General features: G+C 37.2%; 7 protein-coding genes and 1 long non-coding RNA gene across 31 annotated transcripts in view; 5 read left to right on the plus strand and 3 right to left on the minus strand.

Annotated features, from left to right (window-relative positions):
* Positions 1-3,459: 3,459 nt before the first annotated feature.
* On the minus strand, positions 3,460-4,380 carry LOC103952096 (cilia- and flagella-associated protein 20-like; the record flags this gene model as incomplete). The annotated part of the gene is made up of 2 exons (XM_048586513.1): positions 3,460-3,795; positions 4,135-4,380. Coding segments are annotated over 2 exons (582 nt in total), but the record flags the coding sequence as incomplete, so codon positions are not given.
* Positions 4,381-9,914: 5,534 nt separating this feature from the next.
* Positions 9,915-21,103, plus strand: LOC103942472 (putative disease resistance RPP13-like protein 1). 22 transcript variants are annotated; one of them, XM_048586277.1, is made up of 19 exons: positions 9,915-11,807; positions 11,943-13,880; positions 14,073-14,243; positions 14,349-14,493; positions 14,887-15,023; positions 15,161-15,605; positions 15,732-16,045; positions 16,210-16,380; positions 16,827-16,998; positions 17,096-17,328; positions 17,457-17,676; positions 17,879-18,003; positions 18,117-18,334; positions 18,417-18,508; positions 18,592-18,733; positions 19,496-19,670; positions 19,777-19,922; positions 20,173-20,307; positions 20,442-21,103. In XM_048586277.1, the coding sequence occupies exons 1-2, from the start codon at positions 10,013-10,015 to the stop codon at positions 13,859-13,861; spliced, it is 3,714 nt and encodes a 1,237-aa protein (XP_048442234.1). In that variant the 5' UTR covers positions 9,915-10,012; the 3' UTR covers positions 13,862-13,880; positions 14,073-14,243; positions 14,349-14,493; positions 14,887-15,023; positions 15,161-15,605; positions 15,732-16,045; positions 16,210-16,380; positions 16,827-16,998; positions 17,096-17,328; positions 17,457-17,676; positions 17,879-18,003; positions 18,117-18,334; positions 18,417-18,508; positions 18,592-18,733; positions 19,496-19,670; positions 19,777-19,922; positions 20,173-20,307; positions 20,442-21,103. The 22 variants fall into 22 exon arrangements, with proteins under 22 accessions (XP_048442234.1, XP_048442215.1, XP_048442221.1 ...); XM_048586258.1 differs by having other exon boundaries at positions 9,916-13,880; positions 14,340-14,493; XM_048586264.1 differs by having other exon boundaries at positions 9,916-13,880; positions 15,161-15,630.
* Positions 21,104-21,389: 286 nt separating this feature from the next.
* Positions 21,390-22,383, minus strand: LOC108867581. Its single transcript, XR_007259196.1, has 2 exons — positions 22,015-22,383; positions 21,390-21,916 (listed from the first exon to the last, which is right to left on the minus strand). It is a non-coding gene; the product is annotated as an uncharacterized LOC108867581 (long non-coding RNA).
* Positions 22,384-31,735: 9,352 nt separating this feature from the next.
* On the plus strand, positions 31,736-34,972 carry LOC125478307. 2 transcript variants are annotated; one of them, XM_048586426.1, is made up of 3 exons: positions 31,736-32,069; positions 32,539-32,661; positions 34,229-34,972. In XM_048586426.1, exons 2-3 carry the CDS (start codon positions 32,581-32,583, stop codon positions 34,643-34,645), a joined length of 498 nt encoding a protein of 165 aa, XP_048442383.1. In that variant the 5' UTR covers positions 31,736-32,069; positions 32,539-32,580; the 3' UTR covers positions 34,646-34,972. The 2 variants fall into 2 exon arrangements, with proteins under 2 accessions (XP_048442383.1, XP_048442382.1); XM_048586425.1 differs by having other exon boundaries at positions 31,736-32,661.
* Positions 34,973-43,210: 8,238 nt separating this feature from the next.
* LOC103952104 (protein LNK3) lies at positions 43,211-47,937 on the plus strand. Of its 2 annotated transcripts, none has more exons than XM_009363631.3 (6): positions 43,211-43,400; positions 44,426-44,800; positions 45,204-45,477; positions 46,711-46,800; positions 46,893-47,044; positions 47,237-47,937. In XM_009363631.3, the coding sequence occupies exons 2-6, from the start codon at positions 44,436-44,438 to the stop codon at positions 47,592-47,594; spliced, it is 1,239 nt and encodes a 412-aa protein (XP_009361906.2). In that variant the 5' UTR covers positions 43,211-43,400; positions 44,426-44,435; the 3' UTR covers positions 47,595-47,937. The 2 variants fall into 2 exon arrangements, with proteins under 2 accessions (XP_009361906.2, XP_048442344.1); XM_048586387.1 differs by having other exon boundaries at positions 43,211-43,396; positions 44,424-44,800.
* A 4,591-nt stretch (positions 47,938-52,528) lies between these two features.
* LOC103952181 (protein MIZU-KUSSEI 1-like) lies at positions 52,529-54,047 on the plus strand. The gene has a single exon (XM_009363726.2). It carries the CDS (start codon positions 53,078-53,080, stop codon positions 53,822-53,824), a length of 747 nt encoding a protein of 248 aa, XP_009362001.2. The 5' UTR covers positions 52,529-53,077; the 3' UTR covers positions 53,825-54,047.
* Positions 54,048-64,915: 10,868 nt separating this feature from the next.
* On the plus strand, positions 64,916-68,182 carry LOC103952109 (monooxygenase 1-like). Its single transcript, XM_009363636.3, has 6 exons — positions 64,916-65,088; positions 65,340-65,486; positions 65,590-65,640; positions 65,895-66,063; positions 66,586-66,814; positions 66,946-68,182. The coding sequence occupies exons 1-6, from the start codon at positions 65,006-65,008 to the stop codon at positions 67,464-67,466; spliced, it is 1,200 nt and encodes a 399-aa protein (XP_009361911.2). The 5' UTR covers positions 64,916-65,005; the 3' UTR covers positions 67,467-68,182.
* Positions 68,183-68,913: 731 nt separating this feature from the next.
* The window catches only part of LOC103952108 (protein MAINTENANCE OF PSII UNDER HIGH LIGHT 1), a 7,429-nt gene continuing 5,590 nt past the window's right edge, over positions 68,914-70,752 (minus strand). The window contains exon 3 of the mRNA XM_009363634.3: positions 68,914-69,424. Within this exon, the coding sequence (XP_009361909.2) occupies positions 69,080-69,424 (345 nt within the window). The 3' untranslated portion in view covers positions 68,914-69,079. The remainder of the gene's footprint in view (positions 69,425-70,752) is intronic.

Here is a 70,752-nt window from a genome sequence, read left to right on the forward strand (position 1 = left end):
AACCATAGTGATTTATATGATTGATGAAATCGTTGTTTCGCCAATGATGATTATGGTTAGACATTTTCAAATCTTATGGCCATGATAATTATGGTTGAAAATTTTCATATTTATGAAAGTCGTGATGATTTTATGAGTGGGAATGAAATCGCAACCCAAGGCTATGATTGGTTTAATATATAGTGGTGAATAATTGTGATTGGAATTCCAATGAATGTGGCTGGAATTTTTGATATGTGATTTGCCAATTCTGATGGTTTGGCTTGAAATTCTAATATTTATTTGACCAATGAGGGTTACAGCTGGAATTTATAATATTTGTTTTGCTAATGATGAGTATGGTGAAAATTTTCTGATGTTAATATCACTAGTGGGTGTGGCTAGAAATTTTGAGGAAGAATCGTGGTGACGGCTATGTATAGTCAATGATGGTAAGTGATTTTACCAATGCTTGTGGTCATTATGCTACCGTTTATCTAGCCAATGGTAGATGTGGTTTGATAATCTGGAATTTTTTTAGCCAATGAGAATTGCGGCTTGATGTTTGATAATTATTTTGCCAATGTGTATGTCTAGAATTCCTGATAATTATTCTGCCAATAAATATTGCTAGGAATCTAAGTTTATGGGTGAGGGTCACGATGATCTTTGTTGATTTATTTATTTTGAGCTTGAATAAACTCATAGGCTGAGGTTATGACCTTATTCATTATAAATGGAATGATGGGGAAAGTTTGTAATTACAAATTTGGTTGGTTTGGTTGCCAGAATCATGAGTATTGATAAATTCTTATTAATAGTGGCATTCTTTGTGATTGTGCAAAGATTGGTGTTGAGGTCGTACTGGGACGACGATGATTGTATTTGTGAGTTGAGGTTGGTCGAACTTGAGTTAGCTTAATCTGGTTATAGTCGAAATGTGAATGTGTTTGTGCATCACTATTTTCTTGAATTGTTGCATTCGTGGATAGTGATTTGATATTGGAAATTTCGAGGATGAAATTTATTTTTTTAGGGGGAAAGAATGTGGAACCCCGTTTCCAGATTTCACTGTTATAATATACGTATTTGTATTATTGAGATTTCATATTATTTTTCGAGAATTTATATTGATTTATTTGAAATTAGATTTCAATTAAACTAGTTACGAAGAGTGAAGTTTGGAAAATTATTTACTCGACCTTTCGAGGTTACAGGTAACGTTTTCGAATAGGACTCGAAGCCACGAGCGCATAGGCGCAAGCCGTTTAGGAGTTCGGGTTATAACGGTATAGTTACAGACGTTTGAAGTTGTGAAAATTATTTAATTTCCACTAGAGAGTAAAAGGCCTAAATTTTTATTTGGGTTAAGGGAACCGGCTAAGGGGATTAAAAAAAAAAAGGAAGGAATGAGGAGGAAGAGGAAAAAAAAGGGGGGAAAAGAAAAGAAAAAGGAAGAAAGAGACCTCCCCCTCCCATCCGTACACCCGCGCCCCCACCCGAGCAAATTTCGGCGATTTTCGCCATCTTTTCCGTTGAACAACCACCACCAACTACCTGCAATCTCTTCCACTACCTCACTTCTACCTTTCTCGCCCAAGATTGAAGGGTTTTAGGTCCAAAACCAAGTAAAAATCGTGCGGGTGACCCATGGAGTTTTGATGGTGATTCCGTTGTTCCGGTGAGTATCACCATGCACCATCACCCTTAATCAATTCCCCTTGGACCTAGGAACAAGACCCAACAGGTTGTAGGGGCGTTGGAACACCAAGGAAGTCGAATTGAAGAACACCCACCTTAGGGTTGCGGCGGTTCGTGACCAGTTTGGGGTGTTTTCTGGCCAAATTAGCCTTGGCGGTAGGTATAAAGTTTACTCTACTTGTTGAGATCTTCATTCTTGTGAAATTTGAGAATTTTTGGAAAAAGTCGAATTTTCCGATATGTAACATTTGATTTATGAAATGCTATTGGTTGAATATATTTTCGATAAGGTCCGTCACTTAAATATTCTAGTAATTGACGATCTTACCATTGAATTGACACCAAATTTTAGTATGTTATTGTAGATATGGTTTACGGACCTTAGGGTATTACTAGTGAAAATCTAGTGGGCTTATATTGGTTTGATAGCGACTTGAATATATGAGACATGATTATTATCTTAATTTCTTATATTGATATCAACTGTGATTAAGAATTGGTCTTATGAATATGATTTCTATTGAAATGTGATTTTATATATTTAGCCATAGACCTATGCTTATTAAATAGGATTTGGCTTGTGCACTGATGACGTTTGGGACATATATGTGTTTAATTATCTTTTTTAATAATGTGATTGATAATTATGATGAATGTTATGACAATTATGGGATTTAAATATTGTTTGATAATTATTTGGATATGATTACCAACTGTATATCTATTTGAACTTGGCAGTCTACCTATCATGAGATGGAGATGGAAGTCAGGAGATGAGTTAGGTACTTTATGGGATTTTAGTAGAAATAGTAATTAAGGGAATTCCTTGTGTTGGGCTCCATCTGACTTGATGCTGGTTGATATGTGGAATGATAGCATGTATGGGTATAATTATGTTTAATGTGTGATGATGAGATTGCACCATGTAGTTGTAGTACATGGATAGTCCTGCTTGGTATATCCGCAATGGGGGCACCATATATATTCAGGGTGATCATGCTTGGTATATCTGCAATAGGTGATCACTGCCTGCACAATGAGTTTTTGCCTATGGTCCTGCTTGGTATATCCGTGATGGGGGGCCATACGCATTCTAGAGGTGATGATGATTAGTTGTAAATGGTACATTTTTAGACGATGATATTTGGTATGGTTCCGTTGAGTGGTTCGGAACCCGAGGTTGTTGAATTTCATGGAATGGCCTAAAATCTCATTGTTTGAAGAAGTAGGTTTGGCCTAACTGTGTCACTCTAGCCTTAGTTATATATATATATTTGTGTCAATGGTTTCGAGAGTCTTATGAATTGAGTTAGAAAAGATGTTGGACGTCTGAGTGACTCCTTCAGGATTTTCTATGATTCGATTATGATTTCGTAAGGTATGAATTTAGAAGATATGGGAATGATTGTTATTACTTTGATCAAATTAATTAATTAATGTGGCTAGAGAATGGTTTTGTGTTTCGTTGGCCCTTAAATATGATGTATGTTGTGAATTGCGATATCATGATGTGACATAATGATTTATATGTTGGATGGGAGAGAAATCATGTTTTCATGGGGATTGGTTATGTAGCCTGAGTCGAGGAATTACATATTGTCAAGTTATATTGAATGATTGAGGAATAATATGCTTTTCTGCTTGAACTTAGTGGAATAAACGTCTGATTTTGTGATAATGAACTACGAATGGCTTGATCCCTATTTAAGGGTACGTAGGTAGTCTAACGAGGAGGTTAGATGCAGCTATAAGGTAAATGAAAATTTTCTTTGTAATTTGATCCTCGAATTGTGATTGCCACATTCCTGAGACGGGGTATGTGAGATATATGAGTATTTGGGTGACGTCATGTGTCCATCCTGGACATATGTCGGGATCGGGGCGTGACATGTACAACTTAAACTCCGGAGGAAGTTCCTCTTCGGAATACAAGCGGTCAGTGGAATATATCCTCCTCAGGCGGCAATTTGCATGAACCTGAACTCGCAATGTCTCCACATAGTTTGTTCCATAGGCTCTCCTCGTAAAATCAGCTAGATTAAACTGGATTTGATTCCAGCCATCATCCATCCTCAAGGGCATGGTGCAGATATATGGCTTCACTCGAGTTACAGCCTACAAACCAAAAATAAATACATAACCTCTTGTATCTTTCATCACTTTGACATTTCTAGAGCAGCAAGATCACTCCAATGGGAAGCATTATTAGTCACTGCGTTGTAAATTCAAATCAGAATTCTTCGACAGTCAAACTAATAGCACTTCAATAATAAAGAACGACGATGGATGTTCAGCAAACGTTCACCAGAACTCCTACTAATCCAAAACTTTACCTACCATTTTCAGTCATGAATAATATTAACAAAGAAGTAAGAATGAAACATGACCAATTTTATGCCAAATGAATCTCAAGGCAGTTGATAAACATCAATAAACATGGGCAAACTTACACACTTGAAAATTGGAAGCTCGAAAACGTCGCCTGACATTCTTGTCATCCAGAATTTGAATCTCAAATGTGAAATATTTCTTCAGATTCTTTACAATCATAACCAGGAACGGAAGTTTTATACTCAGTGTAGCTGATGGGTCTGCTGGGCAAGTAATGTACGTGGACGGGATGTTCGACCCAACTATTTCAAGAACATTGGATTGTATGTCTTCATCCTGTGGTCTTTTTATATGCCCATCAACAACTGCTCAAAAAAACAAACACATAATATCAAACCACCAGGCACAATTTACCCTATCTTCATGTCGATACCTCAAAGGCATGCGCCTAAATAATGACATGTCTGTAAACATTCGTAGTTCTATATTGGAAGGAAAAGTTACGAGCAGAAAAATATATACATATAGGTCTCTTCAGGTAGTCTCTGCAAATTTCTCTACCTTTTCACAAGACGTTTGTGTTACATGTGTACAAATATTAGAGCAATAATCTCATAGTTCTGCAAATATTGCACGAAGTCTTTGATTTTTTGATAGCTAAAGCTGTAGATGACAGCCACAAGAAGCTTTTAATTGAGGGGGCATCTATATGCTGCTTCAATCTTTTTCTGTTGGCGGCAATTTGCCCCTGCAGAAAAAGTTGAGGTAATTTTATATAGCGTGCATCAACCGAATTATAATTTAAGTGAATAAAAAAATTTACTGGCTATCTTAGGATAATAATATTACTATAGTGGTCAGTTTTTAGTTAATTTAGTATATTAATTCTTATGGATAATTTAAGAAAAGATATAGAGTGCTTGGAGTTAAAGAAAAACTTGATGTAGAATTGAGCAAAGTGGTGTTTTATGATTCATATAGTAGATTCCACCTAGTCTATGAAAGTCAAAATTTGCTCTAGATTGCTTTGTTTTGGTCAATTCTGTTAAAAAATTGTCATATATGCTGATGTGGGTTAAAAAATGTATATGTAAAACCAAACTAATTTTATGAAAATGGGGCCAAATTGTTAATCAAATCAAACAATAACGGCAAACCAAAATATTAATCCAACAAAAATATAAAATTCCATTGATTTCATAGAATTTAAAGCCACATAAGCAAATTTAATGGATGTTTAATGAATTTAGGAAAACAAGGCAAATATGAAGAGAGTTTTGAGTTTTGAGTTTCAGCGTGACATTCTACACTAGATTCTTCAGTATAAAAGATCCAAACATTGGATTTCCATTCCACAGGTTAACAAAGGATCGACAATCAATAAATAGCATACTCGTAAAATTGCACAACGATCCAACGATGTCAATTGTGAAAATTGAACGACGATACAATTAATTCAAAAATTGAATAATTAACTATCGCATCGAATCTCAACAAACGACCCTTGGATATAGGCTTTGGGGCATCGAGAACATCTGTCCAAAATCCATGTCACTAGAGTTGCCCACACACCACTACATGAGTCGCATGCGCGATGGCTTCCAGTGAGCGGAAACTCAGTTTTTCAACATAAACCAAACTTCAAGTAGTAAGATATCGACAAGAGATGAAAGTTTATACCTGCGACGAAATCCAAAAATGAAGGAAAAAAGCCAAAACCCTTAGAAAGCCCTCGGAAGGCCGTAAAAGGTGCAGCCATGTGCCCCGCCGTCGTCTGACGTCCAATGGACATCAGAGGTCGGGTTTTTGAGAGGGGTTTTACAAAAATTTCCCATAAAAATACTATAATACCATTTATACTAGAGTTCACGATTCTTTGTTCTCTGCCTTTCCCTTTTCCAAGTAAAATCCCTATTTCAATTCCTTGGGGCAACCTTCAAAACTTAAAGAAAATAATAAAAGATTCAAATTGGGGACCTCACTTGGAATTTTGGATAGTTTGTCAGAAATCTCCAAATCTACTCATCATCATCGAAGTTTCTAGTCCTCCGTCTCCACCGCTCATCATCATCAACGAACTGTCAAGCCACCAACACGGTGGCTTATGGAGCCAGTGAGTCCGAATTCGGAAAGATCAAGAGAAACAACCCGTCGAGTCCCACCGATTCTGCTGCAAGCAACTCCGGTCCAGTTGGTCGTCTAGTTGGTTGTGGCCCGAGTTGACGAACACTCCGATCTATACATTATGAACATAAGGCAAAAGTGAGTCAACCCAATTTCATAGAGGGAAATGGCTTACCACATGTGCTCCACCCTCTTCTCTCTTCCACAACCCCCAAATTCCCTCCCGCTCTCCCCTTCTTCTTCCCCGACTAATTTCCGACTGAGACGCTATGCAATTAACACCCAGAGGCTCAGTTTTCCTTCACTGCAATTTCAGTCACGAACCTCTATGCAAATACACCATGTATCTTTGCAAGACCCCGTTGCAGAATAAGCCCAGAATACTAAGGCCTGGTCTGGTACGGAGGTGGTTTTGAAAAGAGTTGATATCAAAAAAAGTTAGGAGCTGTTTTTGTTTTTAATAAATAATTAGCTTCAGTTTTTTTTTCACAGTTTTGGATAAAAAAAGCCAAAAACAAGAAGTTGCAAAATCCAGCTTTGAAAAACCGGTTTTTTTTCACATCTGTTTTACATAAAAGTTTACCAAACACTATAATACTGCTTTTTTTTTTCAAGAGCACTTTTACAAAAAAAAAGTTTACCAAATACTCTGCTGCTTTATTTCATAACTGCTTATTCTTACAGCACAGCAGAAGCAGCTTTTTTTTTAAAGCACAACAATACCAAACCAAGCCCTACAGCCTGGTTTGGTACTGAAGTGATTATGAAAAAAACTGTTATAAAAAAAAGCTGGGAGTTATTTTTGTGTTTGATAAACAATCAACTTCAGCTTTTTTTTCATAGTTTTGGATGAAAAAAAGCCAAAAACAAGAAACTGCAAAACCCAGCTTTGAAAAACCGGTTTTTTTTTTCACATTTTTTTACATAAAAGTTTACCAAACACTATAATATTGCTTTTTTTTTTTTTCAAGAGCACTTTTACAAAAAAAGTTTACCAAACACTCTGCTGCTTTATTTCACAATTGCTTGTTCTCATAGCACAGCAGAAGCAGTTTTTTTTTCAAAGCACAACAATACCAAACCAGCCCTAAAGCTCCAGAAATTGAAATATTCATAGCTCATTTGGAAATTATGGGTCTTTGTCGAAAAGCTACATTGGGTCAAAAGCTTTAATGGCTGACAGCCTGACAAATGATGTGAACGCAGTCGAGCAAAACAAATGGCCTTTGGATAACAATCCATCATCAAGGGGATCAGATTGCCTTTCAAATGAATGGTTGGAGTTAATTGTGGATGATGATTTTCGAGAACAAAGCTGATCTGAATACAGTTACTTCAGCAGTCTGGTTATGGATTCATCAGCTGCGGACGGAGTTGTATTAGATAGATAATGATGCCACCATTATTTGATTCCGGGGCAACAATCGGAGTCTTTATGACTCTGCTGGATAACCATGCTTTGATCCAGATATGGACACCATCAGATCCTTTAAATCTTGAATTTCCTACAATCTAGGGATAGGAGAGTGCAACAAGTAATCACAATGCAATATCTATTCCTAGATATTTTCTATCCTAAAAATGTCTATCTATATAAATACACCCATGTAAGGTTCATCTCTGATAACACAATCTAAATACTTGAATTCTCTTGTCCACTGCTTAAGTCTAAAATCATTCACTAACTTGACCATGGGAGAGTTTGGGAATTTTTATTTGAACTCATATTTTGTATCTTAACACCCAACTTACTTTTTGTATCCACATTGTATTTGATTTATCTATCATTATCTATTTACACCCAACGTATTTCCGAAATCACCCTTACTTATCAAAACTCAACTCAATCAAACTTCTTTTTACACCCAAGTCAATCTACTTAAAAATAAAAAATAAAACGCTAACCAATCCATCATCTCCATGGAGCAAATCCACTTCTCTCTCTCTTAAAAAACTCCTTCCATCTTCCATGGTTGTCATTCTGCAACCCCATCTACTCTTCCGTAGTTATCCAAACCTCTTCCTCTTCCTTTTCTCATCATTTGACATCTCTAAATTTCTAGAGCACTAATTAGCTTAATAATCGGTATGAGCTTCTGGTTAAAGTGTTTAATGAGTTTGGTATGTTTTAATTAAATAAGAATCTTCTAGCCTCTATATTCCTATCTGTGGTAGAAAAATGGGTACGTCCATGATAACTTTTGGTAGATCAATGAATATTTTTAACCATGGATATTTATTAGATACAAAAATTGCAGACAACAATTCACATTACATTGAACTGTGGCTAAAAAGTATATCGCTTTTGCACGTTTTATAGGCGAACTCATAGCTAAGCAGTTTTTATTATGGAGCAAAACTTCGGGAATTGATCTAACCTAGATGCATAATTGTGTTTATGTATTTTAATGATTAAACTGATAAATATTTCGACCATGTATGGATTTAATATCGTAGCATCTTTTAGCCTCTATATGCCACAAAAGTTGTGGACAAAAATTCAGAATACATAGAACTGTGGTTAAAAAGTATATCGCCTTTGCACGTTTTATAGGTGAACTCATAAGTAAGCAATTTTATTGTTGACCAAAACTTCAGGAATTGATCTAACTTGAATGTATAATTGAGCTTATGCATTCTAATGATTAAACTCATAAATAACTCAACCACATATGAATTTAATATCGTATTGTCTTTTAGCCTCTATATTGGTATCTGTGGCAAAAAAATGGGTACCTCCATGAGAAAATTTTGTAGATTGATGAATATTTTCAATCTGGATATTTATTAGATACCAGAAATTATAAGTCTATTCGCGAAAGTCTAAGGGCTGGTTTGGTATTGCTGTGCTTTGAAAAAAAGCTGATTCTGCTGTTCTGGGAGAATAAGCAGCTGTGAAATAAAGCAGCAAAGTGTTTGGTAAACTTTTTTGTAAAAGTGCTTTTGAAAAAAAAAAACAATATTATAGTGTTTGGTAAACTTTTATGTAAAACAGATGTGAAAAAAAACCGGTTTTTCAAAGCTGGGTTTTGCAGCTTCTTGTTTTTGGCTTTTTTTCATCCAAAACTGTGAAAAAAAACTGAAGCTGAATGTTTACCAAACACAAAAACAGCTCCCAACTTTTGTAAGTCAATGCCACGTACAATATTTGTTAAGACATATTTAGGGAATTGTTATTAGCGCTCCAAAAATCTCATTCTACACTCCGCACAAGTGTATTTTTCCTTCTAATTATAAAAAGTTTGGAGTGTCAAATGAGATTTTTGGAATGCTAATAATAATTTTCTATATTTATATACATTTTATTTTAGTTTGGAAGTCAACTTCCTTTGTTTTTCTTTCTTTATCAAGTTGGGAGTATCACTGACTGTGACCCTGTGCAACTAGTTGTTGGTTCGTTTTGAATAATCAATATTATTTCTTACAATGTCTTGGGCGTATGAATAATAGAAAGAAAACGGTCATGATATAAGCTAATAGTAGTAATGCTAATTAGTAAACAACTTATGCATGATGTTTGCTTATAACCAAGTGGCATGAAGGGACAAATGCATAGGTTTCATACATGACTTTGAATAGTATTAATAAATGCATGATGTTTCCTTATAACCAAGTAGCATGAAGGGACAAATGTGTATGTTTCATACATGATTTGGAATAATATTAGTCGTTGGGAGATTTTACATCAATTTGTTTTTGTATTTAATATGTATATATTAAGTTCTATTTTAGTGGGATTGCTCACCACCCCAAGTTGTGATAATGCCTTTTATTTATCAAGTAGTCTCTTTTCGAAACAATAAATCCTATTGTCTCTTATTCTTCCTCACCTCTAACAATTCTTCGAAGAAAAAAGAAAAACAGAGAGAGAGGTGAAATGGCAGGAGCTTTGATAGGAGAGGCTTTTCTCTCTGCTTCCATCCACGTGATGTGCGACAAGATTGGTTCCGGCGAGTTCTTGGATCTGTTTCGGGGGAAAAAGCATGATCGTTCGCTCATGGAGAAGTTGAAGCTGACGTTGTTGACCCTTCATGCAGTGCTCAATGATGCAGAGAAGAAGCAGATTGTCAACCCTGTTGTGGGAAGCTGGCTCGACGAGCTCAAACATGCTGTCTTTGATGCGGAGGATCTACTCGATGAGATCGATGCTGAAGCTTTGCGCTCCAAGGTGGAAGCTGAATTTCAAACTAAGAAAACCCAGGTGTGGAACTTCCTATCTACCTCTCTTAATCCTTTTTATCATGGCATGAATGGTAGGATACAAGAGTTATTCCAAAGGTTAGAACACCTCGCAAAACAAATTAATCTCCTTGGTCTTATAGGAGGTGTTAAGGGGAAAATTTCTCGAAGAACTCCCACAACATTCTTCGTTGAGAATGAATTTTGTCCTTATGGTAGGGATGGAGATAAAGACAAGTTGAAAACAAAGTTGCTATCTGATTATTCGAGTAGCAGCCACGTATCAATAATCCCCATATTGGGAATGGGCGGGGTTGGTAAGACAACCCTTGCTCAAGTCCTTTACAACGATGAAAAAATAAAAGGGCATTTTGATGTTACTGCTTGGGCATGTGTTTCCGAAGATTTTGATGCTATGAGGGTAACTAAAACCCTTATTGAATCAATTAGCTCAAAACCTTGCAGTCTTCAAGATAGCTTGCTTCAAGTTGAACTAAGGGAACAAGTGAGGGGGAAAAAGTTCCTATTTGTGTTGGACGACCTTTGGAATGACAACTATAGTGATTGGGATCTTCTAAGGGCTCCTTTTACTTATGGGGCGAGGGGAAGTAAGGTCATTGTAACAACGAGGAACAAAAGTGTTGCATCCCTAGTGCACACCGTGCCTATTCACTACTTGAAACATTTGTCAGATGAAGATTGTTGGTTGTTACTCGCAAAACATGCGTTTAGAAATGAAAATCCTAGTGCGAATCCAGACTTGGAAGAAATTGGTAAGGAAATTGCACGCAAGTGCAATGGTCTTCCTTTAGCTGCAAAAGCACTTGGTGGTCTCTTAGGTTGTAATGTGGATTACGAGGAATGGAGTCACATATTGAACAACAATCTTTGGGAGATATTGCATGATAAAGGTGTTCTTCCATCATTAAGATTGAGTTACTATTATCTCCCTACTTATTTGAAACAATGCTTTGCTTATTTCTCAATTTTCCCAAAGGACTATGAATTTGAAAAGGAAAATATAATTCAACTTTGGATGGCACTGGGTTTAATTCCACAAGCTGAGAGTGGTAAAGGATTGGAAGAGGTCGGCGAGAAATACTTTGATGAACTATTGTCACGATCTCTACTTCAAAGATCATTAATTGGGAAATCAAGTTTCATAATGCATGATCTCATTAACGACTTGGCTATGACTGTGTCTAGAGAATTTTGTTTTAGGTTGGATGAGGGACAGCCACATGAAGTTCCTAAACGAGTTCGACATTTGTCATATATGAGAGGAAGATTTGATATTGTTGCAAAGTTTAAGCCATTGGACGAAATTAAGTGTTTGCGCACCCTATTTCCCATGTCTTTAAGACCACACGAGGGGTGGAATGTGACCTATGTAAGCATAAAGGTTCTAGAGGACTTGTTACCAGCACTAAAATGTTTAAGGGTGTTGTCACTGTCAAGATATAAAAATATCACTCAAATACCTGATAACATTGGTAAACACTTGCACTTACGCTACATTGATCTCTCTTACACTGCAATTATAAGGTTACCAGATACGGTGTGTACTCTTTATAATTTGCAAACTCTATTGTTGTTCGGTTGTTCCTCACTTGTTGAATTGCCTGCAGACATGAGAAAATTGATAAATTTGCGTCATCTTGATATTGATGGAACTTGTGTAAAAGAGATGCCGGTGCAAATGGGTAGACTAAAAAGTTTGAGAACATTGACTGCTTTTGTGTTGGGGAAATCTACTGGGTCAGGTGGCATTGGAGAACTGGGGCAATTGTCGCACCTTCGAGGAAAATTCTCTATCTTGAATCTGCAAAATGTTGTCAATCCTATAGATGCCTTGGGGGCCAATTTGAAGGATAAGAAAGATCTGAACGAAGTAGAGTTGGCATGGGGTCGTGAGGATGCAAATGATTCCATAACAGAGAGACATGTACTTGAAAGCCTACAACCTTCCGTAAACCTGGTGAAGCTGACAATCAGATTTTATGGTGGAACTAGCTTTCCAGATTGGTTGGGAGACTTTTCCTTCTCCAACTTACAAGTCATGCGTCTCACTGATTGTAGTACTTGTTTGTGGTTGCCACCAGTTGGACGGTTACCCGTTCTCAAAGAGTTATATATAGAAAGAATGAAATCTGTCATGAGTATTGGTGTTGAGTTCTACAGGGGTAATGGAGCTTCTTTAATTCAGCCATTTCAATCTCTCAAGAAGCTAGAGTTTAAAGAGATGCCGGAGTGGGAGGAATGGCTACCTTGTCCAGGTAGAGGTCAATCTCTAGACTTTCCCCGTCTTGAGGAGCTGACTTTAGAGAAATGTCCGAAGCTGAGGGGAAACTTGCCCGATCATCTTCCTTGCTTGAGAAAACTTTCCGTGTCCGACTGCGAGGTTCTACATGAAAGGGCTACCAGAGCGAGATGGATACCGTGGTCTCTCATCGTTAACACGGAGTCCTTGATACAGTCTCTTGAAGAACTGCAGATAGTTAAATGCCCTGGTCTGTCGTGGTTACTGGAGACGGAGTCGCTTTCCTCGCTTTCCAAACTTGAGATTGAATTTTTTAGTCGCAGAGAATGCTTGCGGCCGCACTTCAACAATTGTCTTCAAAGATTGTGTCTCGTTAACTGCGCATCACTCTTGTCGTTCCCTAGAAATGGTCTACCCACTTCGTTGACATATCTTAAAATAGAAAATTGCAGGAGATTAGAATTCCTATCTCATGAGATGATGGCCAAATTGGCATCCCTTCGAGATTTGGAACTGTGGGACAGCTGTGATTCACTGAGGTCCTTCCCGCTGGGCGTTTTCCCCAAACTTTCAACTCTTGATATCTGGGGCAGTAAAAATCTTGAATCCCTTTCCATTGGAGAAGGGGCTGATGACGAAAATCTCACTCATCTCAACTATCTCTCCATCACAAAGTGTCCAAACCTGGTCTCTTTTCCCCACGGGGGATTGCCCACTCCCAAGCTGGCTTTTTTGTCAGTCTCGGGGAATGAGAATTTGAAGTTATTGCCCAACCGAATACACACCCTCACCGGCCTTCGAGATTTATGGATAGGCGAACTTCCAAATGTTGAGTCATTTGCAGAAGGGGGTTTGCCTCCCAACCTACAATCATTTCAAATCTATGATTGTGAGAAACTGAAGCCTTCAGTGAAGAATTGGGGTTTGCAACGAATTGTCTCCCTTCGCACTGTTTTGATCTGGAGAAGCGAGGTTGTGTTGGAGACGTTGCTCAAGGAACAGCTGCTCCCTATCACTCTTCACATACTCGAAATCTGGGACATGAAAAGTCTGAAATCTTTGGAGGGAAAGGGACTTCAACACCTCACTTCTCTTCAAGAGCTCAAAATTTTCAACTGTGTTAGTCTCAAGTTCCTGCCAAAAGATGGTTTGCCGGCATCGCTCTCTTTTCTGAGCATCACGGATTGTCCTTCCCTGGAGAAGCGGTGTCAGAAGAAGACGGGACAAGAGTGGAGCAAGTTAGCTCACATTCCTTGCATCGAAATAGGCGACCAAGTCATCATTTGAGATCTCAAGTCAAAGTGAGGTACGTACATGGCACCATTTTCATTCCATAGCCAAGATTCAGATTCTGTATAGTTTCATCTCAAGTAAAACGTGAAGGCATTATTCCAAAGGCTTTTGTAAATATGTTACATCCATCTGTAGAATCTATCTTTAATCATTTAGGCTTATGTATTAGTCAAATGTTAACAGTGAAATTCAACTACGCTTTCAGGGCAAAATTATGTCACCGCCGTGTTGGTCGGCTTTGCTAATGCAGATAGCAAACTTGGAATTGTAAAGATTGGATTATCTAAGGCCAATGATTTTAACGTCCATCAATTAATTGTCCATGAATGGTTCTCCTGCAGTGTGGCATGAATATGATTCTCCTTCAATTGGATAGGTAACCCTTGGAATGTTGTTTTACTCATTACTGCTTTATTTTCAATACAACCAGCATGCCTTCTCATCTTCTCTTCACGTTGCTGCCATCTTCAAGTGGGTGCAGATATGTTCTTTTTTGTACATACACAGCTGTTGCAGTGAGAACGGGTGACGATGACCACAAAACAAAAATGAAGGCCAGGTTTCTTTGGAGCACTGCCTGCATGCTTGCGCTTGTTGGAAGTCAGTACATTACGTTACTAGAGCAGGTGGGTAGTTGCTACACTACACATTTCACAGGAACGATATTTCATATGATGAACACTGCAGAGAACAAAAATTGAGATCCATTTCACTTTTGTTTCTTCAGAATTGTTTCTGAAAAGTTCATAACATGCTTTTTTCCCTTTCTAAGTGTGATAAAGAGAGACGGAGATAGCCAGAGAGACGGAGATTATATTCATTAATATAAAGAAAAAGTCCACTTGTTAACCGTGTGCGTAATAAAGTGAATAGCTCATGTATATGTTGATGCTAACTCAATCTATTTATTGGTTGGAATTATTTGAGAAGCTGAACGAATTAGGTTTCATTTTAAGATCCATTTGCTTGGTTACTAAAGATCAATCAATCGTTTATAATTTCACCATAATTGAATTTAGGAGCATTCAGATATGTTGAGCTGGGGTATGAAAAAGGAAAGCACTTGTGTTGGCATCCTATCGAAACGGATATGAGAAGAAACAGGATTTTCACAACTTAATGTGGAAATGAAGTGGGAGAACGCATCGATCTGAAGGTAAAGCTCTGTCTTCTTTCACTACTTTAATTGTCCACAAACCTTCCATGAATTTTTGTTGCAATGTCCTCATACTCTCCTTAAAGAAAAAGATCCTGCACTTTTATTTTTATCTGAAATTGTGCCTATTGTCACAGCCTATGAGCATCTTATTCTCTGGAAGTGATCCAAAGGAACTGAGAGATTACAGCATTTTGCTCTGCCATTGGGGATGTTATGAGCCGAAGAAACAAGGGAGATGGATGTCGAAAGCAAGGATGGTTCGCCACAAAAACGTATGGCTTCAAACAAGGTTTTAGTGACGTTTAAGATGCCCTCCATTTTTTTTTAATAGGAAACCAGTGTGAACCAGTGTTGGTTCACCAAGAAAACGAGGGAAGAAGAAATCACTTGATGGAAGCAATGATATGAACTTGGACGCATCTCCAAAATCTGATGAGCAGGAAACTAAGAAAACAAAGCAGGAAGAGTTGATGGAAATTTGTAATGGCAGCAGAGATGGTGCTGCTTCTATGAGAAATAAGGATGTCGATGCCAAGGAAGTCAGAAAGCATCTTAAAGTCGAGGATTGAGACTCAAGAGGTTGATTTTAGCAGCAGAGATGGTGGTGCTGTTGATTATAGATTTTTCTTTCTGAATTCATATTGATATTGTTGTTGGTTGGTTTTAGTTCTGTTTAAGAGGGCTTATGGTCTTGAGTTTTTGCAGGCAATGTGTGTTGGTTCACGTAGAAAATGAGAGAAGGAGAACGTCCTTGATCAGAGGATGTGAAGTACTCGGATGTAGCAAAGCAGGACGAGTTGATGGAAACTTGTAATGCAGCAGAGATGGTGGTGCTGCTGTGAATGAGAATGATGCCAAGGGCAAGAGCAAGGCTGTAAGAGGGTGTCGCAGGGTCATGGAATGCCTCGTTGAGAGCAGAGAGATAGATCTTGAGCTTCCCCTACCTCAGGGCACCATTAGCTGCTGAGGATATGGAAAATGCTCTCCAGTTTTTGAAGTTCTGTGAAACATTTAGCGAGGTAATTCTTACTTTTGTTCTATTATATATTTGATTAAATGTTTCTCTAAACTTGTTTTAATTGATTTTATGCACCGCATTTCTGTGCTAAAAACATTCCTGAACTTCCAAGTCACTTGAAAATTCCCCTGTTTATTTTAACTCTAGTGTTTTTAAATTGAAAAGTCCCAAGCTGAATCCGTTCTTCGAGAACTATCTCGTCAAGTGGACGAAGTGGATGGCCTGGACAGTACTCCATTGTTCGATTTCATAGCTATATGCTCTTCTTCATACAGGAGTAAGAAATCTGCCTAGTGTATTATGGTTATGCATAAAGTACAGCTCAACCACTTGAAGGTAAAACTCCACGCAATCTTTTCTTTGCCTCTAATTCTTGTGAAGGACTTTGATATCTTTTTTTATTTTTTTTTGTTTTCATTACAAATAAAATTTGAATTTCTCTGCAGAAGTTGTTTACTCAATATTTTAGGAATAAGCAATTCAGGAATACTGGTTCCAAAGTTTTCTTATTATTTTGCATCTTGGTACCCCTCAAGTGACCACTACTCTGCTCCCACTAAAACTTTCACATTGCTATCTTTCCTTGTCAAATCATGTCTAAATTTTGTTCCCACTTTCGGAGTTTGATTGAGATGATAAAATGGGAAATGTAGGGGAAATTGTGAAGGCATTATTCCTAAGGCTTTTCTAAATATGTTACATCTATCTGTAGAATTTATCTTTGATCATTTAGGCTTATATATTGGTTAAATGTTAACAGTGAAATTCAACTATGCTTTCAGGGCAAAGTTATGTCACTGCTGTGTTGGTCGGCCTTGCTGATGCAGGCAGCAAACTGTGGAACTGAAAAGATTGGATCTTCTAAGGCCAATGATTTAAATGTCCATCAATTAGTTATTCATGAATGGTTCTCCTGCAGTGCGGCATGAATATGATTCTCCTTCAATTGGATAGGTAACCCCTGGAATGATGTTTTACTCATATACTGCTTTATTTTCAACACATGCAGCATGCCTTTTCATTTTCTCTTCATGTTGCTGCCATCTTCCAGTGGGTGCAGATATGCCCTCGAGTTTTTAAAGGAAACCGGTGTTGTTTCACCAAGAAAACACTTGTATGCATCTCCACCATCTGTTGAGCAGGAAACTAAGAAAAGAAAGCAGGAGTTGATGGAAATTTGTAATGGCAGCAGAGATGGCGGTGCTACTATGAGCAATAAGTGCCAAGGCAGTCAGAAAGCGTCATAAAGTCAAGGAATGGCCTGGGAATATTGAGACTCAAGAGGTTGATTTTGACAGCAGAGATGGAGCTGCAGTTGATTATAGTATTTTCTTTGTGAATGCATATTGATACTGTTGTTGGTTTGTTTTTTAGTTCTGTTTAAGAGGGTTTATAGTCTCAAGTTTTGGCAGGCAATTTGTGTTGATTCAACTGGCAAACGAGGGAAGGAGAACGCCCTTGATCAGAGAGAAGATGTGGAGTACTCGGATGCAGCAAAGCAGGACGAGTTGATGGAAACTTGTAATGCAGCAGAGATGATGGTGGTGCTGTGAATGAGAATGATGCCAAGGGCAAGGGCAAGGCTGCAGGAGGGTGCCGCAGGTCAAGGAACGCCACTTTGAGAGCTGAGAGGTTGATCTTGATCTTCCCCTACCTCAGGGCACCATTAGCTGCTGAGGATGTGGGGAATGTTCTATTATATATTTGATTGAAAAGTTGCTCTAAACTTGTTTTTAATTGATTTTGTTCACCCTTTTTATGGGGTGTTAAAACATTCCTGAACTTCCAATTCACTTGAAATCCCATTTTCTTTTCTTGTTTCTTTTTACTCTAGTTTTTTTAAAATTGGAAAGTCCCAAGCTGAATCTGTTCTTTGAGAACTCTCATGTGGAGGAAGTGGACGGCCTGAACAGTTTTCCATTGTTCGATTTCATAGCTATATGTTTTTCTTCAACAGGAGTAAGAACTCTACCTAGTGTATTATAGTTATGTGTAAAGTACTTTTAGTAAGCTTTAATGGTGAAAATAATTCATGTGGTTTATGCCAACTTTATTTTCTGTTATGTCTCTAGAGCAAGCAAGCACCAACTGCTCATGGTTCCGAGATTTGGAGAACCTGATCTCCGCATCCAGGGTAGGGTCTCTAAGGTCGACCCTGTTATGAAAGAGCTGCCGCAGAGTGTTGCCCGTAGAGTGTTTTAGTGGAGGCGGAGATGGATATGATGCCTTAAGCTTCTCCCAGAAGCTTAGGCTTTTGAATTTCCTTTGTGATGAGGTTCTTAACACTAAAGTAAGTAGAAGATACATAATATGCAAATTATAACTTTGTAATTGTCCTGTTTACTGCGTTATGAGTGGCGAGATCTTTTCAGTCTTTCGTCCAGGCCGCCGATAGATTGAGTAGCAAAATAAAAGATCTGTCCAACGACTCCAACGTGAAAGGTTTGCTCTACCAAAGAATAAGGTCATATGGCAATCTTTGAGGCAAGCATCTTTCGGTGCCAACAAGGAGTTCTGTTTTTAACTAAATCAATCATATATGTGCAGGATAGAGATCCCCAAGCTAAGAGAACCATTACAGATAGTGGGAATGCTGTCCCGGAGTTGGACTGCATTGTTTCAGTACTCATAAGGGAGGCTGCTGACGCTCCCACGGAGGTGGTCGATGCTATGGCCATGATACCGGAAGGTAAATTCCCATTTCTAACATCTTCATCCTTTCAATTACCCTTCTTGCTTTCTATAATTGATGTTAAAACTATTGTTAAGGATCAATATCTGAGATGTTTTTCCATTTGGTTGAAATGCTTTTCATATTTTGGTTCGTCATGAAAATCTGGTTAAACATGCTTGTGCTAAAATTGTTTTGACTTATTTTTAGGTTCCACTGAGACCCATGCTTGTTTTCTTATATCACTTGTTAATTTATAGTATCTTCAACTTTGAATTTAGGGTATCTTCTTGAGACGAGGTACGAAAAAGGAATGCACTCGAATTGACATTTGCATTCAACATCGATGAGAATAAACAAGCATTTTTTTTAATTTGATGATGAAACTCCAAGCAATCTTTTCTTTGCCTCTAATTCTTGTGTGTGGACTTATATATCTTTTTTGTTTCTTTTTCTCAAGTAAAATTTGAACTTCTCAACGGGAGTTATTTACTCAATATTTTAGGAATAAGCAATTCCCGAAAACTGGTTCCAAAAATTTCTTGTTACTTTGCATCTTGGTACACCTCAAGTGATTACTACTTTGCTCCCACTAAAACTTTCACATTGCTCTCTAAATTTTGTTCCCCCTTTCAGAGTTTGATTGCGATGATAAACTGGGAAAAGTAAGGGAAAATGTGAAGGCATTATTCCTAAGGCTTTTGTAAATATGTTACATCTGTATGTAGAATTGAGGCTAATTAGTCGAGTGTTAACAGTGAAATTCAACTATGCTTGCAGGGCAAAATTATTTCACTACCATGTTTCTCGGCTTTGCTGATATGGATAGCAAACTGTGGAACTGTTGTAAATATTGGATTATCTAAGGCCAACGATTTTAGCGTCCATCAATTAGTTGTCCATGAATGGTTCTCCTGCAGTCTGGCATGAATATGATTCTCCTCCAATTGGATAGGTAACCCCTGGAATGATGTTTTACTCTTATAGTGCTTTATTTTCAATACAAGCAACATGCGTTTTCATCTTCTCTTCATGTCGCTGCCATCTTCGAGTGGGTGCAGATATGTTCTTTTTGTACATACACAGCTGTTGAAGTGAGAATGGGTGACGAACAGCACACGAAAAAAAAAAAAAAGAGAGGTTTCTTTGTAGCACTGCCCTCATGCCTGTGCTTGTTGGAAGTCAGTACATTATGTTACTAGAACAGGTGGGTTGTTGCTGCACTACACATTTCACAGGAACGATATTTCATATATTGAACACTGCAGATAACAAAAATTGAGTTCCATTTCACTTTTGTTTCTTCAGAATTGTTTATGAAAAGTCGATAAATAAACAACTTTTCTAAGATCGATCAATCATTTATAAGACCACTAAATAAATAAACAGAATTGTTTCCTCATGCTTGTTTTATAAGATCAATCAATTGGTTATAATTTCACCATATTTGAATTTAGGAGTATTCGTATATGTTGAGCTGGGGTATCAAAAAGGAAAGCACTTGTGTTGGCATCTTCTCGAAACGGATGAGAAGAAACAAGATTTTCACAATTTGATGTGGAAATAAAGTGGGAGAACGTATCGATCTGAAGGTAAAGCTCCGTCGTCTTTCACTGCAATAACTGTACACAAACCTTCCATGAATTTTTGTTGGAATGTCCACATACTCTCCTTAAAGAAAAAGATCCTGCACTTTATTTGTCTGAAATTGTGCCTATTGTCACAGCCTATGAGCATCTTATTCTCTGGAAGTGATCCAGAGGAACTGAGAGATTACAGCATTTAACTCTACCATGGGGATGTTATGAGCCGAAGAAACAAGGGGAGATGGATGTCAAAAGCAAGGATGGTTCACCGCAAAAATGTATGGCTTCAAATAAGGTTTTGGTGACATTTAAGCAGGTTTGTGCCCTTGAGTTTTGATAGGAAACCGGCGTTGGTTCACCAAGCAAACGAGGGAAGGAGAAGTCTCTTGGTGGAAGCAAAGATATGAACTTGGATGCATCTCCGAAATCTGATGACATTGCTGTTGATATTGTTCAAAGCTTCTTCCCCAATACTGCTACTTGCATCTCTGCTCAGTGGATCATTAAGCCTGCACTGCTGTTACTTTTCATCTTATTCTGCACTGGTGCTACTTTCCCATCAAATACAAACACTCGGGAAGCTTTTTTTATATAAATGTGTAGAAAAATCATGTAATATCTGTTATAGATGGTTCATTTCATGGTCCGAAAGCATTCATTCTTGTCAAGAACACAGCACTTGACAATTGAAAATCGGTAATACATCTTTAGATGAATACTGCAGATGAACTGTTATGAACATATTGTTCTTTTCATCATCATTAGTTATTTCTGAAAAATTGAAGGGTTCTCTCTTCTGTTATATTGTTCTCGCTTTATTAAGAGGGAGTGTGCAGAAAGTGAAAAATTGTGCAGAAATTGCCTTTGGCATTGGCAAAAGAGTTTAGGGGGAACAATAAAACCGCGAGGCGAAACAACAATTGACGTTAACAAAATAAGTTCGAAAAAGGGACCAGAATTAAACAAATTAAGCACACTCAGAACTTCGGGACTTCACTCGTACATTTGTAGTATCACTATGAATAATTGCAAATAAGGGAAGGGCGGGGCAGGGCAGGGGAGGAGAAGAGAGATGGGAAGAAACAGAGTAAATGAAACAAGCAAACATTACAGTTAGTTCTGCTTCATGCTTATATTTGATTTGGATCCACACAAATTACTCTCTGCATAAAATATGCTCTGTTACAACTTAGTTGTTTCTTTATTGTTTTTGAAAAGCCACACTAGCACAAATTACAATCTGAAAAAGTCTCAAAATCCAGCTCCAATGCTTTCGATCCCTCCTTTGTTGCATCATATCACGCTTTCTGTGCAGCACAAACATTATAGTCAATGAGTGGACATCAAACAACAAGGTACAGAAGCATGATTACGAGCATTAGAATACCGGATCAATCTAAAACTCGGGAGGAAGTTCCTCTTCGGAGTACAAGCGGTCAGAGAAATGTATCCTCCTCAGACGGCAATTTGCATGAACCTGAACTCGCAACGTCTCCACATAGTTTGTTCCATGGGCTCTCCTGACAAAATCAGTTAGATTAAACTGGATTTGATTCCAGCCATCATCCATCCTCAGCGGCATAGTGCAGATATACGGCTTCACTGGAGTTCCAGCCTACAAAACAAAAATAAATACATAGCCTCTTGTATCTTTTATCACATTGACATTTCTAGAGCAGCAAGATCACTCCAATGCGGAGCATTATTAGTCACCGTGTTATAAATTCAAATCAGAATTCCTCGGCAGTCGAGCTAATAGCACTTCAATAATGAAGAACGACAACGATAGATGTTCAGTAAAACATAAGAAGCATAAACGCTTAGACTAGTTTGCGACAAGGACAGATGTTCATTAAAACACCGGTATGACCGATTTAATGCCAAATGAATCTTAAAAGGCAACCATAAACGCTGAGACTTGTTTGTGATCTTGTGGTCTTTTTATATGCCCGTCAACAACTGCTCAACAAAACAAACACATCCATATACAGTTGTTGATTAACGATCACAATTGAGTCCAAAATCACATTTCTTTCAAATTTAGGAATTGATCAAGTGGAACTACATGTTACTCACTTTTGATGTAACTAACTTGAGATGTTTCAGGTAATTCAGCAGAGTGGATTTTTTTGGTCACTAGCCTCTGTTGAAATATCCAGAGGGAGTTGTTGGAAAGCAGGCCCGTACCACCACTTGGTCGGTGGGTTCTCTTGGCCCCACGCGATTATGGTGGGTTCTTTGGCACCACATGTAGGGTAAGTCTCATTGGCTCTGTGTGTTTGCTCGATAATTCAATACGTATACTACATTTGGCACGCTGATGAGACTTACCCTACATGTGGTGCCAAAGAACCCACCATAATCGCGTGGGGCCAAGAGAGACTAGTGAACATACAACTTAGGCAAAGACTGATTGGTAAAATGTGCTCATTTGTTTGTAACCTAATCAAGTTTTAGAAGCTGATAAAAGCTTAAGGAGTGCTACCTAGAATTATGCCAAAAGTATGCATGACGATGTCTCTGTAAACATTCGTATTTCTAGATTGGAACGAAAAAAATACGATTAGACAAGTATATCTAGGTCCCATCAGGCAGTGTCTGCAAATTTCTCTATTTTTCACAAGACATTTGTTACAGTAATACAAATACTGGACTAATAATCTCTGTACTTACTTCAAATTAAACAATACACATTTAAAGATGGAGTATTATTTCATAGAGTTCTGCGAATATTGCGCAATGTCCTTATCTGATTTTTTGACAGCTGAAGCTGCAGATGACAGCCACAAGAAGCTTTTAATTGAGGTGACATATATGTTGCTTCAATCTTTTTCTATGGTGGCATTTTGCCCCTGCAGCAAAAGTTGAGGTTAATTTTAATAAATAAATACTATAGCGTGCATCAACCGACTCCTATTTAAATGATTAAGAGCACGTACTGACCTATTTTTTGTGGCTAATTCAGTATATTAATATTACTATAGTGGTTAAATATATTTCTTTGAAAGCCAAATGGCCCAAAGAACACAGCCAAAACAACATTACAACACAAAGAAACTAAAATCTGGAGCAATTGTTCATAAAATGCAGTACTGGATTGGTTTCTCCGGAGAGCAAGGCAGGGCATCTGAACGAAGGACGATGACCAGAGATCAGTACGTTGAAATGTTGTTGACAGCAACGGAAGTTTGACAGGGTATTAAATTTGTAGATAAAATTTGCAAATTAAATGATGTATCACCAATAGGAATAAACACGATTATTAATGCTCAAGGAACAATCAATTCAACAACTTTCATGTCATTTAATTTACAAAACTTTATCTACCAATTTAATCTTCCTAGCATTACTAAATTTAAACTCGAAGTTTTTCTTCGATTAAACCAATGCTAATAGAAGTGCAGATTCCTGTTGGAGGAGGAAAAGCAGGTGGGAATATAGGAAGTTATTGATTAGGTACAAGTTGACGCACCCCATAAAACGCGTTGCATTTTTCAACTTTAAGTTTTTGGCATCTAAACAAAAGTCACTGAAACATCCCATTCGAAAAGAAAAGTTGACGGATATCTGAACACTCTAAACTAGTACTCTTAATAGCTAAGCTAAACTATCTCTTCCTTTTTATTTCTTTTCAGATCTGCAGACTTATTTCTTAACAAACATCATTTAATTTCTATACTAGACCCAAGGGCAATACGAGTAAAAAGAAGAACACAATTTCCCCACAATTTCCACAGCGACTCACATTATCTTGGCAGAAAATAAACTTAGAATTGATGATGATAAAATCACCGAATTAACAAAGGGGTGTATAAAAAGTAAATAATGTGTCGATAGCGCCACCTTTTTAAAAAACAATAATCATATCTGAACTTGTTTTACTAGAGCCCCAAAAGTAGCCTGACGATTGAATTCTGTTTCCCTATAAGTCATCTCTAATTGCCAGTTGCCTTCCTGAAAGACTCAGGGTCAAGAAAATTGAGTAGTAGAGGTGCCTTACCTGAATTTCCTAGTTAGCGACTTTGGAATCCGATTTACTTGCTACTTTCTCCTAAAAGGGGCATAATCAAGGCAATGGTGTTCAACTCCGCTATCAAATCCGTTCTTTAAAGTGGGAACCCTCTCTTTATCTTTATTTGGTGTAACTACTAAACCGGATGAGAGGAAACTTTCACGTCCGATTTTTAAAGGGGCAGATCCTATAGGATCCTATCCAAAATTTTCTTTTGCTAGGCCCATTGCTAAAAAACCTACTTTGTTATGATTACAAAATTCATTCGAATATGAAATCCAATCCTGAAAATACAACATTCCACTTTTTTTATGAAAATTAATCCTAAAAATATAGCTTCCCACTTTTTTATGAAAATCAATCTCGGAAATGCAGTTCCCTACGCCGCCGCGAGAGAGTCCGAATCACTAGCTGACAATTTAGCAAAGGTGTGGAATCACTAGAGTCCGAATCTCTAATTCTCCCATTCAAATTCATCAAGGCATGATTTGTTTTGCTACATACTAGAGCATTAGTTCTTTCAAAAGAAAAGGGAAAGTGGCAATCGACCCCAGCTGGAGCTAGGATCGATGTCAAAGATATGGATCAAGATTGAAACCCTCACCAAAAAGGGGAAGAACTCTCACCAAAGGAGAGAAGCTCTCTCACGGAAAGAGAGAAAAAAGTCTTTATTAGACATTTCCTTTGAATATGGTCTAACACTACTACAATATAGGCTATCATTGGCGAAGCAAAAACCGACAAGAAACACAATTTCTGTCGACAATTTGGCAAAAATCCGACATAAAACAATGCAATGTCGGATTAGAATAGCGACACTAATGCTAGCATCACGAAAGGCCTTCAGTGTCGGTTTTTTCGCTTAATCCGACACTACGCAGCGTCGGTTAAAAGCGACACTGACATTAACGTCGATTTAAAGTGACGTATACTTGAACATTACGTCGGTTTAAAGCGACGCTCATTAGTAATTTAATTATAATATATCCACCCTACTGTCGGTTTTAACTGACATTGTGATAAAATTAAATAAATAAAATATACCTAAACCGACGTTAGATAACAATTAAGTAAGTAAAATATTCAAACTAGTACGACACCATCTTTGTTAATAATAAAAAAAAAATACGAGAATCTGCATCGTTTTCAATTAATTGGTACTAAAAAAAATTATATAACCAAATTAATAAATTTCATGTAAAGGCCAAAACAAACCTTAACAAAAATTATTAACAATAAAAATAGTGCCAAAATATACAAATATTTTATATCCAATATTCCACATAATATACAAAAACTCAAACAGAATATACAAATATCTTAAAAATGTACAACTCATACAAAATTCTTGCCACACTCTTGCAAAAGATTTTGAACCAGTTGTATGGTTCATTGTTTTCAACAGCCGATTAATCTTATTCCTTTATTCTATTCCAGAAAACTTCATTTTCTTCTTCCTTGATCTTACGCAATCAGTCGTCAAAGGGAGATTTCTATACTCTCTAACCTCCCCTGCTACATATCTTGAAAAAGCACTAGAGTTATCACTAACGCATTTTCCAGACGAATCAAACGAGCAAAGTTGTTTTGTCCATTTTTAAAGCAAGAGTATATGATACTACTAACATAAGGTTTGCATTCATTGATGGACTATATAGTTGCCTTAGGGCCTTAGGATGACTATGAACCTTTGATTCGATTCAAACACGAGCCTAGTGTTGAATCTCGGTCTAGGGATGGAGATTGATTTTAGTTACGCGTTTAATCACATTAAGGCGTGTTGTCTTATTGGGCGTTGGACCCAACTACTCCATTTTCATGCATATCGAATAAAACAAGAAAGGAGTACTTCAAAGTAAATAAGAGCTTATGCTCTTTTACAACAATTGATCAAATCAAATTACTTTAAAGTAAAGAAGAGCTTATGCTCTTTTACAACAATTGATCATATCAAATTACAACCAAAATTTAATCTACACATTCCCATGGTTCAAACAAATTTGAAACGGCCTTTCACATAGCTCAATTATCGTAGGCTAAGGTTCATAATCACCCTTTCTTTAATTAATTAACGCTTTAACTAATTAAACTTGAATGCAACATTTTCATTTGGTTTTTGTATCCATAGAATTGATTTAAATGGAACTAAATATAATGAAAATCCAATTCTCATTAAAGAGACAAAACAATTTTTGTTCTCATTCTATTTGGGCCATTTTGCAAATACACAAACTTTTGGGCCAAAATACAAATACACAAAAGTATCAAAACTTTATTTAATTGCACAAAAGCACCCCACTAGAGGGGTGGCCGGCCATAGGATAGTAACATAGAGATTTTTGATAAAAAGAATTTTGTAAGTGGATTTTGGTGGGTGAGATTAAAGATGGTGGGGATGGTTTGAAAAGAAAATATACCTTTGATATAATTAAAAACATTTAATCATTTCTTACCAACAAACATCATCCATCAACTAATATTCAAAATTATATCTTTGACATAATCATCACCCATCAACTAATAATCAAAACTTTATGTAAAACATAAAACTTTTGAATCAAAACTTCAAAACTTTTTGTTCTTGATAAGAACTTCAAGAAATATGAAGAACATACATGAAAACTCATAATAGCTCCATGGATGTTTTCTTTCATCAAAAACTCAAATTTTCACAACTCAAAAGAGGGTTAATATCCTAGGGTACTTAGGGGTTCCAAAAAGCACTTTAAAACCATTTTAACAAGCCTAACATGAACCCAAAAAATCACCATTTGGATTTGGCCGAAAATCCCAAAACACTTGGCACCAACTTTTAGTTCCATTATTCATGCTCATATGAACTACATCTACAACATTTGAGATGGCAAATTTTCTAACAAAATTTACATTCAAAGAAGCAAGAATAAAGCTTGTAACAATTACAACATTCAAATCACAAACTATGAACTACAAAACCCAAAAGGATTCACCAACTACTAGACTTAGGCTCTTGATACCACTTGAAGGAAGATTTGTGAAAAACATGTTCATTTAAGCAACATCAATAGCATGCAATTAACAATTAAAGGCGGAATCATGCTTGTATGCACTTAAAACAAAACATTTACCCATGAAATTCAAAGCCTAGTAGATAGGTGAATCAAGACTCAACTCAAAACAAAGTGAGTTGAAAAATCAATACCTTTGTAGATTCCTCTTTGCATAAGCAAAGGCTAATCACCCAAAGAGAGGGCCTTCATTCCTTGCATCTTGGATCCATGGATTTGGATGGATGAAAAGGTTTCTCCAAGTTCCCAAAATTGAGAACCTCTAAGTCTCCACACCAAGGTATATTGTAGAAGAAATGAGTGACCTAGAGGAAGTAAGATTGCTAGCTATTCCCCTCTAGATTGGCCAGCCTCTTTGAGAGCAAAGGGAGGTTTTGTGTTCTCATCTTTACTCCCTAGAAAACCCTAAGGATGAAATGGCTATAAAGATGTCTTTATACCACCTCACAATGGAGTGGCAAACTTGCAATTAAGCCAAGTTCACTACCCTCCTCTAAATGGCCAGCCTAAGGGGATTTATTGGGCTATTTGGGCCTTTGTGAATCATTATTCATTAAGTTGTCATACAATTTAAGTCAATGGACTTGACGTTCGAAGCCCATTGGGCCTTAAGGTCCAAAACTATCCCGAGGTCTTCAACGAACTTATTCGTTTGATTAATAATCATATTAATTAATCCTTGCCATAAATAATTAAACCATTTAATTATTCTTACTCATTTCCGTTGAATCTTCAAACTCTACCTTACACGGTGTACGATCCATTAGGTTCCTTTTAGCGAGGCAGTGGGCGATTCAAACTCTTTCAAATCGATTGTGAATTGAAACTTACTTTCAATTCTCCCGTTAGTGATAATACACTTTTAGGGCTTCCACAAACCATGAGTGACACCTAGCAGCATATCATGGTTACCCAAGCTAATCAGAAGAGGTGGAGAACCTATTCAGTTTAGGATTACAAATGCAATACAGTCTTTCTCTAATACAATACTCTTGACCACATTGTTTGGTTTGATAGTTTATTCATGTCTACTATCCAATGTGAATCTTGTACTTATATGATTACCTTGAATGTGATCTGGAACACATTCCAACATCTCATTCATACTCTGGCCAGAGATTCTAAATCATATCATAGAGTATTCTCCCTCAAACAGTTTGAAGGTTAGAGATCCCTTGTTGCGCATTCACTTGCCTCCATGGCTAAGTGGCTTAATCCCAACGATGCCGTGGACACCCTGATAGAGTGACGTTGACATAATCAAATATTAAGGACCTAACCACAAGACAACTGTGATGCCTCAGGTCAAAAGACTAATTTGCATTATCCCAACCATGAGTTCTCATGTGACATGAATATGAGAACTCTTCGTTGATCGTGTTCAGTGAACTCATTCTCTATTGAGCACCTACGTACTTGTCTTGATGTCACACACACCAATGACTCGAGACTAGTCACTCTCCCTGAGAGAAGACATAGCACGTACTGATCTTAACGGACTGTCAATGCCCAATTGACAATCCTATGATCAGGAACGTTTAGGATGTGTCAACGAAAGAATGGTCTCATGAATCTAACTTCTTTAGATCGCATTCTTCCAATCACATATTCCTTGGACTTATCGTTTAAGCATATAACATTTATATTAGACGGCTCAAACAATAATCTTTGTCCTTTAAACTACATTAGTTTGAAATGTCCGTAAAGTATCATCATATGATTGGTTTTAGGGCACATTTCCAACACTAACACACTTGACTGAAAAGCAAGTGGCGTCGAAATAATAACATATTGCGTCGGTTAAAAGCGACGTGAGTGTGACAGACTTGATAGTGCAACTGGCGTCGAAATAAGAAAAGGTTACGTCGAATTAAGAAAAGGTTACATCGGTTAAAACCGACGCAAGGTCTGACACACTAAAATATTTCAAAGCTTGCGACAAAATAAGTAGAGGTTGTGTCGGTTAAAACCGACGCAAGGTCTGACACACAAACATTTCAAACATTTCAAACATTCATTCCCGCCTAAAACATTTCAAATTTTCATTCCCGCCTAAATATTTCAAGTTATGTCATATAATATTTTAATAAATAATATTTAATACATAGTAAAAAACAATAATATAATTTTATGATAAAATATCATCACACATGAATTGAAACATAGTCTAATTGATATTAAAATACATAATCAAGTAACGGGACAAAACTTTTCGACGGTTACAAAACGAAAAACCACGATTTAACAGTTATTTTAACTCTGATTTTGATTATTTTTTTATAACTACACTCCTTGATCCTATATGAATACAATGAATGAATTCAATCTTCAATTTAAAATATTTACAATAGTGGATATCACAAAATCTTATGTTATACTTAATGGAAGTATAAATAAACTCTAAGTGTTAGTGAATCTATTGTTTTGATGGGATACGCATCCTTCAAAACTAATTTCAACGATCCAACCATCAAACTTGTTTATATATGTTTTGAGATCGCATACTTCAAAAAAGCGCAAAAAACAAACATTCAAAGATTAAATAACGGGACAACTTTTCAATGGTTATAAACAAAAAATCACGATTTAACGGTGATTTTAACTCCAATTTTGATTATTTTTTTATAGCTACACTCATTGACCCTATACGAATACAATGAATGAATTCGATCTTCAATTTAAAATATTTACACTAGTGAATACCACAAATCTTAAGTTATATTTAATAAAAGTATAATAAATTCTAAGTGTTAGTGAATCTATCGTTTTGATGGGATACGCATTCTACGAAACTAATTTCAACGATTCAACCATCAAATTTGTTTATACATGCTTCAAGATCGCATACGCCAAAAATGACAAATAACAAACATTCAGAGATCAAGTAACGAGACAAAACTTTTCGACGGTTATAAACGAAAAATCACAATTTAACGGTTATTTTAACTCCAATTTAGATGATTTTTTACAACTACACTCCTTGACCCTATATGAATATAATGAATGAATTCGATCTTCAATTTAATATATTTACACTAGTGGATACCGCAAAATCTTATGTTATACTTAATAAAAGTATGAATAAATTCTAAGTGTTAGTGAATCTATCATTTTGATGGGATACGCATTCTACGAATCTAATTTCAACGATCCAACCATCAAACTTGTTTATACATGCTTCAAGATCGCATACACCAAAAATGACAAATAACAAACATTCAGAGATCAAGTAACGGAACAAAATTTTTCGACGGTTATCAACGAAAAATCACGATTTAACGGTGATTTGAACTCCGATGTATTTTATGAATCTATCGTTTTGATGGGATACGCATTTTATGAAACTAATTTCAACGATCCAACCATCAAACTTGTTTATACAAGCTTCGAGATTGCATACACCAAAAATGGAAAAAAACAAACATTCAGAGATCAAGTAACGATACAAAACTTTTCGACGGTTATAAACAAAAAATCACAATTTAATGGTTATTTTAACTCCGATTTAGATGATTTTTTACAGCTACACTCCTTGACCTTATATGAATACAATGAATGAATTTGATCTTCAATTTAAAATATTTATTCTAGTGGATACCACAAAATCTTATATTATACTTAATAAAAAGTATAAATAAATTCTAAGTGTTAGTGAATCTATCGTTTTGATGGGATATGCATTTTACGAAACTAATTTCAATGATCCAACCATCAAACTTGTTTATGCATGCTTCGAGATCGTATATGCCAAAAATGGCAAAAAAATAAACATTCAGAGATCAAGTAACGGGACAAAACTTTTCGACGGTTATGAACGAAAAATAACGATTTAACGGTGATTTAAACTCCAATTTTGATGATTTTTTACAGCTACACTCCTTGACCCTATATGAATACAATGAATGAACTCGATCTTCAATTTAAAATATTTACACTAGTGGATACCACAAAATCTTATGCTATACTTAATGAAAGTATAAATAAATTCTAATTATTAATTTAACATAATAAATTCTTATATTACTAAATATTTTAAGTTCATGTTATATTTAATATTGTTAAAAGCGACACTGTTTTATTTAAAGTGACATTGTATTATTTAATTTCGCTTAAAAGTGACACTGTATTATTTAAAGCGACACTGTTTTATTTAAAGCGACACTAGTATTTAAAAATTATTAAAATGTATGTCGGTTTTAAGTGACATTAAATGTTTACATCGGTTTAAAAGCGACATTAAATGTTTATGACACTTATAAGTGACAGTAAATCCGACGTCATGTTCAATAAGTGTCGCAATTGCCTAGTTCGACACTATATTATATTAAACCGACACCACCTACTGACACTATAAGACCCTTTTGTAGTAGTGTAAAATTATGATTCACAAGTGTAGTCCACTCAATTATTGACCAAAAATTATGTAAGTCGTCTCTAATTGCCAGTCGCCTTCCTCAAAGACTCAGGGTCAAGAAAATTGAGTAGTAGAGTTGCCTCACCTGCATTTCCTAGTTAGCGATTTTGGAACCTGATTTACTCACTACTTTCTACTTCTCAATGGAATCGTACTTGTCCTGTGCAATGAAGCGTCCTCCTCCTAAAAGGGAAAATATCACAAAAGGTTGTTGATGGACATTAGAAAATGATACAGAAGAGAGAAGCTGCTCCTGTCAGAAAAGTCCGAAGCACCAGCCGATATTTTAGCAAAGGTGTTGAATTTCATCTCTAATTCTCCCATTCAATTTCATCAAGGCATGATTTGTTTTGCTACATACTAGAGCATTAGATCTTTCAAAAGAAAAGCGAAAGTGGCAATCGACCCCAGCTGGAGCTAGGGTCGATGCCAAAGATCTAGATCAAGATTGAAACCCTCACCAAAAAAGGGAAGAACTCTCACAGAAGGAGAGAATCTCTCTCACGGAAAGAGAGAAAAAAGTCTTTATTAGCCATTTCCTTTGAATATGGTCTAAAAGTATGATTGGTGCAGTCTACTCAATTATTGACCAAAAATTATGTAAGTCGTCTCTAATTGCCAGTCACCTTCCTCAAAGACTCAGGGTCAATAAAATTGAGTAGTAGAGTTGCCTTACCTGCATTTCCTAGTTAGCGATTTTGGAACCTGATTTACTCACTACTTTCTACTTCTCAATGGAATCGTACTCGTCCTGTGCAATGAAGCATCCTCCTCCTGAAAGGGAAAATATCACAAAAAGGCTATTGATGGACATTGTAAAACGATACAATAGAGAGAAGTTGCTCCTGTCGGAAGAGTCTGAAGCACCTGCCGACAATTTAGCAAAGGTGTGGAATTTCATCTCTAATTCTCCCATTCAATTTCATCAAGGCATGATTTGTTTTGCTACGTACTAGAGTTTTACTTCTTTCAATTTGAACCGTGTTTTACTTTCGTAACTAGAGTCTCTACTTTAGCGATCACTAGGAACATTGCCCGCATGTTGCTGCAGGTTTTGATTCCGTAATGCATTTTCAATTACATTAATATAGAAAATGCACATCTTAGTTCAACCAACTCCAAAAAAATACAGGTGAACACAGATAATTCAACTTGAAATCAGTTAGGTGGCCCATCAACATCAAATAACCTATCAGCTTGGATGGATTAGAGAAATAACAAATAAATAGGCGAAGTCATTGTCTGAGAAACTGTGCAGGAATCAGAAAATTCCTAGCACCTCCGGCCCAGGTTGGTATTTCAGGTTTTTAGTTAGAGAAATTACCCGCTCGGCCCTTTCAAAATCAACTGCAATTTCCTTCATCAAACTGAAAGCCTTCGCAATAACCCAAATGCGTAATGAAATTACCTGCTTGGCCCTACAAATTTTGGAAATCTCAGAAAACCCTCGACGATATCGAAGCCACTAAATCGCCCCTCATACTGTCCGTTGGATTTGGATCCAAGGGGCAAAGAGACACTTCGACTCTCTCCGCCCAACCCAGCCCATCACACCTGTTGTTTGAACACTGGACCCAAACGCAACGGCCCAACCCGGGTTCTTTGGGTGAAAAAAAGGGCCAACACACAATGGCACAATTGTTATCAATTCAAAATTGATGTCCTATTTCGTAGGCAAGATGAATAGTGCAATTACAACCTCTACTCTAGACTATAGTAATAGCAATGCCTAGGAGTGGTATTGGTACGATTACCCTACTTTTGGTATGACAAAATTTATTATCATTATTGTGCCAAACTTTCGGTATACCAAATTTCGGCATGCCAAATGGTTCGGTTGGCATGATATGGTAATGGTAATTACCTCTTTGTTTTGGGTCATTCTTTTAGGCTTAAATTTGATTTTTTTTTTCAACCCAATTCAAGGCCCAAATGTGTTTTGGCCACTCTCTTTAGGTTTCTAAAACTTTTTTATTTAATTATGAGAATTTTATAAAGATTCATTTAAGAAACAAGAAGCAAATAGATGGAAGAATTGCTGAAAGAATCCAACATCCCTAAAAAAAATAGTACAAAGATTCCAAAATTTCATCTCTACATTCTTTAAAATTGTACAAAAATTAACTTGATAGATGAAGTCAGGGAGAAAGACATCCCAATTTGATGAAGGAGAAAATGAGATGGACTGCGAAGAGAGAGAGAGTTGTTGGAATGGGAGCAACATAGATGAAGCCGATGGCTAGATGAGTGAAAAGATGAAGAGTCGCAGCGTAAAAAGGCTTAGGTTTTTTTATTGAGAAAGTAGAAGTTAGAGGGTGAGATGATTGGATAAATGACTAGGAGAAAAAAAATATAAAATGCGTATATAATGATAATAATACCTAATTAGTCGTTTGCATAATTATTTGTAGATCTCTGAAGTTGTAATTGAAACATTACTAATTTATTATGCAGCCAAATTCAGCTGAGTGGTTCTTTTTAGTCACTAGCCTTTGCATGGAGATCTTATCAGCTGCTTGTGATCAAGCTTCGTCCACAAGTAGGCCTCGGTATGCGCTGTTTGGAATGCTCTTGGCTATTGCAGCTCTCCTCACTTGCATATGGGAGCTGATTTACAGAGGCAGGAAGAGGGGATGTGACATGCTTTTTGGTTCTGTCATTGAACTTTCTGTCATTGAACTTTTTGGGTTCCTCGGAGGCCTCGCTCAGTGTGTTTGCTCAATAATTCAATACGTTTATTACATTCGGCGTGCTGAAAATCCTATCAAACTGTCCCTTTTGCCTGCCATCTTTCTCATATGTTTGATTGCTGCGAGATTAAGTAGGAATCGAATGCAGACCAAAGATGAGACCGGTGAACATACAGCTTAGACAAAGACTGATCAGTAAAGATGTGCTTGATTGTTTGTCGCCTAATCAAGTTTCGGAAGCTAATAAAAGCTTAAGGATTTTACGTGCTACCTAGAATTATGTTGAAAGTATGAACGACGATATATTTGTAAACATTCGTATTTATAGATTGGAAGGAAAAGATACGAGCAGAATAGTATACATAGGTCCCATCAGGTGATTTATGTGCAAATTCCTCTATCTTTTCACAAGACATTTGTGTTACGTTTGTACAAATATTAGAGTAATGATCTCGGTATTTACTACAAATTAAATAAGTTCTGCAAATATTGCAGAGTCTTTATCTGATTTTTTTTACAGCCAAAGTTGTAGTTGACAGCCACAAGAAGCTTTTAATTGAGGGGGCATATATGTTGCTTCAATCTTTTTCTTTTGGTGGAACTTTGCATCAACCGAATTATAATTTAAGTGATTAAAAACATCTACTGATCTAATTCATATGACTAATTTAGGTGTTTTGATATAGGTGCCTTAGTTTTGAAATTCTGAGATTTAACATCCATAGCTTTTAGACTTTTGATCAAACATTCTTATCTAATTTTTAATAACAAAAATTACGTATATTTGGTTTACCAATCAAATGACAAATTAATATCACCTAAATCCTAAAATCTAGGAGATATATTATCCCATAATTCATTTCAAACGACACTTTTCATTACTCAAATAAAAAATATCATTAAAATTCTAAAAATACAACTAACATCCTATTAAACATAATGTACCAATTATGGACATGATATATGAATGCACATATGTATTAAGCATTGTTCTTCTCAAGAACACGACAGTTGACAATTGTAATGTCGTAATACATCTTTAGATGAATATTGCAGATGAACTGTTATTAACATATTCTTCTTTTCATCATCATTATTTATTTCTGAAAAATTGAATGGTTCTCCCTTCTGTTATATCGTTCTCGCTTAATCGCCTCAAAAGACCAAATTTAGGAGGGAGTGTGCAGAAGGTAAAAATTGTGCAGAAATCGTCTTTGGCATTGGCAAATTAGTTTAGGTGCAAGGTGTAAAACGACAGAGTGAAATCTAAGAGTGAACTGAGATTTAGGGAAAAAAAAAAACACTAGGCGAAACAATAATTGACGTTCTTTAACTAAATTAAGCACATTCAGAACTTCAGGTCTTCATGCTTCACGCACTAGTACAACTTAGTTGTTTCTAGTATTCAAAATGCCACACTCGCACAAATTACAACTGAAAAAAGTCTCAAAATCCAGCTCCAATGCGTTCGATCCCTCCTTTGTTGCATCATATCATGCTTTCTGTGCAGAACAAACATTATCAGCAATGAGTGGACATCAAACGACAAGGTGCAGAAGCATAATTGCAGGCTTTAGAAGACTAGATCGATCTAAATTACCTGCATTGGGAGGTACAACTTAAACTCAGGAGGAAGTTCCTCTTCGGAGTACAAGCAGTCAGAGAAATATATCCTCCTCAGGCGGCAATTTGCATGAACCTGAACTCGCAATGTCTCCACATAGTTTGTTCCATAGGCTCTCCTCGTAAAATCGGCTAGATTAAACTGGATTTGATTCCAGCCATCACCCTTTGGAAGTTTAGAAATTGATTAGATATCGAGTTGGAAGTTTCATAATCAATCTTTATCTCTCGTTGACATTTGGAAGTTACAACTAGTTTCTTTTTATAGATCTCGAACCCACGAATACATAGGCGAAAGCCGTTTACAAGTCCGAATTATAACGGTATAATTACAGACGTTTAAATTGTGAACTTTAGATTGTGGGAATTATTAAATTCCCGCATGTGTTTAAAGGTTAGGTTAGTTTTTTTTTTAAGGGGACCAATCAGTTTTTTTTTTTTTAGAGGGTTATAAAGGACCGTTGAGGGAGGAGAGAAGCTGACATTTCCTCCCACTAGTTAGTGACCCGTGTGCTCCAACCTATTTTCAAATTCACTAATTTCAAGCCAATTCCTCCAGTTCTCAGCTGACTTTCTTATCTACTTCACCTGTAACTTGCTCAACTATCTTCTTCCTTTCATCTCCACCAAAAATCAAGTTTGTTTGAGGCTTAATTCGGGTAGAACTCCACCGGAGAACCCAGGGATTCTCGACGGCGATTCGTCATTCTGATGAGTATCACCATTCACCATTACCCTTATTCAACTTCCCTTGGACCCAAGAACAAGACCCAACTAGTGGTTGGGGCATTGGAACACCAAAGAAGCCGAATTGAAGAACACCCACCTTAGGGTTTCGTTGGGTGCGAGCCAATTTGAGGGCCTTCCCGGCCAAATTGGACTCGGCCACAGGACGTGGTCGAACGTGATGCCTTGACTCTCGTGCTAAGGTGCATTAGCGCGGGCTCCAGGTGAGTGACTTTAATATATGTGATATTGATGATTACCTTGCTTTCATAATTATTACCTTGTGAGGGTATGACTTGGTGTTATAAATATGTTTTCTATTAAATTGTTATGTTAATACCTAGTTTTTGATTTAAGATTATGAAATGAGATTTGACTATTACATATTGAAATATGATGTAAGTTGTTTGATTGGCATGATGTGATGAAATGTTGATGCGAGTTTTATACGCACACAAATTAAACCATCTTTTTGTCAATTGTAGTATAAGTATAAGTAGGGATCGTTCTGGACCGGGGATTAGGAGGGATTGTTAATCACTTGGATTTGACTTAAAAACGTAAAAACACAATATAAAACACTATTTAATGCTCAAAGAATGCAAAACTAAAAATAAGAAAGATTAAGACTAAGACTTCAATGAAATAGGGGGGAATTGGATTTGGACGAATTTAAACTAAAATGGAAACTTGGAAATAAAAACAAATTGTAAATACGATTTTGACGGAAATGAATGGATGGGAAGCTAGTTAAGGGGTTCATCTCTACATATGTTATACTTGCATACAAAACGATGTCTAATTGCTTTTTAATAAACCATGAATTCTCAACGCCCCGGGTTAATTAGGTCCGCTTAAATTAACCGTCAAGTTTTCCTTAAGTTAATGAATTGGATGATTACATACGACAATCCAAAGCATTCCTCACAAGTTCCCTACATGAATTGCATAATAGAGATACAAGCAAGAATCATTAAGCATCATGAAAACTATAAGTGTTGACGAGGCATTCGTTACTATGATTGCATGAAACTTATGCCAAGAATATGTTTAACACGATTGTTTATAAGCAACCTCCACTACTTGTGAATATAAGTTCATAACTATTACGTGAAACTCACTTATATTCTAGCGTCAAATTCATGCATGAAAATTAAGCGTTCATTCTTAATAAACATACATAAATAGGTTATCAATCAAACAGTTAAACAAATTGAATTCACAACTTATGAAACGTAATTAAAAGTAATCAAATCATATTACAAACATAAACATAGTTTCGAATCACCCCCTAGCTAAAGGGGGTTTATTTCCTCATACGTACAAAACAAAGAGAATTGAAATTAAACATTGAAATCAAAGAAACGCCTAAACATTCCAACAACTCAATCTTGAATTGTATGAACGTTTAGGCCCTCTTATCTTCCTCTTTATTGTAGCATAAGGTCTAGGGATAGTTGGTTGGGGGGATGGAAGTGTTGGGAAATTATGGAAATGGATGAGGAGTGGTGGAAATGGAAGATGGTTTTTGGATTCTAAGGGAGAGAAACTCACGGCTAGGGAAGTGTTTGTGGTGTGTTGTGTTGTGAATGAGATGAGATGATTTTTGAATGAATGAATGCAAGGGTATTTATAGGAGGAGTGGAGATGTATATGGCTATTTGTTTAAGGTGTTTGTGGCTACAATGATGAAGAATTGCATGTGGAAATAAAAGGGAAAATGTGGTGAAATGATGAAGTAGGAAGGTGGAAATGCATGTGACATGTTGGAAAGGAAATGGGAATATGAGTAGGCCATGGCATGGGAGTTGTTTTGTTGGTGTAAATGTGTCATGGTTGCAATGATGAAGAATAAAGGGTGCATGTGGGGTGGAATTGAATGAATGCAAAGTGAATGAATAATGAAATGAGTTAAAGAGGGAGAATGTGGTGAAATGATGAAGTAGGAAGGTGGAAATGCATGTGACTTGTTTGTGGAATAAAGAATGAATGGTGGAATGATGAAGAGTTGCATAAAGAATGCATGTAGGGTTAGCTAGGTTGGCTTTGTTTGGGTGCATGTGTGTTAATGGTGGTTTTGCATGTGAATTGATGGATTGTTTTTGATGGAATGGATGGTTCTTTGCATGGCTTTTGAAGTGTTTGTGGGCTTTGGAATTGGAAGGAAATGCATGGCCTTGGGGTTGGTTTAAGAGAGAATGGGCTAGGCCCTTTGTTTTATGTCCAAAATGAATACAAGGCCTTCAAATTCGTCCAACACTTTGGCTCCAATCACATGCTATCCATTCCAAGCCCAATTTTGCTCCAAAATGCTCCAAAATGCATCTTTTTGCTTCCTTAGCCATATGAACCTAAAAACACACGAAAATGGCTTAAACTACTAAAACAACTATGAATTAACAACATAGATGCACGAAAACAAGCTAAGTAAGTCGCCTAAATATGCTCCTATCAAATGTAAGGGCCAGTGGTGGGTCATTAACCCTTTGGGGATTTGTTGCTTCGATATTGTTTCATTTCCGTTTTGTTGATCCGTTCTAAAAGTTAGTATTTATGCCTTACTTCTCTTGATTGAGCTTTTGTAAATTAAGTAACTTGTGCTGATCTCAGTTCTTTGAGCCGTTGTCCCTTATGCATGTTGGCTTTCCGCGAATCCGTTGAGTGATGATTCGGAATCGTACCCTTTCAGATTCCATTGAAAGATGGTCCGGAATCCCTCATACTCCGCGATTCCATTGAGTGATGATCCAGAATCTTAACCATTCAGATTCCGTGGAGAGATGGTTCGGAATCCCTCTTACTCTGCGATCCCGTTGAGTAATGGTCCGGGATCATATCCACCTTAGTTCATTGAGTTTGGTTTGAGATAGTTGCAAAGGTGTAGGCTTTGGCTAAATTGTGTCGCCGTAATCCTACTTTCATTGTGTGTATGTGAATATGGTTGTGAGATGTTGTGGTTGTTTCAAATGAACTTTTGGATGTCCGGATGAATCCTTCAGAGTTTTCAAAGGTTTGGTATTGATTATTATGTATGAATTATATTCAATGTTTATAAATTGTGTTTGATGGATGGTTTTATTATTGTCTCACATACTTGGTATTATTGTCACTCACACGAGCTTCGCAGCTTATCCGGGTTGATGGTTGCCGATGTACCATTTCGATGGTGTAGGCACTGATCATACAGGTGACAAGGTTAAGTATACTTCGAGACGTTCGTAGGTGGGGGTAGCAGTGTGGTATCAGAGACTTGGAGCGTTAGGTTACCCTTGATTCACTCTTGTACTTTTTATTTTGGGACTTTCTTTTGAGCACCTCGAACTTGTTTTTAGTCTGGTGAAGGTTGTACTTCTTTTTGGAATGTACATATTTGTAAATATCAAGTGGAGAACTTAGTCACCTTCATATTATTTTGGTTTATCATTTTAAGTATTTCATTCAGTCGCTTATACCGTATTTAACGAACGTTATTTTCCTTGTCACATGTCAATTCTCGACGTATGTTAGGATCGGAGTGTGACATTAAGTCATAAATTAAAATTAAAAAAAACTGGAATCCCACTAATGTGAGCTTCACAATAAGTAATTTGAATGTTTAAACTGACTATTGCATGTTCTAGGCACTAAAATTGCTCAAAACGCAACTAAAGCACGATTAAACAAAGTTAATTACTTCAGAGCTAATGAATATGAATAAAAAAAATACCTAACACAGAAAAAAGAAATCTAAAAAGGGTTTAGAAATTCAAACTTTTTTTCGACAAACGATAATATAATCTACACTAAATTCCTCTGATCTACGAGGACGAAGATACGAACTTGGGGGTGCAGAGAGCTCTAGCACTAGCAAGCATTCTATCAATGGCAGAGTATGAATCCCAGTTATTCTTGCAAAGAATTTGTAGACAAATCTAGAAGCTATCTGTAACCCTAAATTAGATTAGCACTAAAAAAAAAATATTGAAGTCGGACCAATTGTAACTTACCAGGAAAAGAGTCCTCCGTTCAACACCGGCGGGAATCGCACAACTTTCCGAGCCTCTCAAAAGCCCTAACGCTCGCTCATACACCGACTGCAAATTTGCAATCCCCTTCTTCAATCCTTCTCCTTAACCATTTTTTCTTTCATTTTTTAATAGACTATAATGCCCTCGTTGATGACAGCCTAGTTCCTGCGATATTGAATGACAAAAAGGGAAAAGTGAAAAAATGGATATAGGAAAGAATTGTAGTAAAAACAGGACAGCTGCTCTGCCGCCGTCGTCGGTTGATGAGTCTCACTTGGCAGCTTCCATCTCAGTACCGGTCCCTTGAAGAAGGAAGACAAGTTCATAGCCATTCATTAAAGATGGGTTTCAAATTCCAAATGTATATAATGACAGCTTCGGTTGACATGTATGCCAAATGTGGTAGCGTTAGTTATGCTCGTGAGGGATGCAGTAACTTGGAACGCAATGATATCAGGGCTTTCACAAAATGGGAGGGGCATCGAGGCTCTACAGCTCTTCAAGGAGATGCGGTTGGAGGATGCAAAACCGGACTACGTTACATTTGTTAATCTTCTCTCTGCTTGCAGCCATATGGGATCCGTCGAGAGAGGGTGGATGTATTTTAAGATGATGTCTAATGAATTTGGCGTAGCCCCAAGGGTGGAACATTATGCTTTTATGGTTGATGTATTGAGCCATGCCGGGAAGTTAGATGAAGCCAAAGAGTTCATAGAATCAGCAACTATGGATCATGGTATGTGTTTATGGCGTATTCTATTAAGTGCTTCTCGGAAGTATCGTAATTACGAATTGGCAGCCTATGCTGTAGAGAGTTTAATGGAGATGGATCACAAGAATCATCAGCTTATGTGTTGTTGTCAAGCATATATACTTCCTTGGGCAGGAAGGAAGATGTTGAGCGGGTAAGAAGCCTGATGAAACTTAGAGGAGCAAGGAGCCTGGGTGTAGTTGGATTGAATTGAAGAGTCAGGTTCATGTCTTTGTTGTTGGTGATGAAAAGCATCCCCAAATTGAAAATATATGTCAGGAGATCCGAAGGCTTGTCAAGCATATGATGAAGATTGAAGCCTTGAATTTAGGGGTGGGCACAGTGTGGTTCTACTCTCAAAACGGAACTAGAAATAGGAAATATCAACGGTTTGCTTCGGTGCTTTTCCGCTTAAATTTATTATTAGTGACAGTTTGTTGTTGATAACACTATAAAGTTATTTAGAGGTGTACTATCTACACACCCCAAATTATTTCTCACACACCCTTTGTTAATTTATGTCCGTTAATCTTCTTTAATTCATCCGATGTAACGACCGAAAATTAAAAGGATGTGTGAGAAGTAAAATAAAGTGTGTGGATATCACACCCCGTTATTTAACAAGTTTCTGCATCAACATTCCATTAATTACTCTCAAGAACGAGAAACGCTTCTATGAGTTTTTTAGGTCCTTAGAAGGATGGTAAAGTTACTAGAAATAGAAAAGGTTTTCTGTATGCCGAAACATAAAGCTACGGCGGCACATGTTCTTATACAATTGAAGACAAAAAATTCGCAAGCGCCTTTACAAATTTATAATAAAATATGCCATGTTGTTCTATATTTCAATTACACAAAAAAAATATCTCATTCATGACGTTCATTGGGATCTTTTGTTCCATAATAAGAGATTATTCTTTTCTATTATTGGCATAAACTTTTCGGTCCACTGTGACAGGCGTGATCGAAACATTTTACCTGCTTCATTTTATTAGAGCGATCGTGGGTACCATGAATCGTGTGGCCCTCATCTTCTGGTACTCTGGATCCGACTGTATCTTATCCCTATTTCCCCACAAACAAACCAAGGCCACAAGTTTTTTTTCCTACTAGACGCTACGTGTCACCCAAGCCCAAGCATATAAAGCCACGTGTCAGGAAGCCCAATCATAACCTGCCACGTGTGAGCGTGGAAATCTATGGGGGACTAGTGACCGTGAAAGCTTTTGCAGCACTCGACGTGTGCAATGGCCATTCGGCCCACGTACCGCACTGCCTCTTCCGTCCCCGAGACGTCGGTAATTAAATACCACGGGGGTATTTCCGGAAATAAAATATCAGAAGCAGCTCGCGGCTCAGGGCATCCCAAGCGCAATCCTACACCAAGTAATAAATCTGATTTCCTGACAGTGGGGACCAGATTCGGACACGTGGGCCAATGAGAATGCAGTTTTAGATGGAGCCGTCATAGCCACTAATCTCGGCCCTATTATTCTCAGCCACAAGAAATCGCAGCAACCAGCTCTTCTCTTTCCCCCCTCTCTCCTCTCTCCTTCCCTCTCTCTCCTCTCTCTTCCATCTGTAATCTTGTTATCTACCTACAAGTTGTTTATTTTTAGCCTAAATTAAAATCCAGAAAAAGCCTGGCCACCAAAAAACCACGGCCGCCTCAATTTGTTTTCCAGCTGAAAACACTCAAACACTCGAAATCCCACGGAAACCCATCTGAATTTTCAGTCTGATATATCGAATTCTTCCTCTGGGCTGACTTAAATCTCTGGATTAGAAACTGGGTCCTGTTCAAAATCCCAAATAATCAATCCAAAAAGGTATGTTTTCTTAGCTCTTTGATTTATATCAGTTGTTTAAAGTCTTGGTCTTTTTTTTTTGGATTTTACTGTTTGATGTTTTGGATTGATCTTACTATTCACTGCTGTTATGTTAATGTTTGATGATGATTGATACAGTGGATTGAATTTTGAGTTTTACTTGATTTGATGAGTTCTGGATGGTTCTGATGCTGTGAAAGTGTAGGAAAGAAATGAAATTTCAAATTTTAACGAATATTAGATAATATATTGGATGCAGTCAGTATTGGAAATCAAAGAAATTGTGAAGTTAAATGGTTTACCTTTATTATATTAAGCAGATCTGGAACTTGATTTGAGTTCTTGTTTATTTTGGTCATACTTTTCATGTAGAAGAAGCTTAGTTGACTAAACTTTGAAGTATGGTTCTTGAAATACTTTACCTTTACCTCTAGGGGCTTGTTTGGTGCCTAGGGTTGGATTGTATTGGATTACTCACTATATTCGAGGTATGTTGAAGGAAGAAATTAAGAGATTTTATCCGAGTTGAAGGCATAAGATGGATTACTCATTAATGAAAGTTATCCCTTCTAGTCCCAACAAAATGGGAGGATTAGAAAGAATAAACTTCCTTCATGTGTAATCCCTTATAATCTCTTCAAAATGAAAAATCATTCGTCTTACCTTCAAACACACCTTGAATATTATGATTATCCTTTCCGATCTAATCCAATCCAATCCTAGTAATCAAACAAGACATCTAGATCTCTGTTTGATTACAAGAAAACTGAGGATATGGTGGTTTAAAGAATAGATGAAATTTTGTAAATGATTTGTTGCTTTGTTATCTAATTGTACAAGACTTGAAGTGTATGATTATACTGGAGAACCGACATGAAGGGGATATAGGATTTCTTCCCCTCATTTTACTGCTGTTTGTTGACTCGTCCTAACACAAATAAGTTCACAAAATCTGAAAAATAGAATTACATGCTGTGATGATTAGTCATTTATGCTTGTTATAACATTTCTATTATCTATTTCAGGATAAGTCTCATGGATTTGTATTACGGAACTGGCGTCGATGATTTTGTTGTTCCAAATGATGGACAATCGGATAGGCTTCCATCACCAGACAGTTGGTCAAGATGGGGAATAAGTCCATCTGAATGTTTTCAGTCGACTAATAAATGCTTTTCAATGTATCCACAATTCAATAGAGAGCTCAACTTCAGTGGTAACAGTTTGTGTGGTGAAGCCGTGATGGAAACTTCTGTTAATGAAAAAGATCCGTCGAGCAGTTCAAGTGCATGTGAAGGATTGTCCGAGGCCTCTCTTCAGCAGATTACTCTTTCAGACAATCGGGCCTATAATCAACTTGAAGACCTAGCAGGACTCGACCAGATGGATGACATTTTCTTGTACAAGCGTAACCTCTGGGATTAAGATACTTGATGTAGTTTCTTAACTGCCTTAATTTGTCATAATCAATTGTGGCATCAATAGGAAATCCAGTGGAAATTGAATTGCTCCATTGTATTTTCATGTCATAGGGCTGGTGCCAATAAGAAAGATGGCATCGGCTGCATGATACTGAATAATTTAAAAGCATAAAATCCAAACTGTTTTTATAACACCATTCTTGGAAGATCCTACCTTTCTTTGAGTCCTATTTTAGAAGATAAATTTTCATTATTGGTGATGCACTAGAGTCATTCAGTATCCATTGTTTCCAATATGCCCAATTTCTATGTGCTTTAAATTCAATCAAAATGTCATCTTATTTGTGCTTGTTTTTTAACATCTGATTTTCCCTTAATGCAGGAGTTCCTTACTTGGTGATCTTCCTGGGTCAGAAAATGCACACAAATCATTCTATTTTTGTTCTGATTCCAATGGCATGTTACCTACTGATTGTATCTCTGCAAGCATGAGTTTGGAATCACCAAGTATCTCGAGCAGTGTGCACAGTGCAGGAAATTCAATGTGTCTTCAAACTCATGCCTTGTCACCAACTGTGGGTTCAGATAAAGGGGATTTCACTACTTCACAGTTTATTCAATGCAACTCGGAGCACAAAGATTGTCTTCCAGTAAAGGTAAGATTTTATTTGAACCATTAGCTTGCCTTGTTTGGATCCTGGGGACAGCTGTCTTCAAAAAAAAATTGGGTTACTATCAATATTCATATATCTATATGTTGAAGTGTCTAAGTGGCCACTATTACTTGCATATTGCGTAGAACTTGGTTTTACTGAAAATCTGTTATGCTTTTTTAGTTAACAGGAAGTGCATAATTCTTTGTAGTTTCCAGAGTGAAAGTGGTCTGTATGTAGTTTTAGAAACATAAAATCCCGATTTCATTAAAAGTAAAAAAAAAAAAAAATTCTGGCTACATGGATGCAGACTTTGTTTAATAATTTATCCCAGGAACTTCACCTTCGGGAAAAAAATTCATTAACTATATGATAACTTGAAAAGTTTGATGTCCTCAATCTGATCTGTGTTGTGGCCTTGTAGTTACTCTGTAAGACAAGTCACACTATCATCTATAACATATCATTGTTTATGCTTTATGTGCTTTGACACAATTTTATGGCAATGTCCCGACTGCTTTTATGTAATATCTATTTTTATTTAATACTACCTGAGGTTGCTGTTTTTGGGATTTTATATGTGCTAGTGTTTTTATTGGTAACTGTGAATCATCCTAGCTCTAAATTTTTAACATGAACCTTCTTATTTTCCTTGGTTTCAACACTCAAGGAAAATAAGAAGGTTTACTTTGAATGATATTATTTGTTATTCTACACCTAATTACAAAACAGTGAAGAGTAATTTCTGTACATTCCATCGAATAACATCTTATTCTTATAATTTCTTATGTAATTAAAAAGAGAAATGCTTTTTAAAACTAAAACAAATACAAATTGTTTGTAGTTTTAAGCCTTCTAGAGCTCTTTTGTGTACTTCCATACTCTCTCCTTTTCTTCTCTAATCTCTGCTCACTCATCTTTTTTTCCCTCCCTGTCTACGTGAAAAGAGATAAAAGGATTATGATAAAATATTTAAATATTGGGCCTTACATTTTTCCTCTTCTTTCTTTTATTTTGAAGAAAAGTTTCACTATGTTGTTTCACTATGTTAAAAAAAAACACTTATGTTTGCTGACAGACGTATGTTCTCCATATGGTTATTGCTAACTTCTGTTTTGCAGTTGATTTTTACTAGCATCTCGACTTTTACGTACTGTACTAACATTTGTATATTGCTGTAGTACTTGTTTTCTTGACCAGCTGTATCTTATTAATGTAATTTTGTTTTTGTTACAGACAGCAGAAAGCAGCATGGATGGACTTGGTGGTGAGGAGTCATCAGTTGAAGAGTCTGTGTTACATGAACTAGAAATGGTGATGAAACAGGTAAACTTAGATTTTAAAAGCCGAATAATGCACATGTTGTAAAGCACATTCATCTTTTGTTATGAAATCTTACCCTGTTTTTGAATGATCAGTTGAATGAGAAGACCCGAATTTGCTTTCGAGATTCCTTGTACCGACTTGCCAATAACTCAAAAGAAAATCACGCTACACAGAGCCAAGACGGAGATGAAGAAATGGAAAATGAAAACCCTTCATCATGGACAGCCCAGGATGAAACAGTCAGGTATTTTTGTACTACTTACTACATTACTTCTGTCTTGTTAGAATATAATTTGTCCATTTCAGGTTACAAAACTGGCATTGCAGAATTGTGACAGTCAAATTATAGTTTAGTTTGTTAATGTTTTTGCTATGTCCTTGTCACAGTTATTGTCTCTCAGGCTCTTATTGATCGAAAAATAAATTTCATATTCAGGTCAGGGAGCAAGAAAAGGACGGAATCAGATACGAACACCATTGACAGAGCCGTTGCAAACCTCATGTTTAATGAGATGGACTTTAATGCACAAGACCTTTCTGGAGGAGCATCATTGGACTCCAAACAAGAAGTCTTTGGAGTGACTGAGCAACAAACTGACAACGCTTACCAGCCTCAAATCTCTCATTCACATATTCACTCACTTTTACCACAAGATGCTGAAGTTCCAACACTAGGTGAAAGAGACATGGATGTGGCGACAGATGATCAAATGCACAGCAGTTTACCGTCATGTAATGCTCGTGGGAAGCGAAAAGCTCCAATGAGGGAGTTCGAGTCTACAAATGGGTTCTAAAAGGTTATTCAAAGAAAGGCGTACATGGCAGTGGTCAAAGAACTTAGGTCCAACTGCTTTGAGAGCGGTTGTTACTTCGCTTGTACATTTAATCCCGTCTAATTAGTGTGCAATGTTCAAAGGTTTGATGTCTCTCTGCTCTACTCAGTTTTGATCGACAGGTGAATGAGTGAATTTAATTCAGCAACTCGTCATAGACTTGGAATTACGCTTTCCTACAGAAGGCTCGTGCGAATTTCACTATAGTGTGTTGTATTCAGAAGACTTTATATGCATCCTCAAGTGTGCGCTATAACTTGTAACTTGTTTGGATTAATTTTTATCGCGAGGTACATTTGTAGTCTCTTACAGTCTGGGATTGGTATCACTATAAGGTTTGCAATAGGTGTTTTTTGTGGTTGGGTTGTAACAACTCGACCTCCTCTCTCTGTCCTTCCCCGCCCTTTGTTTGCGCCTCCTGCAACGGCCCCAATTCTCGTTTGAAATTGGTGGAGCAACCTACCCCGATTCTCATTGGAGATCGATGTCGTGTTGATGGAGCTTACACAAGGCTATGTGCTTGCTTTAATCCTTTGATTTGGGGTCCTTGTGGCCTAATTTGGGCGTTTGGGTTCAGCTTAACCACAACCTCTGGTCAGTTCTCCACCACACACCACTGTCCTTTTTCGTTGCTACATTCTCTAGATTCCGGTGGGTTTTTTGTACCGGCATTGGTTCGGCCCTCGTACGATGTCCCGTCTCCGATTTGACTCAACACGTTTTGTTGTTAGTTTTGCAGATGTGCGGCCTGGCTACTCCTTGCCTTGGTGTTTACGCCACCTTATTTTCTTCCCTTTTGTGCCACTTCGGGGTATTGAGTTGTACATTGTGTGTTTGGTCTCACTTGAGGACCAGATTTACGGCAAATGTGCTGTGGGAGCTTCCTTTTAATCTAGATTTGTTTATCCAGGCTTACTATCTTGATTTACTCGAGTGAGAAAGTAAAGTTGATATCTTGATTACTTAGGGTTCGTTTGAAACTGCTTTTAAAATAATTGAAAGTGATTTTAACGAAAATATTTTTGGATTCTAAAAGCACTTATAGCGTTTTCTATAAGAAACACAATTACATAATTGCACTAATTGCATGATTGGATTCGCTTGCACTTCTACTAAGGATTTGTTTCAAAAACATTTTCACCAGAAGTTTTTGACAATTTTAAAAGTACTTCTAAACAAGTTCTTATTTACAAAAAAAAAAAAATTATTACTGACACTTGGTAAAGATGATCACTTAATTTATCTTAATTTATAAAAACAATTCCTTAAAATTTAAATGCTTGTTATGAGGGACTCGCATGAGTGCCTCTCCCTTCTCTGAAAATATAAATATGAATGTTTAATTTAACAACTTTCAACTGAATAAAGAACTTAAACATTATAAAATCAAATTAAAAATATATAAAACTAAGATAAAATAAAGACAAATTTGTGAGGGGCTGCATTGTAGTGCAAACTAATGTAGGACTTGGATATGAGGAAGTAAACGATCAAAGATTCAATGTTGTCAACATTGACTTTATGCTCCTCGACATGCTATCAGATTATTCTAAAGTCAATTGTATAGACATTTTCTTCACCTTTGATCATTTCTTTCATGGGAGTTTTGATGAAAATGGTGAAAGTAAATAAAATAAAACTATTTACACATTTATTTTTATCTTTCATACATTCTTATTAATTTCATATCATTGTCTTCTTCAATTCCTTATATTCGATGACTGAAAATTAAGTAAAATATAAAGAAGTAAAAATGGGTGTAGATAACACTACCCTAAATTATTTTGCTCAAGTTCCTCGTATGCTTTATGTTCTTATATAGTGGATAACTTATGTGGGAGCCAAAAATGACTCCTCCACTAAATAAGCCACTAGCACACCAAACATGAGGAGTGGAATTACAATCAAGTAACATAATACCCACTCCATGGAACATGGAGAAATAGAAGGAAAGTGGGACTTGGAGCCCAAGATTTGAATGCCTATAAAAGGTAAAGAATCCCACCAGCCTAGGGGGAGAAAAAAAAGGAAGTATTCGATAGCTTTACAATGTCTTGCAATTATTTTAAACAACAACTGACTTGAGCATCAGAGTGTTATCTTGCAGGTCCCCCCGCTCTCATTGTTGACAAGCGAAGATGGTGTCTAAGGCTTCTCAACGTGTTCAAGATTACTTGTTGGTGGAGAATTGGAGTATCCGAAATTTTCCTCTCCAACAGTTGGCGTCGTTTGTGGGAATTCGTACAAAAGCCGTATCGAGAAGTTATGGTCTCCACCTAAGCCACAATGGGGGCACGGGCCAAAACCCTAAATAATGTGTGTGCAGACTAGGCGTGTTCGGCAAGGGAGACACGCTTTTAGACTTCTGTGCTGCAGCTGCTGCTTTCGTCAATTCGATAAGATGGGATAGAAGTTTATATAATATGTATAGCCTGTCGGACAACCTTCTCAATCAAATTTTGTCAGTCCTCGTTAGTAAATCATATGTCAGTCCTCATTCGTAAATCATATGTCAGTCCTTGTTTGTAAATCATATGTCAGTCCTCGTTCGTATCATAAGATGTCAGCCCTCATTCGTAAATTATACGAAGATATGACAGGGCGAAGAAAGCTAGTTGAGCACTTGTCCCCCTGCTCTCACAAGTTACGAAGGAAGATTGTTCGGGGAAGCCTTTGGCGAGGGATTTGGTGAACGTAAGCATGAGGATTGCGGTCAACGAATTTGTGGAAAACACATGCATGAAGAGAAAATAGAAACCCAAAAGATCAGACAATCAAGGATGATGCCTGATAAGCAACTTGTCCTTGAGGAATTGCACGAAGAAACCATTTGAGGAATTACATGAAGAAACCATACCATTGGGGCAACAAGTACTCAAAAGATGAGAAGGATGAGACCTGAAGCATTCAATTCTAGCTTGGGAAAACAATTGCACAAAGAGACAATGAGTTCCTACCAAGTCATCAAACAGGACATGTGTTCAAGGTTTCAAAGAAAGGAAACACAATCAAAGTTCACTCTGGCTGCAACAGATGTAATGAAATTGCCTAACAGTTATTCGGCAAACACCCCAAGGGTTGTTAGCAAAGGAAATCCATTTAATTCAACAAAAACGAAGTTGCCCAACAGATAAGAGTTTCTATCTTACACATGCTCATTAGTACTGTCGATGTTATTCAAATTTTAATTACTCTGGGGGCATACTATTACTATATAAATTGATGATCGAAGATCAAGAGACCGTGGGTTGAAGACCTAGACCGAATAAGAGCTGAAGGCTCAAGACCGAAGGTCGAAGACCCAAAATTCATGGTCGAAGACCAATATGACCGTGGCCGAAGGCCAAACTCATGGTCGAAGACCATATGATCGTAGCCGAAGGCTAAACTAATGATGAAATCTCAAGTTGAATGAATTTTTGCAAAGAAACATTTTTCCTCTACAAACTCTAAACGATATATGTTTGCAAAGAAAAAAGGGGCAATGTGGGAGCCAAAAATGACTCCTCCACTAAATAAGCCACTAGCACACCAAACATGAGGAGTGTAGCTACAATCAAGTAACATAATACCCACTCCATGGAACATGGAGAAATAGAAGGAAAGTGGGACTTGGAGCCCAAGACTTGAATGCCCATAAAAGGCCAAGAATCACACCAGCCTAAGAGGAGAAAAAAAGGGAAGTATCTAATAGCTTTACAATGTCTTGCAATTATTTTGAACAATGACTAACTTGAGCGTCGAAGTGTTTTCTTGCAGGTCCCCCCACTCTCATTGTTGACAAGCGAAGATGGTGTCCAAGGCTTCTCAACGTGTTCAAGATTACTTGTTGGTGGAGAATTGGAGTATTCGAAATTTTCCTCTCCAACAACTTAATACTACAGTAATGACAAGGAGAAAAAAACTTGATTCAATCAAACTGCAATTGATTAACTTTTTAGAGACAGCATGGTTCGTCATAAAAGTATCAATATTGCTTTAACTTGACTACATATCAATAGGTGTTGGGTTTGATAAACTTAACTATATATTATTTTGTCATATCTCGAAAAGCCTTGGCTTTTTTCGTAACGGGTTGCTTTGAATATATGTTTTAGTACTTACTAGAAAATAAAAGGTTGCCAAACTTCTTCTGGGTAGTGGTTGTTGAATATAAGTCCAATATCGGAGAATTGAAAAAATAAAATAAAATATATAAGTGTATGGTTTCACCACTAATAACACTGAGATTTTTTATGATAGAACCCAACACCCAACAATAGGTGGTTAAGTTGAGACAATATTAATATAAGTTAGGAGTGGGCTAATTACCAGTCAACATTCTAGGTTTTTTTTTTTTTTTTTTTTGCCCTTTAATAGAATTTATATATGTTTTTTGTCAAACAAAATTTATATTTATGGAGAGTTTTATATTACTTCTGACATTATCAATCTTGTGGATAACTTTTTAATAATTTAAACGAAAGTATATTCAGTATCTGGAATTGAGTAAAGACAATATGGTCATTGAACCAAACATTACTAAAATGGTTAGTAAAATGAGAAATGAAGACTAAATAAATAAAAAAATAAAAAATATATATATATATATATATATATATATATATATATTCATAGTCAACCGGCAAGAACAAAAGTCAACTGCATTACTGGACGGCTGATTAGATTAACCTTCAAAAATTATGTGACAACTTAAAATTAAAAAGAATTAAAAGGAGATATTTTACGTTTTACAAATTATATAGGGGAAAAAAAAGCATTGCTAACTTGGCTTATTTGTGTTACAATTTGTATCAAAATTCATTTGAAGGGATGATGACCAATTTTTTTTCTTTCCAAATTAAGAATACTTACTTATCAAGTTGATTAGTAGATAAGTACTTATGTCAGAAAATGAAAAGAGTGCATTACTTATCGTATATATTTCTTCCCGTGTGCAAGTCAACAATAAAGCTTCAAGTGGAGGAGATTTTTCAGTTTGTCCAAAACATGAAGTGGTATGCCATTTTTTTCTACTTATATAATGACATGTGGAGTAATACTCTGTACACTGCACATCCTAAATTTTTTTTCCTCAACTGTAGCTAATAAGTAGCTTCAAAAAGATCTAGAATCATGTTGACGCAAATAAAATAAAGAAAAAAAAAACTAAAAAGCTTATTGCCACGTACGGCTTTGTTAATATATCTATCTTTAGCTAAACCACCAAACTAGAAGCCTAACCAGAGTCACTATAAACAAGGAAAAAAACATTCGATACCTTAATTCCCCATTAAACTATTCAACAATAATCGCAACGTGCACACCACAAAATTACATACTTAAATTCCCCTTCTTAATCACCCTAACTCATTCATTACCACAAACCAAGCTCTCACCAAAGTCATCTCTCAAGCATTGCCGTCCCGAGCAATTCAACAACCCACTTACCACCAGTTTTTCTTATGGCAGCGGCGGAAACACAACCACCACCACGACGGCTACCAGCGTCGTCACCATGGTCCCAAAACCCCAAACCAACTACACCAACGGTGAATACACCTCCACATATCTCCCTCCAACCATCCACCAAAAAAGGCCCATCAAGATCTAAAAAACTCTTCCGGCGCTTTCGTGCTGTTTTCCGGTCATTTCCAATCATATCTCCTTCATGCAAGATCCCCGTTTCGCTCCACGGGAACCGTATTGGAGACGGACACCTCCACGGAGGGACACGGATGACTGGAACCCTATTTGGGTGCCGTAAAGCTAGAGTTAACCTCGTTATCCAGGAAAGCCCTATATGTCTTCCCATGCTTGTCCTTGAGCTTGGGATACCCACAGGAAAGCTTCTCCAAGATATGGGAATGGGGCTTGTTAGAATAGCCCTGGAGTGCGAAAAGAAACCGGCCGAGAAGACGAAGATCGTTGATGAGCCGATATGGGCGTTGTATTGCAATGGGAAGAAATCAGGGTACGGAGTTAGAAGAGAACCGACGGGGGATGACTTGAGTGTGATGCAAGTGTTGCATGCAGCGTCCATGGGAGCTGGGGTGATACCGAATGAAACTGAGTTGCCAGATGGTGACTTAATGTACATGCGCGCACAGTTCGAACGTGTTGTTGGGTCTAGGGATTCGGAGACATATTATATGATGAATCCGGATGGAAACAATGGCCCTGAGCTCAGTGTGTTCTTCGTCAGGGTCTAATTCAAGTGAAGTCTGAGGAAAATATGTTAATTAGTGTTGCTTGGGAAAGAAGAAAAAAGGGTCCTCAATCAACAATGCACCAAGAAAAGAAAAAGGTACATACAACATGCAAGGCACGAAGTGTCAAGCTGGCAATGACTTTGAAGGGGTTTGGGGAAACTATACCTCCTAATTGGTTTTCAATGGAAGCAATGTTGGGATTGTGACGGCCCTTCACATCCTGCAATTTGGCCCGTTATTGTAAATTTGGAGAAATTTTTAGTTGTGATGGGAGCACAAATGGTACACCACATGTTTTAATATGATTAGTGAGAAATTTTATTTTTTAAGTTATTAACTTTTTAGCACACATATCTTATTATTTGTATAATGATACGTGGTGTATCACCCCGTATACCCCTCACATTGAAAAATCTCTCGTAAATTTGGGTGTGCATTCTGGCTTTAAGTTGTAATGTTCTTTTGTTTAAAATTAATTCATGCTATAAAAATACAAGCGACTTTTTTATTTTGGAGTTTTAATGGAAAGTGCTTCCCCAAATTTTGTTTTCTTCACTAACTATCTAATAATTTTATTTAATAAAAAATACTTTGAATTTAATGAAAAGAACAAAAAAAAATCACACAAACATAACATGCCTAAGTCTTAAAACCCACGGGTTATAAGCAAACGATTTGGATCCTCTCCTGAGCTAATGGAGAGGATCCTTCTGACCAATCATCATGGACTGTTGGATTTTTATCCAACGGCTACAAACAAGGAGTTTCTTTAAAGTTATAATGATTATAGCCGTTGAATAAAAATTCAACGGTCCACGATGATTAATCAGGAGGATCCTCTCCATTAGCTCAGGAGAGGATCCAAATCCATAAGCAAAGACTACCACACAATGTATTGTCACATTGTCATGAGCGCAATCTTTCACTCTTCACACACATACGCCATTTCCTCTTTTTCTCTTTCCTGTTCCTTTTTCTCTTCCCCCTCTCCCTCTCACCAGTCCACACAATTCCACTAGACAAGTAACTTGTTAGTCACTCACTCCATTACTCCTCAGGCACATCTTTTACACTACGCGAGGGACTTCAAAACACATCTTCTACATGTGACAAGAACATGCATATGATGCGTCTTCAAGTAGGGGCATTTGTAGACATCGAAATTTCGGTGAAATAAACGTTCACCAACACATGAAAGTTTCGACATACTAGGGCATACATGGCATGTACCATGTGTCTTACAAATTGTACACATGGATGTGATTCATCAAAATCGAACGAGTCATCAAGAAGGACACGTGTCACACTTAATAGAAATGAATTATTTGATTTTAATTTAGTTAAATCAAATATTAATTGATGGAGCCAAATCACAAACTGGCTCACAAATCAAGTCCTAATTCTTATGTCAATTAATCAATGCCAAATCCATCTGTAGGTAAGGCTTGGAGAGGGTCTATAAATATGAGGCTCCAAGACAAAGAAAGGGTCTAGAAAATCATTCACACCTAGACGTTGAAGCTCTAAAAGTCTAAAGCTATCCAAATTCCCAAACACTTAGAAGGATTCCAAAAGTTCTCTACGTTCTTCATCAAACCTTTGAAGAATCATCAAGAAGTACTACTTGTGCCGGTTCTTCCATCACCATAAGCCAAATCCTTGCAGCAATAGTTCATATGAGATCAAATCATTGCTATCCTCAGATCAACTACACACATTTACACATCTTCAGAGATCAATTCAGAAGAAACTTTGTAAACAGAGATTGTAACCCTAAACCTTACATTAATTCAACACAAATTTATTTGATACACGTGTTCTTGTTTGATTTGCCTCAGGATTTTCGTGTTTATAGTCTCTTCATTGGAAAGCTGGAAACACATACGATCCCACTACATAGCATTGGAAGCTTACAATTTTCTCAATATTACATCACTTTATGACTCGTGGAAATTAAACATTTAATAAGACATCAGAGTAAGATGCATGCCATGACTACGAATTAATGAATTTAGTTCCTGCCGAGAGTAACAATCTCACAACATTGACAGCAGGAGATACACACCTGGTGGAGGTCTCCATGAAGAAAGGCCCTTTTGACATCAAGCTGATGCAGTGGCCAAGATCTGTTAGCCGCAACTGATAGAATGACTCGTATGCAATTGAGTTTAGTTTGGCCACAAGAGCAAACGTCTCAAGAAATAATGCGGAATTTTCAAAACCTCTCAAGAGTTTTGGAACAGCTACGGCACCATTTCCGGTTTACGGAACAAGGAGTTAAGCAAGGGCCAGGGGATTGATGGAAGAACCTGGCCGAAGTCAGTGTTGTGTTCAACTCCGCGGGTTGGCTGGTTGGAAGGATTGCTTTCTGCCGTCTGTCTTTCCCTTCTCTCTCTTCTCTTAGCAAAGTAGGCTCAAGTCAAACTTTTGGCTTGCTACAAGCTCGGCTCAGGGACTGCAGTCAGCCGCTTCCCCTGTAGTCGTCAGCTCGTTCTTGACAGATCCGATCGGGTGTTCATAGTCTGGAGTAAAAGGATTCGAACCTTTGCATGCCGGTACCAAAAACCGATGCCTTACCACTTGGCTATACTCCATACGGCCTGTTTTGGACGGTAGAGCCATTCCAATTCTAGTAAGGCAGGTGATCAAAATTGTGAAAAAAATGAGATAGACCCCGAACCTGTGAGTATGAAGTAAAACAAGCTATCCTTTTCTCTTTTTGATAAAATATGGTGTAATGTTGGAATTGCTGTGACAGATTAAGGTTATAACAACAAGAGTGACCCTTAACTTGACTATTTTTGCCAATTTTCTTTAGAAACTATGCTTTTCGTGAAGCATGGTTCCTACTTATTTGAAGACATAATTGCGGTTGTGGTGAAATGGCTTCCCGATAATGACAAGTTTTGCACTAGCTCAATTCGACAGTATCATGTATCTAAGAAAGATATTATTTTAGAATCCATAGAATAACAAGAAGCTCGTAGCCATTGGATCGTAATCTTCTTTTTGCCCTCAAATTTGCAGAAGGAATATCAAAAAGAACAATGCCACCATGTTTCCATATTTGTCATTCAATGTCCTTTTCCTTCTGACCAGAAAATCCAGAAAGCAGGAAGTCTATACCTTGAAACAGTAATCCCTTCCCAGACTTAAGGTGACAATTTGTAATGCTACATTTCTCATGACTTTGAAACTTTGGATGATTCCACCTGTTATGTCTCTATCATTGGAGTCTACATTAATATTTTAGCAACATAACAAATTAGAATGTTTGTAGGGTTCATCAGTTTGGAAGGAATGTTAGACAACCACCATGTCTTACATATTTGGTTGAAGGATCTAGCTTTTGGAGGTTCATGTTCTGCTGAACTAGAATCTGTGCTTTACTGAAATGAACTCTCATTTTCACTAAACCATCTCTGTCATGGAAGTTCTTGGACTTAGATTGTATATTTTGGAGTTCCTTGTTTTGTTGAAGCTTAATAACATTTTTCGGTAATGAATCAAGTTTGAGATGTTTCTCCCAAGTGGAATTGTCCATAAAAGCTTTCGAAGCCTGGATAAGGAAATATGACCTATGATTAAAAATAAAGGATGCCTCCTCATTTTCGATGCTTGAACCGGTAGCTCATTCCCATTTCCTTCAGCCTCTTGATAATTTCTCTGCTTACTTTTCAGGGTTGTAACAGGATTCCCATCTAAGGTAGTTTCACCGTTTCCCTCATTGTCTTTTCCAGCAAAAAATGAGGAAACAGTATCGGAAGGAAGGGACTCTTTGTGAACATGAAAAATTCCTTGAAACAAGAAACAAGAATAACGTGTACAAAATAATATTTTGTGATTTTTTGATTTTGGGGTTACGATCTCTCTCAAATTTGGTCCTCTGATTCTATCTTCGTAGGGTGTAGGTTTGTGGATGAGTTGTTGATCTAAAGGGCCGTCGGGGCTTGATCTAAGGATGAACAGTTGATGAACGGATGAACACTTTCTTCAAGGGCCGTCGGGGCTTGATCTTGAATAATGGTTGTGTGGATTTCTTCAAGGGCTTTTGGGCTTGATCTTGAAGGTTGATGGATGAGCGGATCTTCAAGGGCTTTTGGGCTTGATCTTGAAGGTTGATGGATGTGTGGATTTGTTGATGTTGTTGATCCAAAGGGCCGTTGGGGCTTGATCTTAGGATGAACGGATGATGAATGATGAACACTTTCTTCAAGGGCCGTCGGGGCTTGATCTTGAATAATGGTTGTGTGGATTTCTTCAAGGGCTTTTGGGCTTGATCTTGAAGGTTGATGGATGAGCGGATCTTCAAGGGCTTTTGGGCTTAATCTTGAAGAACGATTGGATGTGTGGATTTGTTGAGGTTGTTGATCCAAAGGGCCGTTGGGGCTTGATCTTAGGATGAACGGATGATGAATGATGAACACTTTCTTCAAGGGCTGTCGGGGCTTGATCTTGAATAATGGTTTAAACGAAGAACGAAGAGAACGAAGAGAGCTTTCTTGATCCTTCGGGATTCTTGGGAATTTGGATGGTTGGAAGCTTTGGAGTTTCAAAGCTTCAAGGATTTGGGGAATTCCTCTTCTAATTTTGGAGTAGAGAAATGTATTTGTGAATTCCTTGATGCTTGATACCTTGGTGGAGAAGCCTATTTATAGGCTTTGAGAATGAATCACCACCACAAAAATATTTTTTTCCTTTCCAAGCACCATTGCCTAATTGTCCCACTTAATGCAATATTGAAATTGAAGTGGTGTAACTTATGGCCTAATTTCCCACTTAATACCATTTTAAACTTGAAGTGGTGTAACTTATGGCCTAATTTCCTACTTAATACCATTTTAAACTTGAAGTGGTGTAACTTATGGCCTAATTTCCCACTTAACACCATTTTAAACTTGAAATGTGTATGCTTTGTCATTGCCCAAATGAGAAAAACTTGCTTTGATCCGTAATGGATTGAAGTGTGCTTGCCTTGTCATTACCCAACATGAGAAGAAAAACTTGTTTTGATCCTCAATGGATTGAAATGTACTTGCCTTGTCATTGCCCAAAATGAGAAGAAAAACTTGTTTAATCCTTCAAGGGTATTTCTTCCTATTTTGTTGAGTCACACGCCATGTGTACAATTTGTACAACACGTGGCGTATGCCATGTATGCCTTGACACGCCAAAACTTTAATGTATTGGTGAACATTTGTTTTACTGAAATTTCGATGTCTACACTCTTTACAACTCCTTTTATCGCAGGGGACATTCTTATTCAAGGGATTCAGCCTCTGATCGAATTCTAGTTCAAATGACTGATCTATCGCAGGGACATTCTTATTCGCTTCTTGAAAGAACTTGAGATTCTTCTTGAGAGAAGCGCTTGAGATCCTTCTTGAGAAAAGTGCTTGAAGTGATTTTTGGAGAAGTATGTGCTTCTAAAAAACACCATCACTTTATGTGATAAGGGTTCAACCCCACTCACATGCACATTCTAGTATTAGTTACTTTAGATTTAAATTAGTTCATACTTTCACATCAACATCACTTAATGACCCAGTGTCGGCCAACACAGCTCTATTTGGTTACCCACATGAACATTCCGGGTCAAGGGGTGTCAATTGAAATCGATTTGAAAAAAAAAAAATAATCAAGGTTCTAGATTTAAAAAGTGTATTTATATAATCTCTTGGAGCATGAAATTCCTGCGTGTAGCTATTTAACTTTAACAAGCAATGAGATGCTCAACATCTTGTTGTAGCAAAAAAAATAATAATAATAAAATAAAAAAGACACGATATTTCTAGCGCAAACACTAAATAACAACTTAAATTGAGATCTTAAATGGTTTCCTATTTGGCTAAACACATTTGATACAAACTAAAATGCAAACATATTAATTTGGCACTACCGCCTGAACTATAAGTTGAAAAACATTTAAGAGAACAATTTGTATGTAAACACATTTGATACTAATTAATATGAAATTATATACGACACCTACAACATAAAATGAACATCATGAAAACTAAACTCATACTCAGTCATATATAACATCTACAAATATAAACTGTGAAACATAAAGAAGTAAAATCCATATACAAACACTTATCTTACTACTATATAGTGCGAGAACACATAATATGCTTACGTGAGTGGTATAAACTTAAGGGAGCAAAGCAAACACAACACCATAGAATCAAAATAGGAATGAAGATGGTGTTCAGGATTAACACACATATATGCATCAGTGGGATTGACAGTTGTACTCTATTTGGGCTCGTTTAGTACACATGATTAGATTAGAGTAAAGATGTAACGACCCGTCCCTAAAATTATGGTTTTATAATTTTTAAATGTGTGATTTTACGAAAATGCCCTTTGAGATGAAATCATTGACTTTTGTTGACCCTCGTACCATGCAATGTATAACCTATTCTATTAGAGTATTCTTGTAGTACTCGTCACTACGAACGTGTGGGCACAAGCGAAATTGAATTTGGAGTTAGAACAAAGATTTTACGGAATTCGAAACGTAAGGACATTTCGGTAATTTTACGTCCCACGGAATATTTTTCTGTTTCGTCTTTTCTTGCCTTGTTTGGTGAGCCGATGGGGCCCACCCCTGCTTTTTTGTCTCCTAGCTCTCTCTCTTTTTCTTTCCGTCTCTTTCCTTTTATTCCCATGAACCATATCTATCTCCCTCTCATCTTTTTGCACTTTCCTATCCTCTTCTCATCGAGCCACACACACACACACATATACACACATTCAACCACACCATCATCACCCTCTATCCTCTGTGAGACCCTCGACTCATGGAACAACGGAAAAGCCCTCGAACTCATCCCCTCCATCGCGCTGCACTGTACACAAGTTTTCACGATGAATTCTCGTCGTATTCAACAAAGGTAAGCCTCAAACATAGTCCAAAACTTAGTAGCTCATGTCTAGGGATACAATTGGAAGGTCTTTGAGAAGTTTTGGTGGCTTTTGGGAGCAGAAATACCTTGGGGAAAGCCTTCCCCAGTTTTTCAGCGAGAACCGCGACTTTTACGGCCGTTTTCTGGCCAACTTCTATCAACTCCGGCCACCACTTGGACCCAAATTGGTAAAGATGTGTTCTTTTCATTTTTTTAGCTTCATTTCCATATAAAGATCATCGATTTAGGTTAATAATTGAAGAAGTTATGAACATTTAAAGTTCACCCATTTTTTGACAACCTCTGCAGCTTTCAAGCCATTTTCTGATCAAATCACGATGAGTTAGCCATCGAGGTGGGTACCAATCTGTTAATCTTGTCCCGAGTACAATTTTTGTTTTTGAATCACTCAATTTCATTGAGTACTGACAAAGTTATGGACGTTTAAAATTTTCCATTTTCCGGCGAGTTTCCTAGTTTTCTAGCGGACCAGACACCTTTCAGGCTATTTTTCAGCCATCTCCGGCAACCATTGAACTTCGAAATAGGTAGAATCTTATTCTACACTTTCCTATCTTCGTTTTGATATATTATGGGTCGAATTTGGTTGAGAAACGAGTGAGTTATTAAACTTTGAAAATTACCCAGAAATTTGGCTAAAAACCCAGATTTTCGGCGAGGTTTTCTGGTGGCCGACAACGGCTCCAGCTATCAGAGAGAGGAAGAAGAAGAGGGAATATTCTCTGAAATATTCTCAAAATATTCTTTATGTTGACTTTGTATTGACTTTTTTTTGAAATTTTCTCGGGAACCGTCCTAGACTTGAGGCCCTAAATATGTTTTCTGTTTAGTGAAATTTGAAGTTTTAACGTAGTTGACCGGCTCGGATTCTCAGTTGACTTTTTACAAAAAAAATTTCGGGACCCCTCTTAGGGTAATTGGTGCCCTAATTCCAAATCCACGTTCTGTTTTCCCAAATTCAATCGTTTTAGCAGGTTTTTACTAATTGGTCCCTTTAAGTGCTTAGGTGATCCCTAGTTTGAACGAGTCTTTGGCGATGGAGTATCTGTGAGTGGACCCCTTCCTAAATTGCATGATTTTTATTGAATGCTAAGATTACATAAAAAATGGTTTCATGATTTAGTTACGATTTGTCGAATTAACGTTTTATGGAATTTTTATGCTTATTGAATTTACGTTTTATGAGACGATATGAATTATTGCATTTATGCTTTATGAATATGATTTATGATGAAGATCGAGATAGAAAGCTTCCATGGTTTTATGATATGATATTTGAGCTTTTGAGCTCTGATGATTTGATATAAAAAATGTGATTTATATTTTCTGTGCTTACTAAGTGGGTAATCATACAACACATACACACAACATGAGTATGTATCTGTCTATGGCCATATGACATAGTTGAGGAGCAGTGAGATATATATGGCATACTCCCAGCTTCATTGGCAAAACCAGTATTGGTGTGTTATGTTATATTTCTTCTATGACGTAACCCAGAGTCGTACAGTTTCACCTTCGGGTGATAAGACCTACCATGTTTCTTCACTGGCGCAACCTAGTGTCGTACAGCTTCACCCCCGGGTGATGGATATGCCTTTGGGTGACTATGGTACCCCTAGTTAAGTACATCGTTATATAATTTACGAAGGTTTTAAGGATTTTCCTTCAAGCGATTATGTTAACATTACTGAGCGCTGTTTTATACATACACATTTTAGATGTTTTCATGGCATGTTAGGATTTTAAGAAAAACCTAGTATGTAGTTTTATATATATGTATGTGTGTGTGTGTGTGTGTGTATTCAAAACAGGGGGTTAGTATGTTCAACAAAAAAATGGTTTTACTTAGTATTATTATTAAAAACTTTGGTCCACTCACCCTTTGTTTTGCGCTCCCTTCATGACTTAGAATCCAGGCGTACGATCCCGTCGTTGAGGCATTCCCGTATCTGTACCTTTGAGTCCTCTCAGTGTAAGACCCCCATTTCTTTGTAATCTCATTGTTATATAATATTCATTTTGTAGTATCCTTAATTAGTTGTATACTCTGAACACGTTCGCGCATTCGCATATTTCATTATATTTAAATTTACTTATTTTATTTACATTTGCTCTTTCTTCATAACTTGCATGCATATTAAAATGGCTTCTTCACCCTTGAGTATCGGCCAGCAGGTGCCCATCCTTGTATTTGGAGGATATCGAGGTCGGGGCTCGTCAAAAGACCTCTCATATTTCAAGATATGTTGAAGATGGAAGTGAATGGTTTCTAATTTGGAGTGGATTAGACCAACTCCAACAAGGAGACCCAAACCCAAATATTTGGGTTTTTGTCACCCAACAACAAGACCTAAACCGAATCAAATACGTGTCATTTGATTTATGAACCATTGGTTGTCAATGGTCCACATCAAAATTCTTTTTTCTTAGAGCAATTTTTTTAATTTGATCTAACGGCCCAATTTTTTTTTAAATTCAACTTAAAAAAGCGATATAACAATTGAAAATTAAATCTAATGGTCAAAATAATAAAATATTTATAAAAAAAAATAGATCCACTATAAATCTTTGAACAGTTTGATTGGTTAAGTGGTTGGTTGGTTTGATTTCTTCGATTTTTAAAATTTTGTCGGAATTTTAATTTTTTAGGTTAAAGCATTCGTAAAATTAAATTAAGGCAAGCCAACTCAAAGTTACAAAAGAAATCCTTACCGAAAAAAAAAAAAAAGGGTTAAAACCATTCTACAACAACATACATTTTAGGTCCTGAAATTTAGGTCTTGAATGGGTTAACAGTGACATTCACTATTCAAAGACTTATATTCTGACTTTTAGTGGACCTAAATATTTGGGTTTGGATATTGGAGTTGGTTTTAGAAAAGGATTAACTATGAAGATAATTCATCCCTTGTAATTCTACCATTTTAAGGAGGATTGTAATAAAGAAGTTTTGTTCATGAGTAATCCATCTTCTATTTTTGCCATTTAGTACTACGGTCAAGTGATATTCCTCTTCACTTATAAGTGAGAAGTCTTAGGTTCGATTCTAACCAATTGTGAGATTAAGTTCACCCTTTCCCCTTAGTATAGGTAATATCGTTTGTTTCAAAAAAAAAAATCTATAATCTATCTTCTAAGTGGTCTTAACTTTATAATTTGTCCCATCAGCAAACCTTTAATGTAATAAATTATCCATTCCAGTCCAGTTATACTTATATGTACTAAACAAGCCATTCGTACATGAAGGGAAGATTTAAGTTCATGTCAACAGACATATAAAGAAACAAAAAAACGACAGTTTGAAGTCATAATTAGGAATAACATTAAACTTGAAAAGTATTGTATCATGTTTCTTTACCAACTTGGGAACAAAATGAGATTGAACTTATACCCAATTCTATACAATCAACACACACACACACACACACACACACACACATAGTTATTTCAAACTGAAACATGCAACCTTTATGAACTAAGCCGAATTTGGTGAACCACATGCAAAGAATGCTGGGCTACATATATATATATATATATAGTTATTTCAAACTGAAACATGCAACCTTTATGAGGCTTATAAACTAAGCCGAATTTGGTGAACCATATGCAAAGAGTGCTGGCCCGCCCTTGCGTTTTCTGTTGCACATTATTCCCCTCTGGATCGTAAACTATGTGCCTAAGGTAGTCACTTTGAAATTTGAACAACTGATAAAAAAAAAATGTCCTAGGGATCAATATGGGCCATACTAAAGTAGGGCTAGTTATCAAGTTCGGCAACTATAGAAGCTAGTGATTCAATATATTATGTATTTGCTTGAGCTTTTCGGTATCTAGTAAGTTTATGGGTAATGTTAAGGAGACTAAATATTCATATCAAATTTTATAAAACATATGAAGTGACTATTGATAATTGAATTAGTAAGTGTTCATTAACGTGCTTATTTTCTACTAGTGACAAATCATATGATTTACAAATTTGGTCTAAGAAGTTAGTCGACCTAGCATTACTCTAAATTTGTATGGAGGTAGAAACTTCCACTTGTATTCCTTGTTTTGCATGTATTTTAGGCACGTAGTTGTTGGGGTTTTATTTATTTATCTTGTTTTTAGAGTTTTTCTTTAAATAGCGGCCATGGTATATATTGAGAAACAGAACATAGTTTAGTTTGTTGTCATTACTTTACATATAGAGCCTCATCGCTTAGCACGCCAAAGGACAAAAAAGAAGACATAGAGAGGTCAAGATATGGAGATTGGTGATACAAGAGAGAGTATTGTAATTGTGGGTGGTGGGATTTGCGGCCTTGCCACTGCTCTTGCTCTTCACAGGTTTTACTCTTACACCAGCCTAATTTTTGTTCTTTCTAAATACATCCTTTGTTTAGTGATATATGTCAATATTTTTCCAGAACTCATACGTACGTTCATTTAGTTCTGGAACATCATAAAAGTCCTTTCTCTGCAAGAATGTACGGGTCCTAGATCATTCAGATTTTGTGACAGAAACACAAGTAATGAATCCCATCAATGCTTCGAACTTTAGGATGATATATATAGTTGTAGTTAATTTTGGCATGCAGGAAAGGCATTAGAAGCGTGGTCCTGGAAAGATCAAACAGATTGCCAGCAACCGGAGTAGCTATTATCGTGCATCTAAACGGCTGGCGTGCACTTGATCAGCTTGGTGTTGCCTCACTCCTTAGACAAACTTCTTTTCCTATACTCTCGTACGAATCTCTCTATCTCCTCTCCTCTCTCTCTCTCACTAATTTTCCATAAATTATCAGATTTCTTACGTATGGTCTAATTAATATTTTTATTTATCTTCAGCGGACAATTTATTTCACTCGGTAGTGGTGAAATTGAAGATATGGATGTTGGGTGAGTTCTCAAACTTTCATCTCCTTTTAGTTTGGACCTTTCTTATCTATACACGCGGAAATGAAGATTCAAATTTGAGATATCTTTGAACATTGAGATGAGAAATTAATACCACTGGACTAAAAACTTGATTAGACTTCTGTCTTTAATTATGATGTCTACTTTTACCTTAATGTTTCCTATTATGTGAAACGTTGATGAGGTGTGGTTTAGGTTCTTAATAAAAAGTAATAAGCTGAATAAATAATTTACAGGAAAGAAGAACTGAGAGTTTTGAAGAGGACCGATCTCATTAGTGTTTTGGCTGATAATTTGCCTCCCAACACTGTACGTTTCGGGTGCGAAGTGCATTCTGTTAAGTTGAATCCCGGAACTTCTTCTCCAGTTCTTCAACTTCAAGATGGAACAATTTTGAACCCCAAGGTAAGTAATGCTTAATTGTTCTGACTTCACCAGTACTACTTCATGTGTTGTTTGTTTTTTTATCTATAAATGTTAAGTACGGGGTTATTTTGTTCCTATAATACTAGTTAATAACACTTCTCTTGTAAGAGATTAGGTTATTCATGTCTGACACCAAGTCAACCTGTTTATTGTCTGTGTTAACTGGTCTTGTATAATTGTCTGACACCGAGTCAATCTGTTTATTGTCTGTGTTAACCGGTCTTGTATGATTTACGAATTCATGCCAAGTAATGTCAATTCTAACTCATAAACGACGTATTTTATATCTGTTTACATAAGTTGACAAAAAGAAGTGTATGTTTCCAACTTGAGATAAAATCGAATGCAGATTTCTTTCGATTTTTTTTTTCTTTCAAAGGGGAGATCTTACCATAGCAGCGATGCAGGGACAAGTCTGTCATAGCTTGCTAGCCTGCAAACTAATCAATATGACTTGCATTTTGTGTTTTGGGTTATGCATATATACTAATGTGGAAGCAGGTTGTGATTGGATGCGACGGAGTGAACTCGATCGTATCAAATGTGATGGGGGTGAAGGCTCCAAATATTTTCAGAATATGTGTCATAAGAGGCTTCACAAGGTATCCAGATGGTCATGAATTCGGTAGTGAGTTCACTTTAACGAGAAAAGATGATACTCAGGTGGGACGACTCCCCATGACCAAAAACCTGGTGTATTGGTTCATGACTCGAAAACATTCTTCTCAAGGTACGTAAAACTATGTTGTTTCTATCATTTATTTCGTTAGAACTATAACATAAACGTATAATATTATCACAAGCACTATTTACAGATTTGTACAATAGTATCAAAATGCGGACTTACCTTTTTATGAACAGATTCGGCAGCTTCTAAGGACCAGAAACTAATTCGGGAGTTGGGAGTGAAATCGGTGGAGGGCTTCCCTACAAGCACCATAGAGATGTTTAAGAATTGCGAGCTAGAATCTTTACATCTCACAGAGTACGTGAGATACCATACACCATGGGACATACTACGAAAACCCTCTCGCGCGGGAACTGTGTCACTGGCGGGAGATGCCATGCATACCATGGGACCTTTCCTTGCACAAGGTGGCTCAGCCGCACTAGAAGATGCAGTTGTGCTTGCTCGGTGCGTAGCTCAAAAGACTTGCGTCGATCCTAGTGGAAGAGGAACTAAACTGATGGTAGAGGAAGCGTTGGATCAGTACGTGAAAGAGCGAAAGACTCGAGTTCTGAGATTGTCTTTGCAGACATACCTAATTGGGAAAATGTTTCATACTTCATCACAGTTTGTTAAGCTCATATGCGTTGTCCTTCTGGCAATCCTGTTTAGCGAGGCACACGGCCATACCCGCTACGACTGCGGCAGCCTCTAAGATCGATGCAGATATGGCTCTGCGTCAAGTTTAAGGATTAGGTGATTATCTGTAGAATTTTGTTTCCTGGAAATGAAATTTCCATTTGATGGAAAATAAGGAGATAATAAACTAATTGAGATAAAAAGAGGGAATATTTGTCCTTCTTACATCTTAATAACTTACAAATACATGGACACATCCACAGTATACAGTTGCAAAATTTACCTACATGCGGTGGCAAGCTCAGGAATCGCCATATTCTATGTATCCTACAAAATTACAAATACACACAGTACATCTACTACCTATGCTGTTGCAGAAACTGGGATCTCTGAGATCTTAATTGTTGGTAAAGCGGGACGACCTTTATCTGGAAACGGAAGGAGCTTACCTAAATGCAAGCTTTTCATGATCCAGTTAAGATGGAGGCTCAATTTTTAATTTTATAGGAAAAATAGCATGTGAGCCAATGTACTTGTAAAAGTAATTAATTACTTACCATCACTGCTAACTTCTGCTCGGACGCACACTGCCTCAAGTGACGTGATGCCCTACTTTCATCCTCAGCAACAATGGCTCCCAAAGTGGACTAACCACTGGAGGGTTTTAAAGACCTTCCCGCCTCCGTGCTGCACAACCCAGAAATTTCAACAGGACGAATCAGACTACCGCGAAATGTCTCTTCAGAGTAAGATGCATGCCATGACCAAAACCTATGAGAGCATGAATTTAGTTCCTGCCGAGAGCAACAATCAGAACCTTGACAGCAGGAGATATACATTCATTCTGCATTACGTCAACAACATTACATGGGCTAGGAGGAGATGGCAACTAGTGAGAGGGAGAACTGAGAAATGAAACTAAACCAACCAAGATGAAATATGGTGTTATGTTTGAATTTCTGTGACAGATTAAGGATATAACAACAAGAGTGAGCCCTACCTTAATTATTTTTGCCAATTTGGTGTACAAACTGTGCTTTCCGTGAAGCATGATTCCTACTTTATCAAAGACATAATTGTGGTTGTGGAGAAATAGCTTCCCATGATGGCAGGCTCTGCATCAGCTCGATCGGTAGTTTCATGTATCTAAGAAAGATATTGATTTAGAATCATTATCCATAGAAGAGAAAAACTTAAGGTACATCAGCTTGATACCGTAGCATTTTTTCTTTTAACACACTTTTACTTGAAACACTTCTATTAAAAGCATGTTGCGACTTTAAATGCTTCTTAAAAAAACTTGAAATGCTTCCTGAGAAAAACGCTTGAAATGCTTCTTGAGAGAAGTGCTTGAAATGCTTCCTGAAGAAGCATGTGCTTCTAAAAAACACTTCCGGATGCTTTCTATGCTCCATGAACTTTTTTTTTTTAAACATTTCCTGGCAATCATTGTCATTAGAAGTGCTTTGGGTTACTTGAAACCGCATTTAGCTATTCTAAAATCACTTACAAAATCTGTCATATTCTTCCAAAATCACATTCCCTCCGACTTGTGTATTGTGATTTACACTTTTTTGTTCAAAGATGTATCACGACATACATCGTAACAATTACTCAGATACATTGATGATGATAGAGAAAAAAATTTGGTAAATTTTACATATCAGAAAATTAGAGCAGCTTCATTGCCTAAGAGATATTGCTGACATCACTCGGTGAAGGCTCCTGCTGAACCTCTGATTCAACCTGAATCTGGGAGGGTTCCGGCTGGGAAGATTCAACCACACTTGGTGCCGAGGCTTCGGTTGTCTCTGGTTTGAACTTGTTGATATAGTAACTAAGTGATGGCCCAGAGTAATCTACCTTCTGCACAACCGGAGGCGAATTCTTACCTACTTGGAGGAGTATTGATGAAGCTGCAGCAACAGCAACGAGGGCAACCCCAGCTGTGATTGCTGCTGTGTTCTCAGCTCCATCGGCAGAAGACCCTGCAGTTCCGGAGCTTATTACGCTTTCTGATACGTAAACTGCAGGCTGGAGAACGCAGACAAGTTACGAAAGTTGACACACTATAACGTGAAATATACTCGAGCAAATAAGAGAGGAAAAGAAATAAAACAACCAAACCCTCTGAACAGATTGTAAAAATAGTTTTACTCTCGTAGGGTTTTCACTCAAAACTGCATGCCCAGTTAAACATGGGATGCATGTATTTATATTAGCATCAGGATTACAATAAGAGTTTGAAAACCCTAGATACAAGGAGATACAAACAGAAAGAAGATTACATGCTCAGTGTTTGGCTTACAACAAACATCTGAACCTAAAACAATCCTATAAACTAGGGACAACAGAAAAGATCACAGTTTGAACTAAAAGAGGATTCCTCAAGTCGCAGGAATCACTCGTGGATCTTGACTTCGTCTAACACCCCCCCGCAAGCTAACAGGGGGTGGAACCACTGGGAGCTTGGACACTAATAACTTGAATCTAGACGAAGACAAGCCCTTGGTAAATATATCAGCTAGCTGATCCTGTGAGCAAATATAATTAACAAGCAATTCTCGACGAACAACCTTCTCTCGAACATAGTGATAATCAACTTCCAAATGCTTTGTCCGTGAATGAAACAAAGGATTCGAAGCAAGGGAAATGGAAGAGACATTGTCACACCAAATCTGTGGACACACAAGATACAAATGCAGGTCTTTGAACAAAGATCGTAACCATGAAAGCTCGGCTGCTGTGTAGGCTAACTGCCGGTACTCGGCCTCAGCACTCGATCGAGACACAGTTTTCTGCTTCTTGGAGCTCCAAGAAACAAGATTGGATCCCAGATAAACACAAAATCCCCCAGTAGAGTGGCGAGTGTCAGGATTCCTGGCATAGTCCGCATCGGAATATGCTGAAAGTTGCGCAGATCCTGGTTTGTACAGAAGACCATGACTAGGCGTGGCCTTCAAATAACGAAGAATCCGTTTCACCGCCATCCAGTGATGAGTAGTGGGGGCATGCATAAACTGGCAGACTTGGTTTACAGCATAGGATAAGTCAGGACGAGTAATTTTGAGATATTGTAGGGCCCCAACCACACTACGATAAAGTTCTGGGTTGTCGAACGGATCACCAACATGTGCACTGAGTTTCTGACCAGAGATAGCAGGTGTGGAAATTGGTTTGGCCTCTGTGAACTTGGTACGGGACAACAAGTCCAACGCATATTTTGTTTGGCAGAGATGCATAGTCGTGCCATCATACTTTACTTCCACACCCAAAAAATAATTAAGGGGTCCTAAATCCTTCATCGAGAACAAGGTGCCGAGCCTCTGAATCAACCGAGACATTTCAGGAGAACTGTTGCC

The sequence above is a fragment of a genome, unplaced genomic scaffold (assembly GCF_019419815.1).
Source record: "Pyrus x bretschneideri cultivar Hongxiangsu unplaced genomic scaffold, Pyrus_bretschneideri_v1 Contig24, whole genome shotgun sequence".
Lineage (NCBI taxonomy): Eukaryota > Viridiplantae > Streptophyta > Magnoliopsida > Rosales > Rosaceae > Pyrus > Pyrus x bretschneideri.

Bases quoted from the DNA above. Each gene is read 5' to 3' on its own strand.
- LOC125478307 (XM_048586425.1), top strand. From the start codon at position 32,509: ATGGAATCGTACTCGTCCTGTGCAATGAAGCATCCTCCTCCTGAAAGG. The intron at 32,662-34,228 runs GTGTGGAATTTC...TTTATTATGCAG, and splicing joins CTGCCGACAATTTAGCAAAG to CCAAATTCAGCTGAGTGGTT.
- LOC103952109 (XM_009363636.3), top strand. From the start codon at position 65,006: ATGGAGATTGGTGATACAAGAGAGAGTATTGTAATTGTGGGTGGTGGG. The intron at 65,487-65,589 runs GTACGAATCTCT...ATTTATCTTCAG, and splicing joins ACTTCTTTTCCTATACTCTC to CGGACAATTTATTTCACTCG. The intron at 66,815-66,945 runs GTACGTAAAACT...TTTTATGAACAG, and splicing joins TCGAAAACATTCTTCTCAAG to ATTCGGCAGCTTCTAAGGAC.
- LOC103942472 (XM_048586258.1), top strand. From the start codon at position 10,013: ATGGCAGGAGCTTTGATAGGAGAGGCTTTTCTCTCTGCTTCCATCCAC.
- LOC103952104 (XM_009363631.3), top strand. From the start codon at position 44,436: ATGGATTTGTATTACGGAACTGGCGTCGATGATTTTGTTGTTCCAAAT. The intron at 44,801-45,203 runs GTACAAGCGTAA...CCCTTAATGCAG, and splicing joins CAGATGGATGACATTTTCTT to GAGTTCCTTACTTGGTGATC. The intron at 45,478-46,710 runs GTAAGATTTTAT...TTTTTGTTACAG, and splicing joins AAGATTGTCTTCCAGTAAAG to ACAGCAGAAAGCAGCATGGA.
- LOC103952181 (XM_009363726.2), top strand. From the start codon at position 53,078: ATGGCAGCGGCGGAAACACAACCACCACCACGACGGCTACCAGCGTCG.